This window comes from Callorhinus ursinus, unplaced genomic scaffold, assembly GCF_003265705.2.
Source record: "Callorhinus ursinus isolate GAN/ISIS: 27379988/994484 unplaced genomic scaffold, GSC_fseal_2.0 scaffold27, whole genome shotgun sequence".
Taxonomy (NCBI): Eukaryota; Metazoa; Chordata; class Mammalia; order Carnivora; family Otariidae; genus Callorhinus; species Callorhinus ursinus.
The window spans coordinates 10954525-11026613 of NW_027397089.1; positions in this window are offsets into that span (position 1 = coordinate 10954525).

Below are 72089 nucleotides of genomic sequence, written 5' to 3' on the forward strand. Positions count from 1 at the left end.
TTTATGACAGCCCAATAGAGGTAAATAGTGTTTGGGTTCTGGTAAGAGCAAAGGGAGGAAGTATTACAGTATTTTCCCATCAATGGTTCATCCTGACCGATGTCCTTGGCGCTATGGCCTGGAATTCCCCCCTGGCCTCTTTTGGAAACTCCTAACCAAGTGGAGGAAATGCTAGTTAGACACATCCAAATAGATGAGAGAAATGGACAAGGAATGGGAAACGGTTGGAGATGTGTTCCCAACACAGAGAATCTCAGGGGAAAAGAAAAGTTTTCATATAGTTTTCAGTAATTACAATTACCAAGGAAGAAAGCATAACTGATGGCATTGCTGTCTTCTGATATTTTTTAAAGTTCTATCATTTTTCCAATAGATAGTTTTCCTTCCAAAAAACTTGGAGGCATGACCTCCTTCCCCTCCCCCATTATGTCTTTTCCCATTGAAATGCAATACTTTCCCTTGGCCTTTATCTTCATGAACACCCTTCATCTTTAAACATTGTTGACTCTTTTCTCTTTGGATTACTTTGTGTCTCCTGCTTTGCTGTTTCTGGCATAGTGAACCAGAATACTTTCTTTGCATGTCTTCCTCTTCTCCACATTTTAATTTTGTAGTTTCTTCTGACTCCATTATTGGAAAAACATAACTTTCAGTGTGAGTACAAGAAAACCAATCTTCATTAACTCTTAACCTTTCATATCATGCGACTGAATATCTCTCTGACAAGAGCAGCCAGACATTTTACTTTTAACATTTCATGTCCATATTGTTTAAGCTAAACAGAATGAAGGCAGTCCAAGAGAGGGGACAAGGCTATTAAACAATTCAGGCCACTAAGCCTCTTTATATCCAAATAGAACAAATTGCATCATATTTCTATAATAAGCATGAGGATAGATGAACACAGCCCGATTTTCCTAAAATAGGAGTTAATGGTGCAAAGTAGGAGAACTGCATTTTTTAAAGAGAATAAAGAGGTGTGCAAATAAATACTTATTGACATGCATATTATTGATTTAGTTATGTGAAATGAAAGTACTGATTTTTAAGGATGACATCCTTGGTGGCAATCCTTAGGTAGCTTTTTGTATGATAATATTAGACTTTTGGGTTGCTAGAGCATGGGTCTGACCAAAGGGGTTTTCTTGTGTTCTCTGAACTTCAATTTCCTATTTAAAGTGAATTGTAACTCTTCTTCCCTAAAGTTCTATCTGTGCATGAATAATTGAGGGAGGAATTCTTAGATTTTAAAACAATTTTCATTTATCTATGTATTTCACCATGATTGAAAAAAAAAATTCTCGTGCCAGTGTCATGTTAGAAGGGAGGAAAACCTGAGAAATAGGATATGTGTAACGGTTGACTGAGAATTTACATGCTCCTAAAAGACATCTCAATTGAAATACGCTGATCTTACTGCTCAGTGATCATGTCTTCCCACAGAACCATATTTCAATAGCTAATAACTGGCTCCACTTGGCATGCTCTTTTACTGGTGGTGTAAATGACAAGCTTTCCTTTTGTTGCAGCCGATCACACTGCCTAAAACTGTGTTTCATTTTATGGAAACATACCTATGTGAGAGGAATGCTTTTGATTCTACAGCCTGTGGAATGGGACCCCTAGCATCCAGTCACACAATTTATTAAAACATGGTCATTCCTAATTCTGAAGTCGTACATTTATGGGATTTAGCAACATACGAGGTATTTTTTTTTCTTTGTGGGAACTTTGCTCACAAATAAACAATTTCTTTCTTTCTTTCTTTCTTCTTTCTTTGTTTCTTCTTTCTTTCTTTGTTTCTTTGTTTCTTTGTTTGTTTCTTTCTTTCCTTTCTTTCTCTTTCTTTGTTTCTTTGTTTCTTTCTTTGTTTCTTTCTTTGTTTCTTTCTTTCTTTCTTTCTTTCTTTCTTTCTTTCTCTTTCTTTCTTCTTTTTCTTTCTTTCTTTTTTAAAGGCAGAGCTCAGTACTTGATAAAGCGCCTTGAGTCTTTAACAGCAAAAGCGGAAGCCAAAAGTTACATCTCTATGGGGAAAAACTACAGTGTTCAACAATGAGGCATAGACAACGGCATTATGCCTTCATTAGTTTTTTTTTGTAATATTTTCCTTAAACTGTTCACTTGTTATTATTTTAATTGAAAGCATTATTCCTTCTCAGAACTAAGATTGTTGCAAATGAATCAGAGCAGCTTAACTTGTCAAAACATTTAGGGATCTGGATAAAATAATTAAAAATTGTATGAAAGACTACTACGAGCAAACGCCAAACAATGTCACATAGAGATATTGTGATCAAAAAGCAGGCAAATAAAGGCCTGACATGTCAATAAAATACTGTAACTGATGTTTGGGTACCAGAAGAGGAAAATGCTATACGGACCAAAAAAAAAAAAAAAAAAAAAAAAGACAGCATTACCATGGGAATTTATAAGCAAAACAAAAGATTGTTAATGTAGTCCATAGAAAGTTGTAAACAGAACATTTTCCGACTGAAGAGATGACAAGTCTGGGAACTTAACAGAGTAGGGATTTCATGACTGACCTGCACTTAATCTTCTCCCTGATGAACATGACTTGTCTTTTTCTCTAACCCTGAGCTCTGTCAGTTAAGGTGTAAAATGAAGAGTGAAAATACTTGACATGTAAGCTGGCCCTTTATGTAGGCCATGACATGAACAATTCATCTCGGTGTTCTTAAAGGAATCACATGTTATCTCCCCAAAGTATCCAGGGGCATAAGCAAAAGGAATTAACTCTAATTTTACTTTATTTTTAATTTGCTCTATAAACTTCTTTTCCAGTTGATGATTCTTTAGATTGGCTCTCATTTCATCTCATTCTACGCAGTAACAGAAATAACCAACACGTGTCCTTCCTTAACATTTTAAATACCTTTACTAGCACACAACAGAACAGAACAAAAACAAAAACAAACAAAGACTTTAAGAAAGCTCATGAAGATAATCCTGCATGATCATGGATATCTGTATCTCATCATGGGCAGATAAACCAGGTACAAACAGTCAGAGGTGACTTGGCAAACATGAATCTTGAATCCTAACAAAACAAACAGATGCATCATTTTGCCCCTGAGGTTGTTTTCAGTGATATTTTTCAATTATTCTCAGAGCTGCAGAGTTGAGGATCAGAGCAAAGATCCCGATCTTTTTCACCTTCCTTCACTGCCTTAATCTTACCTATCTATGAAAGATCATTGAAAATTAATTCCCCCTTATTCAAGATGCAGACATTTTTCATTCCTGCAATCTGGAAAGGACACTTTTGAAGTAGAAGCATAGGCTAACAGGTCTGCTTTCAGTTAAGATTAGAATGTCAACCTCTGAACTCTCTCTAAACCCAGCATGTATTCCTTGAAATTATGATCCAACTTATTCATAAAACCAACATTCATACTTTAGAATGCATATCCTACACCCAGTGTAATGACCCCACATATACAGGTGATTGTAAATTTTTCAGGTTGCCAACATCTGACCTAAAAAGTTAAAAATATTTATGGACTATTTCAGACAAAGTAAAGAAATAATGAAAATATATTAAACAACTTTGTAGACATGAAGCTTGACAGCAGGTCCAGAGTGACAGCACTTTTATGCCCTTCACCAATGTCATTTAATGCCATGCCCCAAGAAGACCACCATCCTGAATTTTGTGTTATCAATCACATAGATTTTATTTCTTTTATATCTATTCCTCAATAAAGTCTAAAATTATTTTGCCTGATTTAAAAATTTATATAAATGCTTCATACTGCATACAGTCTATCATATATTCAGTTCTTTCACTTTTCTATTGGTGTATATTTTCCAAAATTTGATTTCCACGATATATTTAACCACTCTACCCTTGGTGGATTTGTTCCCAGATTTTTACTATTTCATTCAGTACTATGTTCTTGCACATGCTTCCTAGTGTCCATTTGTAGGAGTTTTTTTAGAATATAAAAAGTGCATTCTTAATTTGACTTATTAATATTGAATTGTTTTTCCAAAATTGTGCTAATTTGTATTCCTACCAACAACATATAGATATTCCAGTAGATTCGTATCTTTGCCAAAACTTGATTTTACTGGGATTTTTTTGATTTTTTGGCCAATTTGGTAGTTGAGAAGTATTTTCTAGTTGTGATTTTAAATTGTATTTCCAAGGTTGGTCCCAAGTCATTTTTTGCATATTTTAATTTTGGTTTGTTTATTGAGTTATAATTTACATGCAGTAAAATATACTCTTTGTAGGTTTCTTATAATTTTAATGGTGACTTGGGTTACTTCTTTTCTTTTTTTTCTGATGTGCATGATCATAAACTGGCCCCCTCTTTTTTTTCCTATTGGGTTAATCTGTTTTTCTTAAAGTTTCATAGGAGTTCTTAATAAATTTGGAAATTTTTAGTAGACTGTCATGAGAGGATCTCTACAAGTTCTTGTAAATGTTTTTAGCTTTATCTTTCACCATTAAGTCTGCTCCATTTGGAATTGATGATTGTATGTGGTCTGAGGGATGGGTCCACTTTCATTTATTTTCCATTATGGAAAGCTAATTGACCTGCAACATATATTGAAAATGCTCATCTTTCTCAACCAATTTGCAGTGTGATCAAGATCATATTAAATTTTTTCATATTTGTGTGGTTCTGTCTCATGGGTCTTTATTGTTTCTTTTGGTCAGTCTGTTAATCTCTCCTCCAATACCACACAGACTTAGCTATTATAACTAATTAGTGACATATGAAGAGAAAAGCTTCCACCTTGTTCTTATTGAGTGCCACACCAAAAGGATTTTGGGATTTTTATGGAATTGCATTGAATCTATATCTTCATTCATCTTTTTAAATGTTATTTGGGAAAATTTAGAAATTTCTCCATGGAGATTATTTTAGTTATCTATTGTTCATGTAATACATTATCACAAATATAGTGCCTTAAGGACAACAAACATCATCTTACTACCTCTTATGGTTTCTGTGGTCAGGGTTTTGAGAAGGAAAGAGCTCTTCTGGACAGATCTAGCTCAAAATCTTTCCTGTGGTTGCAGAGAGTTGGTAACTGAACCTGGAACCAGTTAGAGGCCATGAGAAGGGGGCACCTGAGCAGCTAGGAGATAGAGCTAGTTCTGCATCTTCTTCATATAATCTCAGAGCCTCTGCCTATGGTCTCTCCAAAAGGACTAGTTGATGGAGCACCTCTCAGCAAGGTGACCAAGTCCTGGCAGACAGCATTCTCACAGACAAGAGATAGAAGTGCCAATTTCTTCGAGACTTGTGTCTGGAAACTAGCAGAGTGTCACTTCTACTAGATTCTATTGATCAAGCAGTTAGAAAACCACATTCAGGGGAAAGGGTATAAATCCCAATTCGTGACTATAGAGTTGTCAAAGAATTTTGGGCCCATGTTTTAAAACTGTACAACTTTTGTTAGATTGATTGTGAAGAGTGGTCTTTTTTTTTAGTGCTATTGCAAATGGTGTCTTTTTAAAAGATTATATTTTCTAATGGTTGCTTGCTGATGTATAGAAATAGGTATTAAATTTTATATTCAGCAACATTGGTAAGCTCCCTCGAAATTCTCCTAATTTATCTTTTGATTCTTTAGGATTTCTATGTTAAAACTCTTATCATCTCTATATAATGACAACTTTAGTCCTTTTTTTCCATCTGGTTTCTTTTATTTACTGTTCTTGCTTTACTGCAGTGCCTAGACCTCTAACAGAATTGAAGAAAGCAAGAACTCTTGTCCCTAAGTTCAAAAGAATGATTTCACTCTTTTGCAATGAAATGTGATGATTGCTATACGTTATTTGCAGATACTCTTTTTCAGGTTAAATAATTCCTTTCTATTTCTAGTTTGCTAAGATTAAAAACAAATAATGAATAGATGTTGAGTTATATCTACTGAGGTTTTTCTTTTTTTCTGCATCTATTGAGTTGATCAAATGACTTTCCTCTTTTAGTCTGGTGAATTTCTAATGTTAAATCAATGTTGCATTCCCAGGATATGACTGATCTGGCTATGAGATACTGTCTTTTTATACATTGCTATATTTGATTTGCTAATTTTTTTTAGTACTTTGTCTTTTCATCTATAATTATTTGCCAGTTGGGACCATACTTTCTCTTTTTCATGTTGTCTTTGTCTGGATTTGCTGTTAAGGTTATATTAGGCTCCTCAAATGAAATGGGGATTATGCACCTTTTCTATACTCTAGTATAGTTTACAGCATGAGTCAGAATAATTCATCCCTTGACTGTGTAATAGAATTCATGCTTGCAAAATATCTGGCCTGATATTTTTTCCCTTTTTTGTGTGGGAAAATATTTCATTTTTAATTTATTGTATTTAACATGTATAAGTCTATTCAGGTTTTTCTATCTCTTCTTGAAATAGTTTTGGTAAGCTATTTTCTTTTTTTCCCCTCCTTCCCTTTCTTTCTACTGATGTTAAAAAAAATGAATGGAAAAAATGAAATTTATTGATTCCTCTTAAATAATTATTAGTCTTTTTAAGTCTTTCAAATCACATCAAGCCTTTTTTGAATAATATTTTAGTTCTAAAAAGAAAGTAATTTCAGGAAAATTCTTCTATTCATTATCACTTAGTTCCTTTTTTTTTGAGAGAGAGAGAGAGAGAGAGAGAGAGAAAGAAAGAGAGTGCATGTGGGCACAGGCGCGGGGTAGGGGGAAGGGCAGAGGGAGAGAGAGAGAGAGAGAATCTCAAGCAGGCTCCACGCTCAGTGCGAAGCCTGACTCAGCCAGTCTCACAACGCTGAGATCACAACCTGAGCTGAAATCATGAGTCGGGACACTAAACTGACTGAGCCACCCAGGTGCCCCACTATTAGTTCCTTTTTAATCTTATCCACTCTCCCTATCTCCCTCTCTCCTTCCCTTCCTTTCTTCCTTCCCTTCCTCCTTTCTCACAAGTAATCACTGAGAACTATGTCCTAGGCATTGTTCTAGAACAGGGATACAACACAAAAATTTCTTGTCATTATGATGCTTATAGTCTAGTAGCAAGAGATTGTCAACCACAAATAAATAATTATATATTATGGCGGATAATAAATGCTATGTAATGAAAATAAAGCAAGATAAAGGGAATAGGTATTTGATATGTATATTCATTGTATATTGCTGCTATATGAAATTACATAAATTTAGGATCTCAAAACAACAGAAATGTATTTTCCTACAGTTTTGGAGGTTGCAAGTTCAAAGTTAAGGTGTCAGCAGGGCTACACTCACACCAAAAGCTTTAGGGGAAACTCTGTTCCTTGCCTCTTTCAGCTTCTGGTGGCTATCGGCATTCCTTGGCTGGAGGACCCATTGTTCCATCTTTGCCTCCATCTTCACATTATCTTCTCCTCTGTGTATGTTTAATCTAACTCTACCTCTCTCTTCTAAGAACACCTGTGACAGTGTTAACCCATCTGGGTTAACCTCCTCAAATCCAGAGCCCTAACTGAATCACACGGGCAAAGACCTCTTTACAAAAAAGGGAACAATTACAAATTCCAGGGATTGGGATGTGCTCATATCTTTGGATGCTTTTATCAGCCTACCACAGTATGCATATTTTATCCGTGTTGTATTAGTATTACCAGTTAAGGTGGGTTTTAAGAGAGAGAATGAAAAGAGGAGTTGATTCATGAAAGCGTTTTTGGGTAGAGAAGCCTAGGCAGAAGAATCTCAATGCAAAGGCCCTGAAGTGAAGACCTGTTTCCTGGGTTTGCTAGAGGAACCACAGAAGGCTGTAATGACTGAAGCAAAGGGAGAACGGAGTATCAGGTAATGAATAAGATGGACAACAGGAGAGCTGGCTCACGTATGTTCTTGCTGGCCATCGGGAGGACCTCGGCTACTACTCTGAGTGAGAGGAAAGACATTAGAGAATTCTAACAAGCAGCATGGAAAGGTATGACTGTGCTTTAAAGAAGCATTCTGAGTCTTATTTTGGCAACAGACTGAAGGAGACAATAGTGGAAGTGGCAAAAAGTCCTGAGACTATTGTAATAATTCATGTGAGAGGTGATGATGGCTTGAATCATCTCTGATAAGCCTTCTATTTAGAAGGTAAATGTTTCTCTTCCCTTATTACATCTCTGCCAAACAGCACTGCAGAACTCTTTACCCATCTTTCTTCCCATTGAGCGAGAAGTATTACTAACTCATCTTTTAATACTTTCTTCAGTAAGAAATCGATTCATTTCACTTTAATCAAAGTGATATTTCTAAAATATAAATCTGTTTAGATCACTCCCCTCCTTATAACAGTCTGCTTCCTCATTATACTGAAAATAAGACCTAAACTCCCTACCGTAACCTGTAAGACTGACAAATATATGGTCTTCACTTAGCTCTTCAAAATCATCTTCACCAGTGACTCTCCTGGTTCACTACACGTCCATCAAACTGATCCTCTTTCTGTTCCTTTTAACATGCCCAGCTGGTTCCCACAGCAAAACAATTGCACTAACTGCTCCTTTTGCCTGGAATGTTCATCCCCAGGTCTCCATACTACTGCCTTACTCTTGTAACTCAGATCTCAGCTGAAAAGCCATCTTCCTAGAGTTATTTCTTGGCCATCTTGCATAGCCTCCCACTTATCACATCACATCACATCATCCAGTTTTATTTTTATTTTTATTTTAGTCTTGATCACCACCTGATAATGTCTGGTTTAATTATTTACTGCTTATCTCTCTTCCCACATTCACCCACCGGAATGTAAACTCCATAAATGAAGAGACTTGTGTTTCTTGTTAAATACCAGGTCCTCATATCTAGAAAAATGCCCAATACATGTATATTTTTTAATATATAAACATATAATTATATATGAAGAGATACATTACTCTGCATATAAACCTGATTTAAAGTGAAAAAAATGAATTCTTAAAGATAAAAGAACATTTTTATTGAATGCTTAATATGTGCCAGGTATTTTGCGAACCACTTTTCATAGATTATCTTAACTAATTCCTCGAGACTCTCCTAGATCTAGCCTCTAACTCCTGCTCACTTCTTCATCTTCAACTTTTGTAACTCTTCCCTCTTTTATGCTCCTCCCCTCCCCTCAACTCACCCCCATCTGCCGTGTTCTGCCATACTAGGCAAACCTTAGTTCCTAAATCTGCTGTGATTTTTCTCATCTTAGTGCCTTTGGACTGCCTGTTGGAAATGAATACCTTTCTCTCTTTACTGAACACGGTTCTACTTGCCCTTGGAGTTTAAATTTAGACATCATTTCCTTCACTCTGTCAGATATTAAACACACTAGGTGCCAAGGAATAGGAAGACAAGGGTATACAGAATAGTTGTGGTCCTGGTTTTTTGGAGCCTCATGTCTCAATTGAGGAGACTGAACAGAGATACCTCCCAAAAAGACACAAAATTTCAAATGTGAGATCTAGTCTCTAGGAAATATGAAGAGTGCCAGGATCTGATGGTGGTCTAGAAAAGTTTCTCAGGGGAAGTGATCTCATCACCAAAAATCCTTCCCTGACCCCTCAAAAGCTAGCTGGCTGCCCTTCTTTATGTTCTTGTAACACACAGTGCTTAACACCATCATAGCCTTATGGCTTATGACTTACCATTGTGGTTTTTAAATAGTCTATGTATTTGGGAACTAGAGACAATGCTTATTCATTATTGTATTGCAGGAATCATCACAGGTCCTATTCCATTATAGATGGGTACTCAATAAATGTTTCTGGAGAAGTAGTGAATAAATAGCAGCCCATAACTTTTCAAAAATAAAATGACTATTTCTAGGATGAATGGTTGAGCACAATACTCCACATATGGACTTGAAGATCATGCAGAGTGGGATTCATTTACATACAATAGACTCTCTGGTGCTAATATAACCTGAGAATATACTACCTTTTCTTAAAAGCCATGTCACACTATAGTGATAAAGTCATAAACAGGAAAAAAAATCATGTTACCATCTTGCAATACCTATATCAAAATTTATAGTAACATGTATTTATGTCATATAAGTATGAATAATCTTGCCTCCCCATTTCAAAGCATAATTTAGATTATAGGACATGCTGAACTTCCCTTAAAATTTCTTAGATTTTTCTATTTGGTATATAAACTTTTACATTGTTTAATTTTTTTTTCATGCTTAATTTGCTTCTTCATTTGGATAATGCTAATGGACTGTTGTTGACTAGTGTCTCCAGTTCAGTTCATCGCACACTGGGCAGTATTCATAAAACCCTCCTTATATGCCAGCTGAAATTGGTAGTGGTTTGAAGGCAGAGAGCCAAATTCATCAAAAGGATAATGGCTAAATATATTTTGTTTTGTTTTCTGAATTTTAATGACTGAATGGAAGACTTATTCATTATTTATCTATTTTTGAATTTTATCAAATAGTTCTAGTGGTAATTACCCTATCTCTGTATTTATAGAAAAGTGGCACATTATCAAGATAATAGCCTGATTCCATATTTATGAAGTATCTGTTAAAATTATAAATATAGATACATGGAACTATGTGATTAATGCCAAGGAAAGCCACTTGTAGGTTAAAAATGGGGGGAAAACTACAACTAGCTAGCACCTTTGGTGAAATTAGTATTCTGTATTTGAGTTCCATGTGGAAAAAAATCATTATTCCCCTTTCAAATGCAATTTATTTTAAAGGGAAATGGTCACTATCCTTATTAATCAACAATGTAAAAGTAAAAAATATATATACAATAGATATTTCATTATAATCTACATTGAGATTAAATTGCATTGGACCTCATATGTTTTTTCTTTTGGTATAAAAAACACTCAAACTGTGAGTATGGGTGTCAGTGACTTCATATATTTCCACTTTTAGTTATCCTTTTTCTGAAAACTCACTATCAATATTTATCCCTGTAAAGAGAAACATCAAGAGTACTCCATTTTTATAGAGAAGGAATTTGAAAATGAAAAAAAAAAAATAAAGGCAAATCAACTTTTAAAGAGCAATTTATTATTAATAATAAATTTTTAAGATATCTGGATATTCTGCTTTAGAAATAAAACTGTATAAGATTATTACTTTAAATTTGTGAAATATCTATAAATTGGAAATTGGGAAATTTGCAAAATTGTCTATTTAGGTTTTTTTGACCAAATTTGACAGATTTAGGTAACTCAAGAGTCTCCCAACTCTTTTTCTTCTGATCATATATAGAAGTAAATATATACAGAAGTGTATATATGAGTGTGTGTATTGTGCTTTCTCCACTGCCTAAATTAGAAGTGAATTGCCTTTTCTCCCCAAAATGAATGGAATTGCACTTCACTTAAACTCCTAGCTAGAGTTTGTCACATAGGCTTTGTGAATAAGGCAGACTGGGATTCCATCACATTCAAAGGCTTGAACCCCTGACAGTTATTTTCCCTACGCGGAGATCATTCTGTGAAGGTATGCTACCACTTGCTCACCAGGAAAACAAAGACTACTGAATCCCTACAATTTGACATCTAACTATAGGATTTAAAAAATTCAGCTAAAGGAATACATTGAGAAGAATGAACCTTCACTAGTAAATAAATGTTGAACATTTATTTAAAACTATATTCTTCTAGGACAAATACCAGGAAATATAAATCCCTGTCCATTAGAGTATCAGTAGAAAAATGCTTAGTTCAGAACACCCTGACTTATGTCTGTTGGGATTCCGATTTAGGCCCTTCTCCTTTCTTTGCTTTGTTTATCCTCATGCTCTGATAGGCTTCTGTGTTCTATGATATACACGTCCTAAACTGGTGATATCCCTGTGTCACAGCTAACGTACTAAGTACAGAGGTGATTGTAATAAGAGCTTCACTTTAAAATATCTCATTGAATTTTGAAAGTTCACAAACTTACAAGAAGTTACAAATATAGCACAAAGATTATTTCCTTTTCCATAACGATTTAAGGGTAAGTTGTTGATCTAAGCCCATTATCTTTGAATCCTTTAGTGTGCATCTCGTGCAAAGGCCATTCTACTGCATAACTACAGTATAACCATCAAAATCAGGAAATTAACACTGATGCATTGATGCTATCTAATGCTCAGGCCCCATTCAAGATTTGACAATCATCCAAGCAATGTCCTTTATAACAAATGGATTTAACCCAGAATCTCCTGTTGCATTTATTTGTCATGTCTCTTTAGCTCCTTCATTCTGAAACAGTTCCTCAGCTTTAACTTTCATGCCCTTGATACTTTTGAATATGAAAGGCCAGACAGTCTCTTGAATTGAGTTTGTCTGATGTTCCTCATGATTAGAAATGGATTATGTATTTTTGACAGGCGACGACAGTAATGTTATGCTTTTATTGCATCCTGTGGTGTGTAATTTTGATGGGTCCACTATTAATGTTCCTCATTTAAGTTACTTGTTTAAGGTGGTGTCTGCAGGTTTCCCCACTTTAAAGTTACTTTTCCGCTTTTCACTTAGTAAGTATTTTTGTGGCTAGGTACTTTGAAGTTATGTAGATAGTTCATTCCCCATTAAATTTTAAATGTATTCATTTATATCATTTCAATTTATTTGTTCATTTATAACTGTTTGGATTCATGGTTTGCAGTTTTAGTCAATGAGTTAATAATTAGTTACAAGCATTACTTATTTTGACGTCAAATAGTCCAATATTTGATCCATAGTAGCCCCTTCAAGCTGCCCTCCATGTCTTTTGATATGTCTCCATCATTCTTTGCGTACTTACTTGATTTCTGGCACAAGACACTCCAAACTTATCTTGTATTTCCTCTGTGGCAGCCCTGGAATAAACCATTTCTTCAAAGATCTTTAATCCACTCAGTGGAGAATGGTATATAGAAGCCAAGATGTGGGATATAAGTGTATTCATTGCTATTGAGGTGTGCTGCTCCCAGATCCTCTCAGACAATAGAGCTAAAAAATATACATATGTATATGTATTTGTGCATATACATCTATCATCTCTCTCTCTATCATCTATCTATCATCATCAATCATCTGTCCATCTATCTACTCATCCCATGTATTCACACAGATCCTTCTAATTGTAATCTCAAACCACAGGGTTTATTCTATTATCTTACTTTCAATATTTGTAACACTCTTTTCCAACAAAGAGAAGCCACATCCCATTTTCATTCACATATTTACTTTTTTGGTCAACCCCTTGTATGTCACCAATTGCTCCTCTCAGCTGCTAGTCCTTCCTCTGCAAGCGTGCCCTGCTAAACATGTGCTAGGCTAGCATGTGTGGTGTGGACACCTTCCTCACCTTACTTGATTTCTGAAACACCATGCCAGCCCAGTCCCATGTGTAAATGTTTTCTTCATCCTGCTTCATGTCCAACATGCATCAGACCACTCCCCATTGCAAGGAAGGTCTCTTTGTTTTATCTGGGCTCAAACATCCCATTCTGGGCTACCAAGGCTCCCTTATGTCTATTGCTCTAGGACATCTACTGTGTTATGACACAGCTAATAGCTTTAGGGTTGACCTGATCAGGAAGCGAAGGGAAGAGGAAAGGATATAATAAAAAAAACTTTAAGGTGTAGAGTTCTTCTGCCTTGTACTTTATAAACTTCTTCAACATTATTCCAATTTTTGTGATTCCAAATTGAAATTGGTCTTATTTGAGCCTGAACAAAGCAGTGTGGATAAGGTCATTGCAGAGAAAGGCATTTTCTCCAAAGTGAACTTGGTCATAAATTAGCCTCTGTAAACTATTTGACTATCAAATACTTGCATATTCCTTCCAAGAATAAAGTAGAAGTCCTGTTGTTAAACCTTTCTTACTTTATATGAGAAAGGCACAGCTTATGGCCTGAAGGCTACTTAGAAAATTGACCTCAGTTATTCAAAAATATTCTCTTTTGCTCTGTTTCTTATCTTTGTCTGTAGAAAATCACCCTGGTTCAGCAGCTACACTTAAAAAAAAGTCGGTGATTTCACTGGAGTTTTACTACTTATCTATTTGAGTAGAGGGTAGTTTCAAGGAGTCAGCTCTGTCAGACAGACACTCATATTTCTTGTCTTCACGTCTTATTAGCTGTGTGAGCTAGCATAGTTCAATCTTTCCATGTCTTAGTCTACTTATCTATAAAATGGGGGTAATCATCATGTCCACCTCATAGGATTAAATGAGGTAATGCATGAAAACTATTTAATGCCTTAAAAATAAGTAACCAATACTGTTATCTATTATTAACATGAATATTATAATTGTCACCATTCAAGTATGGATTAATCAATTCTTACCCTCAAACTGAGCAGGAACAAAAATATCAAATGATTTCTCATTTGAAGAAGGCTCTTTGTATCTTAATGATTAACTTCTCTTGCTCATTCTGTCACTGAGCTGGAGCTGCTCCGGGAGTTTCAAGAAGGTAGCTGTTTGATGTGCCTTACACACACAAAAAGTATAGAAATGGGAAATAAAGAACACTGCACACAGACTAGAAATTCAGAAAAGCATTTAGATATGTTTTATATCAAAGATTCCCATTGGCCTATGCTCAAGAGATTTCAGCCAGATTGACCCAAACAGATATGCAAGGAGAATATCACCCTCAGCTCACTTCAGCCCATATTGAGAGGTGCTACCTCAGCATTTCTCGGAAGGGAGTCCACATTAGGCAGGACAGATATTCAGTCCTTAGGTAAAGTAAGTGACTCAAGAAAGTTAATACACATATGAGCTCATCAGTGTGTGGCATATTTCACTTCACATAAGCTTAAAACAACTTAAAAATTGCTCAAGTTCTCACTACTTTCTTTCACAACATACCCACTCAGTGGGCAAGCTGTAATAGTTGTATCCCAGAGAAACTTTAAAATTTTTTATTTACATAAAGTATGGAACAATTCATTACAAGAAAAGAAATCCACTTTTAACACAAAGTCCATCTTATGCCCATATGGTTTTCCTTTTCTTTAAGTTTGAGGATTCCACCCACCAGTAAGCGTATATATCATTTGTTACTTACTTTCTCTGACGCATGTAAAAGTTACAGGGTAAATTTAGAGAATCATTTTGCCCACCTGGCAATCTGTAAGCAAATCTGATTGTGAGCAATTCCATTCAAAGCCTAGCATGCTCCTTGAGAGGACATGGGATTGTCTTTGTCTTCCAAACATCCTGGAGACTGCCTCTATGCCAAGAACAAAACCGGGGAAATAATATACATTGCAATTCCCATGATGACCACTCTCTTTTCAAATTCTTGACCATGGTGGACAAGGATAATATATTGGAGAATTGAAATAAATACCTGTAATACCAGTATTATTATTTAGGTAGCATTATTTAGAAACTTTTTTCATGATTAAAAGTCAAATATGGTCTCTAAGACATTAACAAAGACAAGTAAGAAAAACAGAAACTATACTCAACAAAATAAAGAAGTGTGCAGTAATAATTGCATTTATCGATCATACTTTAAGAAATAATACTTCAGTAACTCATGGCAAGGTGATAGAGCATACTTTCCTGGTATGCCTGGGAAGGAAGGATTTTCCAGGATATGGGACTTTAGTAAAACTGGGCTGTACTAATTTGCTAGGCCAACTAGGTTGGTAAGAGAGATAACATAAGGAATTTGACTGAGCATAGGGGCTGGGTGGGTAAGATGCTCTCACACACATCACACATCCTTTACCCCAACCATGCAACCTATAAATATAGCCTATTGGACATGCCAGGGTCTCTAATACACACTTGTTTGCTAGAATGAGTAGGCAGAAGTGCAGCTAACAAAGACCTACAACAGGCATTGCATTGACTATAATACTATAGTTTCTTTTATTTTCTTTTTTAAAGATTTTATTTATTTATTTGACAGAGAGAGACACAGTGAGAGAGGGAACACAAACAGGGGGAGTGGGAGAGGGAGAAGCAGGCCTCCTGCAGAGCAGGGAGCCCGATGTGGGGCTCGATCCCAGGACCCTGGGATCATGACCTGAGCCAAAGGCAGATGCTCAACGACTGAGCCACCCAGGCACCCCTAATACTATAGTTTCTTAATATACAGCTAAGAGTATTAATTAATCACCTGCAGTTACCTGAGAGAATTCTTCCATTTTGGAATCCTGAGAGCCTGAGGCACCATCTTCTAACCATCACTGGGTTATCTCTGCAATGGCTTCTTTGTTTTGGAGACATTTTGTCCCTCACTCAGTCTCTGTGATTTCTACTGACCAGCTGGATCCAGTTCTTCTTTTGGAAAACATATCTTCTTTTCCAAGTCATCCTTTGGCACCCCTGACTTTAGTAGAGAAAATCTCAGAAATTAGTTTCTTTTAATTTACTCATTCATTCATTTTACTTAAAAAATATTTATTAAGCATTTATTATTTATTGCGTGCCAGACTGTGTGAGGTGCTATAGATACAACCAGGTACTATGTAACGTAGTCTCCACCATCATTGACTTTTCAGTCTAAAGAAGGATATAAACAATGAAAGTGCTTAACCTAAATGACCCTAGCCAGCGTTAGCCTGTGCGTATGAATGCAATTAACATTAAATGATCAGATTTTCCATTGCTTCTGCAGACCTACTCTTCATCCTTGTCCATCCTGCTCTCCACCCTGGAGACTGAACCATTTGGAGTAAGTCAACAGTTTCCATGCCCTCTGCCTCTGCTTCTCCTATATCCACACCTTTGTAAATACTACGTTTGTAAATAAACCCTCCATGAACCCTCTTATTTGAGTGTCCCATCTGTTTCTCATTGGGACATTGATGATTCCACAAAGTAACGCTTTTCTATTTCTGGGGTCCATAACAGATCATCTCACATGAATGATAGTCATATATCTGAATATATTCAGACCCCTTGGGCTACTGTTCTACCAGTCTCCCTTTGGCATCTCTAGTGTCCACTGGGTATTTGGAGACTCTGCTTTCTCTCATTGGCATCCCAGCACTTCTGCATCCACTACTCCATCCGGGCATCTAAGAGCTGCAAAACACTGTAGTTGCTAAACCAGGATCATGTGACCTTCAGCAGGACAGGCTCATCCAGAAGGCAAAGCAGCTAGACCCCACAATACTTTCAGAGCCCCATGAAAATCCTTTATGTTCTTTCAAAATTAGAAGAAAAAAATGAACTTTTAGGCTAAAGAAAAGACTTAATTATATAATATTAATATATTTGTCTTTATGCCAACTCATTCCAATATATTTCTCTGTGTGTTATGTGTCTTCTCTGTGTGTTGTGTGTGTGTGTGTGTGTGTGTGTGTGTGTGTGAAGGGGCCCCTGGAGATATAAGTGCCTAGAGCCCACAAAACTCATAATCTGACCCTGCCTTCAGTCTTCAAAACTCATACATAAGCCCCTTAGGGAATGGGATATTAAAATAGCCCCTCCCCTTATTTTCCTACTCTTATTCAAGAATTTATGCACCCTTCTTTTCTCATTCTTCAGCAGAAAATCACTCATGCTCAACTCATACATAAAGATGTCTCTCAGAGCTACTGATGATATTACATCATCCGATTTACCCAGCCAAATCAAGCCAGGACCACCTCTATTACACAGCAACTGAATATCATATGAAAAGAGCTATATTATTGAGGGAGTTGACAGATATTCTGACATAAACTAACTCAAAGTCTGAGGGATCAAAGTCTGGCAGAGGTGGCTTCTGAATTAAGACCTACAATATGGGTAGGAAATAGATCAGGGAAGAGAGGGAGTAAGAAGGGCATGTTCAAAGGCCCAGTGAGTGACAGCAAGGTTGATTGGGGATCTGTAGTGGACGGAGTGGAGAGATGCATCGTGGAATGAATAGGGCCAACTCATAAAAGGCCTCATAATTAGTTTGACCTTCAATCTGAGTACAAACTGGGGAGCCAGGGGGATTGGCATTTTAGAGAGGTAACTCTAGACACATTAGAGGAAACTAGAGAACCAGTGAGAATAGGGCCAAGCCTGGCCATGGGGAGAGCAGACTGCAGATCATGGCAAGAGAAGCGAAGTTGGTTGTCTAAACTCAGTAGTGGCAGAAGGATTACCTGATACTTAGTAGAGGAAATCAGTATAAGGATTAAAAGGAAAACTGAGACAGAGGGGAGTTTTAATATTTCACAGACTTACGAGGAAGTCTTAGACTCTGGAGCAGAAACAGCTTTAGAGGGGGGTGAAGCAGAGAGTGGGGAAGAGGATCCCTTCAGTTCATCCCTTCAGTTCATTCAGTTCATCCAGCAATGTTATACCCTGGGGCAGGAACATCCTCATTCAATAAGTATTTTGAGCACCTACTATGTACTAGGTATTCAGGATGTAATAAAGAATTAAGGCAGTGGAGCAGGAGAGAGAAACCTTAATCAGATGTAAATTATGAGGGCTACAGAAGAGGGGTACATGGCTCTATGAGATTGTATTATAGAGGAATTTGTGGTAGTTAAGGGGTGAGGGATTCTGTTGGTAAAGTGATGGTTGAGCTGACCTATGAAGAACATATATATATGTGTTAGTAGGGCAGAGGGTGCATAAGTCTTTTTGCACAGATGGAGGATTGTATATAAAGGTCTGCTGGAAAGATAGAGCATGATGCCCTCACAAAACTGAAAGGCATCCAGTATAGCAAGCTCATAGAGAGTAGGGCAAACATAACACAGGATTAAGCATAGGCAGAATCTAGACCAGTTACTTAGGAGATCCAAAGTCACAGTCAGGAGTTTTCTTCTTCCAAGTTTGCCTTAAACACTGTCCGTGAGGGGGATACACCAATTTGTATTTTTAAAGCTCTCTCTGTCTGCTGGATAAAGAATAAACTTAAGGGCTGAATAATTGACAGGGAATACCGATTAGTAGGCTATTACAGAGGGCCGGACAAGAGACCATAATAACTTCAATTGTGTGGTGATAGTGGAGATAGAGGAATTCTGACAGATTTAAGAGATGGTTAGGAAGTAAAATAAGCAGACTTCGTGATGGATTGGTTCTGGGTGGTGAGGGACAAGAAAGTGCCAGGGCTGATATCTGGGATTGATGGAGGTGCCAGGCATTGAGATAAGGAACGCTGGCAGGGACCAGATGGACGCAAGTGGTGATGGGAGGGTGGGAAGGCTCGGTGTTAGGCAGATTGAATTTGAGGTGACTGTTAGAATCCGAGTGAAGGTGTCTAGTGCGCTGCTAGTTATGTACTTGTTATGCAGCACTTACAGTGCAGTCCTTAATCAGCGCATCTCTCCTTTGAGGGCACATTGCATGTTTTTCGCAGTCATAAGGGAGTGATCTCATAACTTTTCAAACAGTTGAAACTGTAGCTCTTGGCGACAAATAGAGTCGACTTGCCCTGAAGGGAACTGTCAATAATGCTACTCTGTAAGGATGAGTGACAAACTTTTCCCTCCTCTGGGCTCTCCACTAGCATTAACTCAATTAATCTCTCATCCAGGATCCCTGAAGAAGAAAGCTTCTTGTTACTCCAAAGGTAATGTGCCGCCTGTTCCTGGAGCTTTCTTTCAACATTCATTAACCCTTCGATGGCTTCCCAATGGGCTTCCAATAAACTCTGTGCTTTGGTCTTGCCTGTCCCTCAGGCCTTTCCACATTTTACTCCCCTTGCTCATTCCGTTTTTAGCTGTGCTGACCTATTTACAGTTCCTTTCATGAGCTTGTTCCCACTATGAGACCTTCATACATGCTCTTTCTCACTTTTCTTGACTACTTTCTACCCACCCTGCAGATCCCGATTTCAATGCCACACTCTCAGAGATTTTCCCCCGCCCCTCGCCCCATCTAAATTAGCTCTTCCAACCCTTCCTCATATTTTCTCTTGTGCTCTGTTCTTTTCTATATGTAGCAAGCAGTAATTGTATATTCATTTGTGTGTTTGTCTAGTGTCTCTCTCCCCAAGTAAACTATTATCTGTGATAGCAGGAACCATGTTTAATATGTTTTTCAATACTAAACCAGCAATAACAGCGTGTTTATTCAATGAGTGAATGAATGAATGGATGAATGAATGAATGAAGTGTTGTCTCTGTGCCAGGCACATACAGTGGCTATACACTAACTCTCCTTGTGAGTATTGGGAAAGGCTCCACAGAAAGTAACCTTTAATTTAGGTCTTTAAAGACAAGCAAGGGTTCACTGGGAGGAGAAGGAGATTACAATTTGTGCAGAGGTCAAAAGATGTGAAAGAACATGACCCTTATTGGGCAACAGTGAAATATCTGACCTGTCTGAACGCAAAATAGAAGGGAAAGGCTAGAGAAGAGACTGGTGAGAGCTGTTGGAACAGACTGGAAAGCCCATGCTGTTTTATTTAGACTTCGTCCAAAAGAGATGGCAAATAACTGGAGATTTCTAAGCCAGGGAATAACTTGGTCGGGCTTATGTCTCAGTAAGATTATTCCGGCAACGGAGTTGTGTATATGTGTGCATGGGGGGTGGGGCTGGCCAGGGCGTGAAGCCTGGAGTTAGGGAAGTGGGTCAGGAATCAGTAGCCCACATGGGAGATGCTGCCACAGACACAGAGGCAGTGGGTGGCGGTGGAGAAAGACAGTGCAAGATGGATCTTGAAGGATCTCTAACAGGAAAAATTATTAGAACTTGGACTTAAAACCCTCTGAAGTTATCTTCAGCCCTAAATTCTATGGTCAATATATTAACTCCTATTTGGGCTTCAGAATTTGAGTGAAATATATTCCTAAAGTGTGGTTTTCCAAAAATAAACTCAAGAAACTTACATCTCTTAAACACAACCTAACTGTGCATTCTACAGAAGTAATATGGTATGGTTTCCCTGGCATGAAGCCAGAGATGTCACGAGAAAAATGCTCTGACTGGGTCACTCAGGGTAGGGTAGCAGAGTGGACAATTTGTGCTGGACCTCAAACCAAGACATCCTAATAAACTTTTTCTGCTCTCCCCTCATGGCACAGCCTTAGATGATTACATTGCAAAGAGGGAAAATGCTCTGCCCTTAATTAGGGGCAGTGGAAGGGATTGATATTTCCATATCCCTCCCTTTTCATTGTTACTAACATGTATTTTGCTATATACATTTATAGGAGTTTAATAGCAATCAATAGATGAATTTAGATGTAATAGATTCATACATTGCCAGAGGGCTAGGATGGAGTAGGAGGTAATAGAAGCCAAATGGTAGTTATATGAAGCCTGGATGGCACTGGGAACCACAGAAAGAAGGCAAATCTGAGGAATGTTTACTAATCAAATGAACCAATCTTTGAGTGCAATGGGCACACGTGACTCTGTGGAGACCTTTTAGATCAGCGTTCATAAGGTCTGCATGAAGTTCCCTTTCCTAATTGTCTCTAATGTATGTTGTCAGGAAACAACAAAGATGGAAGAAATTCCTTCCCAGTCTCAAGGGATGATCCCTTTAAGGTTCTGTCAAACAGCATCCAGAAGACGAGAAAGAGGAGAGAGGGACCAGCCAAACTGTAACTATTCAGTGGCTTCAAAGAAAATTTCCGTATCCTTGCCAATGTGGTATTTTTCTTTTTGCAGTGAAAATAACAAGAAATTTGAAAGAGTTGGGGGAAGGGGATTATTCACATGCTTTAAATAGCAATTTGTTGATTTATTTCATTCTCAGGAGAGAAAAACACTTCCATGAATAGTTTCCCTTCTTTCCAGAAAAGCCTTTATATATATACTTCAAGTGTCTCAAGGACCTTATCTTGTACCCCCAACACAAACATTGTATTAAAAATAGTTTCAAAACTATGTAGTTAAAGTTTGTAGCACATGATCCTTGCCTACCGTTTCTCATTTCTCTGCAGAGGTTTCAACTAAAATAGATACAAAGTATCATATTAATCCTGTTATTGAGAGTCTGACCTCAGAATCATGGCCTTCTGAATAATTTTAACCTGTGCCATATGTCCAGTTCCTTCAGCTAATTAATTATTAGCTACTCACTGCTAGTAGTTTCTACACTTGATTCAAGCACCAGCTCCCCTGGGCTGTCAGTCAACATGAATGTCTTAGTCGTCCTCACCCATAAAACAGAATTTATATTACAGCTCTCCATATAATTTCTATTGTAAGTGTTCACTAAATATAACAATGTGTTTTTCAGTGTGTGTGTATGTGTGTGTGATGACAGGGCTGTAAATTATTAAGGTGCCAACTTACTCTTGCCCTAAAGCCATCCTCCTAGAGCTACCCTATTACCAAAAAATTTATAAATGATCTATCACAAAAACAATTCAAGGGTTTATAATTGTACTTTCAAAAAACCTCCAAGTCTTTGTAAGCATTCAGTCTAAGTTCAGATCTTTTTATACTTTTTGGAGGGATCATTGTCTCTAGCATAGCATCGTGATTAAGAGCATGCGCTCCTCCACTTACTAGTTCTGTGATACTGGGCAGGTTATAACCTCTCTGTGTCTTATTTTTTCATCTGAAAAATTATGATCTGGAGATAATAATCATACTTGCCTCCTAGCATTGTTATGACTTACCCATTGGTGGGTGTTATTGACAAGAGGGGTCAAGAATAATTTTCCAGATTTTTGCCAAGAAAAACTGGAAATATAGAATGTCATCGATGGAAATATAGACTACAGGGATAAGGGAAGGTATAAAAGGAAGGTCATAATTAATATACTAAGTTTGAGCTGCCTGTCAATTCTATTTGATGTGAGGAATGTTCCATATGGATTTGGAAATAAGCCTAAGATTGAATGGGTTTTGGAGTCTATTGTCCTGCAATATCATACTGTATTGGATGGCTCAGGGAACTTTGGACTATTAAAGGTAGACTTTAATCTAGTACAACCTCTTACTTTGACAGTTGAGAAAATTATTCTTTAGGTCACACTACCTGTGGTAAATAGCTTGTTACATTAGTGACCGCCACTGAACCATACCCCCTAATGGTCACACACCTGTGTGGTCCCTGCCTTTGAATCGATGATTCACTTTAATGAATAGAATTCAGCAAAAGTGACACTTGTCCTACTTTCAATTCTAAGCTTTGAGATGACTTGGCAGCTTCTGCTTTGTGCTTTTGGATTCCCTAACCACCCCTAACAAGACTGGCTGTTCTGTAGGAGGGACTACCCGAAGAGGCTCCATGGAGAGGGAGATGCAATGAGGACATGATGGAGAGAGAAAGTCCAGCTGTCCCAGAGTCCCAATCTCAGGTGACTGTTCTACCCCCACCTCCCAGTGAATGTAGCCCATGGGTATCACCTTGTGGACTGGGCTGAATGGAGTCCAGCCAACCTACAGAATTAGAAGAGATATATAATTTTTTAAGTTATTAAGTTTTAGTACTAAGTTTTAGGATGCTTATGTTACATAACAATAAATAATCAAAACAATGGCAGACCCAGGACAAAAATCTAGGTCTTCTGAGCTCTAAAACTCAGGTCTCCTAGGGCAAGGAACTCTGTTAGATTCTAGTCTTGACTTTCAAATGCTTAATAAAGAATGCAGAGTGAATAACTGTACTTCTTTGTTCCCAGTTTGCCCAGCTGCAAAATTTGTATAATAATTAACTTATGGACTAAAACATACTCTATATCCTGAAATTAATGACTGTTATCTGTTATTTAGTCATGAAATGGATCCATCCATCCATCCATCCATCCATTATCTCTCCACCTAGTTTGCTGCCAAGGAGGTACAATGCAATCCCATATCACACATCCATTTTACTCTGTGGCTTTCTGGGCCATCAGGAAGTACAGGGGAGGTAGAATAAAAAAAGCCAAAGTTTTGTCTTTTTTATCATCACAATTTTAAGTTTTTATAATTCTCATTAGGGGAATATCAATGGCAGCAGTGTTTAATTTCGCTGCTAAATGCCAAAAATGTTTATTGAATTTTAACTGTGTATAAGATATAGTTGCTTGAGAAAAATCACCAGAACTTCAAGACAATAGTCACAATCTTCTTAAACTGCTGGAAGAGTAAGCAGAGTTTAGGCAATGACAACACGCCAGGAGGCAACATTTATCTGACAGGTATCTTTAAGGTAAATCATCTTCTCCATTATTTATTTATTTATTTATTTATTTATTTATTTATTTATTTCGGTGGCAGTCCTTTATGTTTGTGAGTTTGATATTAGATATCACTGTAGAACAGCAGGATTCTTACTCACTTCTATATTAGAATTATATTTGTTTGGGAACTGCTCAGAAGTCTGTCTTGTGGCATCTGAGAGCTTGACAAGGCTCGTTGCCATGGAAAACGTTTGTGATGTTATATAAATATATTCCTAGGTCATGAGTTGCCATGTATTTTTTGGACATTGATGCTAAGACGGAAATGACTAAACACCTTTTTTAGAAAGGAAGAATAACATAGTAAACAAACGATAATAACAAATAATAAATATATGTGTATCCAGTAAACTGGTGTTCTATTTTCTTTAAGAATTAGAACTATGTTCTAACAACCATCTTAGCTATAAAAGTTCATTTATTGCAAAGGCTTTCCCCCCTTAAAATATTCTTATTGCCAGTCATTTTGCAATATGAATGGTCCCACTATTAATAGACTGAGAGACAAGGGAGCTATTATTCTTGCTCTCTATCTGTTATTCCATTAAGTAAGACTGCCAACCTCTGACGGCCAGCAGCTCAATAATGAACCGTGTGCTCAAGCCACCGGGTATATCCTAAGTCAAAATTGTCCTCACATGTTGTTTTTGGTGCACATTATGACTAGACAGGAAAAAAGTACAACAACAAGATGCGAGGGGGAAACACTCAATTTAGGTTAGGATCTAAAATAGTCGTTTTCTTTGGACTTGATGGCAGGTGAAGAAGTGTTGGGGAAATGATGTGGAAAGTCGTGGGTGAATGTCTCTGTAATTTGTCCCTTTCTTATGACTGATGCCCTTTGTGAGAGCTCCAATGGTACCTACAATCTGACATCCACAAGCCTGCTCTCCATCCGTGCTTTCTCTAACACACTATCATTTATTCAGCCCGTAATGGGACCTGCCAGATTCTTATGCCTGGGCAAACACCGACTGCTAGAGGAGGTAGTGTTAGCCACCTTCACGATTGCCATGGCCTCCGCTGCAGTTCGCCCATCGAGTCAATAACGGATTTACAAATACCACCTCCGTATGCCATGACGCAGAGAGTACATGACCCTCTGAGATGTAGGCATGGCATCTTCCTCTAAGTGAATGCAAACGTGGCTTTCTACCAGAGTCCAGATCCCTTGAGGGCCTGTCACCTATTGGGAGATGTGCCACAAATGTTGATACCACACACAAGGCCACACATTTGAAAATGATTTTCTTTGGAAATGAAATCACAGGAATCTGGTTTGTCCTCTAATAATATCACTCCTGTTCACTTGAATTATGCTGGGCTTTCTTGCGCGGGAAGACAAGAATGAAATTCAGCTACCTCTCACCCTGAGTGTTAGATCTCCTACTTAACATTGTGCCACACAAAGCAACACCATCTCATGTGTACAGAGAGAAAACAAAACAAAGGTTGAGGGCCAAACGGTAGAGAAAACATAATCAGACACTGAATTTGATGTTTATCATCGCAGATCACTTTTACGAACATCACCTCCTTTGATTCTCCCCCTAAACCCAGCAAGGGATGTAAGCAAGTGATATTTTTAACCATTTTAACCAGATGAGATAGTGGAGATTTAGGGAGATTTAAGGATTTTCTTAAGTTGCACATCAGGTAAGTAAGTGACCGAGGTCGGCTTCACACGAAATAGCAGCCCCTAGCTAGCCGTGTGTACAGGACTTAATATGCACCGAATTTGCTTTGGCATGCTTTCTCCATACTCGGCTGAAGACACGTTTTCAGAAGTCCTCAACCCAGGATGGAGCCAGGAGAGGAATGACTGGGTGAAGACTAACTTCCCGGCTTCTCTGGCTTCCTTCCCCTACTGCCGACGTTGCTCTCTGTGGGTGAGATGCCCTGCTGTTTTTCTCTCTCCATGCTTGGAACTTCCTTTGCACTGGAAACTGAAGGGACAGAAATAGGAGGAATCTGATGTCTTCCAAACTGAGGAAAGCAACTCGTTTTCTTTTTAAACACTGCACCTCTGACTAATGTTTGCTGTAATTTATTCAGGTAATTCTGTCTGCAGGAAGATGAAGCAAAAGTCCCATTCGCTGGAATGATCTCCAATCTCTAATTCACTTCACAGGTACAAACACAACTCACAAGGAGAGAAAAAAAAATACATAGTTCCACATATACAAGCAAACTTGAGAAAGAAGTTTCTCAATTTTTCCACTTTGGTTAACATTGATATTCCGGTTTTCATTAACTGTTTTTTAATTTTGTGAATTAAAAAGTCTACCTTATTTTTAGAAATGGAAGCTGTTTTGTGCTTTTAGATAGCCTCAAGCATCCCCATAGTCTTTGTGAAGAGCAACTTTGTAAAATTATAATAAAATCTGAATTTACCATGTGATTAAGCATATCAAAGTATTTACTTCATATGATACTATCCTTACAGTATTCAGTTTCTTTTACTTTAAAAATACATGTAAACAAAATATAGTCATTGATTGAACACAACATATTTTCAAATAAACATTTTGTTTTCAAAGAAGTAATGCCACTTATTCCAGAGAGCAATAAAACTATCTATAAATAATCTAGTTTTTCCTCCTTTCAGGCATATAGTAAAATTGTACTCCTTTGAATTTAGACATAGCCACATGACTTGCCTTAACTGACAAAATCTGGGCAGAAGTGACATATATCACTTCCAGGCAGAAACATTTAATTGCTGGAAGCAATTTCTCTCCCAGCAATCACGAAAGCCGGAAAGTACAGCCTCCATAAACATGAGTCCTTGAGTGATTACAGTAAGAATCACTATGTTTTGGTGATTATTTGTTACTGTAGCATAGCCTAGCCTACACTGATCCATGTAGCATTTTACAGATGAGTAAAGGAAGACCAAGAGAAAGGAAGTGACTCTTTCAAATTGGCATAACCAAGGTGCAAACCAACTTTCCTGCTGCTTCTACTCGAGATTTGCAACTTCAATCCAAGCTCAAAATGTAGCAACACTTGATTTAATGCACATGCATTCTATGTCCACGTACAAAATAACTGGTTCTTCTGGAAGAAGATTCAATTGGAAAATTAGGTTAGTTAAAGGAAATAGTGGTGTTGGATGTTAAAATGAACAAAGACTCAATCAACTAATACAAGTCATTCTATGAATAAGCAAAACGGGTAAGTTGTGACTTTCTACATACCTACAATAGTGAGGTCTCTGGGTTAATTAAGCCTTCTAGCTTTTTTATTCAATCAGTGACCCCAAATACATACTTCTACCTAAATGCTTTTATGAGCTACTGAGGAGGAAATATCAGCCAAGAAGATAGTTCTTAGAATATTCTGTGACTAGATGAGACTCCTAACATAGCTGTAAGAAGCTTAGAAATTTCACTTGCCATTTACATTAATACGCATGGATCCCTGTCATCTGGACATGCGGATCTATGTTCAAGTGAAAATGTGCTTTGCAAACAGGCTTTCAGTTGAAATATATTTTTGCAAGATTTCATGACTTGGCAGCCCAATTTCTTCTTTTATACTAAAGACATTTTAAAAAATGAATTTAATATCTTGGCCACTTCAAAGTCACACAAATTTCACACTCAGTTTTCACTTTGTGTTCGCTCTTACTGGTGATATTTTAATATCCCTTGTTTAACTACTTTTTATGTCGTTTATTTTTTGTATTTTTGGCAGCCTGTGTCCCATTTCCTTTAAGCTCTAACCAATGCCAATTACTTTATTCCTTTACCTGGTGTTCTGCTCATTTCCTACATCAGCTAATCTTTCAGGATTTATGGGAAATATATGATTTCTTATTCAAAATAGTCTTAGGAGCAATACTACTCAAACTCCACAGGAAACAGGAAACATTTTTTATAATATTCATTCAACTTTTAAGTGGCAGAGTGGTCTTTCACAATTCTTAAGCCTTCAATTCCTTAGTTTCTCCATCTACTGAATATGAATAACTGCCATCTTCCTCATTTAAAACTCAAAGAATATTTTGAGAGAAATGAAATTGTTTTTCTAAAACTCTCTCTGTCTTATAAAAAGAACTAGATATATTTAAGACATATGAATCAGACCCATATACATTTGAGACAATGGTATTTTGAAACAATTATGATATAACCTTTGGAATGAGCTATCATGTTCAAAGTCCAACAGAGTTTCCAGGTATCAAAATAAATCACAAGCTGATTTCATAAACGACTTTATCAGACCTGCATCATTTTAGACATCTGTCTGAAAGACGCAGATATTCTAATTTTTCAGATGATCAGAGCAAAAAAAAAAGGAACTTGATTAACTGAATTAGGTATCATGTTATTCACCATTTCTGGAAATATTCTTGATATTAAAAAGAGCTAGCAATTCTTACAATGATTACTGTACTATATGGATGTTTATTACCTTATCTCATTTATTGAAATTTTCTCATAACAACCAAATGAGTGAGGTATTTTTCTTCTTATCCCAATTTAACATATTCAGAAAGAGCCTTCAGAAGTTAATCGATTAGTTCAAGGCTACAGAGCTAGTAATCAGCAGAACTCAGATTTGAAGACAGAAATCTAATTCCAGATCTCATATTTGAACCACATTTGTGATTATTGATCATATTATTTTACAAAATGTATGGAAAGACTCCAGATTAATAGACAAAATTGAAACCAACTTGGAAGATCCTCTACCTCAGAAATTTCATCCACCAGAGTAGAGGAACGTGGAGGCACCTGAATTGGATCTGGGAGAAGTGAGCGACTAGACTATCTGGAAATCTCTGAACCACATCAAATGATGTGCGTTTTCTTAAGATTCAGTGGATTTGGTTTCATAGAGTGAAGATTAGTAGGAACCTTACAATTTAGTTAGAACATTTTAAAAGCTGTCATGTGATAAAGGAAGGAGGGTGACTCTGAGCTGATCCAAAGATGCAACTGAGTTCCCTTCAATAAAAATTACAATGTAGAGGCAGATTTGGAGTTAATTTGTTAATCAACTATGATTCTATGGACATTCTAATGCATAGATCCTCTGGTAGTTTACGAAAGAGCACCAGAAGATAACCTCTATCAGAAGGCTCCCTGATTTATTTTCAGTGAACAACTGTGCATCTGTAGTGGTTGTTGGGGGAGGGGGAACTTTTAAAGGGGTAAGAGCAACACTGGCAGTGGAAAGAAGCCACAACCGAAATCTATCAGAGACACTCCCATAGAACTTCACACAACTAGCACCCTTGGTGTGCATACGCAGGCAAAACATGTAATGAAGTGCCACTCCCTCTAATTCAAGGAACACTGATGTGCCCTCAATTACAAATGCATGAGGAATGTTGATCAATTGTTTAAAATAAGAATGTGGATGTCTGGCTTCTATCAGATTTATGGAAACAAACAAGCATACATGACTTTGGAGATTGATAGTAGAATACAGCTATTTTAGTTGAAAGTGTATATACTGCAAATCTTATGCAGTCAGCAGGGATTCTATTCATTGTTGAATTTTCAACACCTAGCACAGAATCTTCCACCTAGCAGGTCCACAATAAATAAATAGCTGTTGAGTGAAACACAGTAAATGCAATAGACAGTCATGCCCAGGAATTGTATAAAAATGATGATTAAGAATGCATTGTAAATTGTATAAAAAGTGATGAATAAGAATGAATTGTAGGGGCGCCTGGGTGGCTCAGTTGGTTAAGCGACTGCCTTCGGCTCAGGTCATGATCCTGGAGTCCGGGGATCGAGTCCCACATCGGGCTCCCTGCTCAGCAGGGAGTCTGCTTCTCCCTCTGACCCTCTTCCCTCTCGTGCTCTCTATCTCTCATTCTCTCTCTCTCAAATAAATAAATAAAAAAAATCTTTAAAAAAAAGAATGAATTGTAATTACTTCAGTTACAGGACTTCTGGAAATATTGTTAATCATTTTTGTTGCATTATGCTTTGACTCCAAAGACTTGGGTTCAGAATTTAAGAAAATTGGAGCTAAGTGGTCTAGACAGTTCTAGTTAAGACAGTGGAGGAACTCATCTATTCTAAGGAAAGAATCTTTCTTTTACACTTAAACCTGACCTTAGTTGTGCTTCCAAAAAGCCCTGTTTTCATAGAAAGGAGGTTTGTATGCACTGCAGCTTAAACAGAGTATGGCAATGCCAGTGAGCAGACTTCTGGATTTAACAGCTTTCTTAAAAATTAAGAACACAGAACCAGACAGTCTGCCGGATACCACTGAGAAAATTTCCATTGTATTTAAACAATTGAATGTCAATGCTAATAACTGATTCCTGCTGAGTTCTATTCTTTCCCAACAAAAAGGGAAACCATTTATTCACACTATAACGTCTCCTTCATGTGAAACATTATATGTTGTATTAATGTCTTGCAGATGATGTTGTCAAGAAGGGTTTCTGACCCTGGACGACTTGGGAGTTGGTTATCTTGCATTTATTCTATTCCTTTCCCGGAACGCTTGATGTGTTCCTAGACACCGAATGAAGTGTGTACACAATAGAGTGAAACCAAGTGCAATAAAGGGAAGTGAGGGGCTGTGGTTGGTGGCGTAACTGCTGATGGTATGAGTGGCCTGCAGCCGGAAAGTTCTCCTTATTGTCTCTCTTCCATCTGATTTTTGGACATGTTACGTTTTAGAAAATGAAACATTTTATGTCTCATTCATATGAAAGCAGGATAATTATAAATGAAAAAATTCTTTAACTTATATTCTTTCTGCTTTGAGTGTTCTGAATAAGAAAATGCTGAAAAAATCCCCAGAGCATTAAATACTGCCACGTACATAGTTAGGTTGGTTGCAAACTTTTTCATAGTTGATATATTTAACCGCTAAATGGTAAAAAGTGAAAGGAAAGAATTCGAGTGAAGCAACTAGATCAGTTTAGACCCCCACAGCTTACTTGCCATATTGTGAAAGGGATAGAATATCCTCATGAAACCCCAAGACTTCCCACTTCATTTTTTGAGAATAAACAAATGAATCAGTCAACTAATTATTGAATTATCTTCCAGACACATAGATGCACAGCACTATACCAAATCTAGGCAAGCCATGCCAAGATAAACACCTTCATCTGTTTTAAAAATTAACCCCACTGCTCTAATAATGTAATTTTACAGAATACATAAACCCAAATCAGTGATTGATTTTCAAGCATGTGAATTGGAAAGCTTTGATTGAAAATGTTCTAAACATTTTTAATCTCTTTTTCTTTCTGCCTATAACAGTAAAACTGAAAATAAGCACTTATACAACCTGGCCAAATATTTAGATAAAGAATGAGTTCGTAACCAGCAATATCTTAAAATGTGTTTGAGTTATTCTATATGCTACTTAAATAGTTAAACTGTCAGCCTGGGATTTTGTATATATTCCTCATTAGGTTGCCTCAAAGACCCCAGGGTAGGTATATCTGCATTTTAAAATTTTGTATTTTTCCATGGTTTATATACCCCATAAAATGCCTTGAGAACTTTATGAGGGATGTTACATTAATATGTGTTATTATAAATATGATTTAAATATCTAAAGCATTACAGAGTGATTACTGTTCAATAAGGCAGCGTGCATAAAAGGGTTATCTCCACACTGTGCTTAGGTTTCTACAATATAATATAATGAATTGCTCAATATAGTTTGCATGCTATTCGTCTCTGTTTTTTCCTAGGCTCGAGGGAAGCTGATGTGCAATCCTCTAACAAGGCGATCATAAAATACAGAACAATAAACAGCCCTTGAGATTTTTAGATAGTATGTGGTTAGCATGCAATCCATCTTAGGAAACTTGATTTAATACCTCAAAGGAACGTCTCTGACAATGCTCAACATTGTTTTAAACTGCTGCTAAATCAATTAGTGCATCTGAGAATCCTAATGTCTCTGCCTCTTTCATAGCCCATCCCAAGAACTCTGGCTGGTTATTTTGTAAAGCAAAAGATTTAGGGAGCCACTGCATGGATGCACTTGGGTTCCCTGGAAAACATTAAAGATAATCCTGCATGAAAGGAGGGATGAGCCAGCCTCCCTAAATCATCATGATCAATGAGGGTGTCACCTTTAAAATCCATTTCAATTTTTCTGAATTACCTGTAGCCAAGAAGGATAAATTTAGATAAAAGGTAACTATTATTCTAAAGTCAAGACTATGAGGTTAAGTATCCCCCACATACAAAAAAAAATTTCTTTTGCTTTAATTTACACATTTCCTTTGGTGTATACAATGTATCTTGTAACTATATTTGTATTATATTGGAAGATCTCAAGACGTTCACAGATATTATCTAATCCTCACACATTTATTAACTTGTAAAGTAGAAACAGAAGTTAAAAAACCAACAATAAACAAAACCATCCCAGTGGAAAAAGAGATAACGTTGACTATTTTTTAGTTCACGATAGACTACTCAATCCTTTTTTTTTTTAACTGCACTGAATGTAATAATTAATATATCAACTGCTAGGCAGGGAGGAGAATCACAACCTCCCCTTAAATTTTATGGTACTTCCTCCTTTTCTTCAATGGTGTCCTCTTATTTTTTTCACATTAATTTATTGAAGACAATTCTCAGCCAATTCCTTGTCTTTCTTTCCATCTCTTGTTATGGTGCAATAGTCTTTCTTTTTCAGTATCTCGCAGACCCAGTTTCCTGCCGGGTGAGATCGCAGACTGCTAAGGAGAGGCGTTCGCCATGCCCCTCAGCCACGCTAGCTGGTTCTTTCTTTCTAAAGCAAGTTCACTCAACTTGTGCAACAAGACACAAAGCAATATGAAACAAAGCAGTTAATCAGTCCAGCTAAAAGAAACTTCTTTTGCTTTTCTTTAAACAATGCTAAATAACTATTTTACCTGATTTAAAAAAAAAAAAAATCAGCAACCTGTTGCCATGATGTGTAAACACAATCAATGTTTTCCTCAGCCCAAGGATGGTTTCCTCTAGCAAAGTGAAAATTTCAACATTTTGTGCCCAGTATTTCCTTCAAAGATGCATAGGGTGTGATATTCTGGAAGTCATCTAAACTTAATATTGACTCTCATATATAATGGTATTTTTTTTACCACATTAGCTCCCATATGCAATGGGAATCTAAGGGTACAGTTTTTCTCTTCCCTTTCCAAATAACTAAATGAGTACTTAAATAGCCTGATTCATAATTTACAGCCAGGATGAAGCTCATTTTCCTAACCCATAAGAGCTATGGACATTGTTACATTTCACTGTTTTATAATGTTATTTCTAGAGAAAGTGAGAAATGCTTAAATAATTTCTAAATTACTTACATCTCTTGCTTTGCTCTATTGCTCCTTTTTGAGGTCATTAGTTTCTTTGAATAATAGATGACTATATAACTGACAATAATTGTTTATGCGTTTTTAAAATTTATTACTCTCATATGTCTATTTGCTTGGTCTCACTACAATGCTATAATGCAGTTTGGCAGATATTATCTTCATTTTATGTAAGTCAAAATGGAGGCATAAAGTGAAAAGGCAGCCAAAGGAATGGGGAAAAGCCAGTGCCAAAATCAAGCATTTTAAATATTTTAATAAGTTTTGTAGTGTTTTGATTGGAAAAGAGACTTATAGTAAAAATTAGGAGACTGTTTTGGTATTAGGTGTCATTAAAAAATTATCCAAGAGTTCATTCTCACACTTTCTCTCTTTGTCCTCTTAGGTATCAATGAAACTTTACTTTATTACACATTGGAGTTTGCCAAATGCAGCTGTATTTAGTTTAGTAGTCCTTAATATAAGAAGTGATTCTGATCACAGCATTAGTTTCAGTAAGCCCTACTCCCATGTTATCTTTCATGGAACCTGAATAATATCTTCCTCGCAGTCAAACTTTTCACTGATTTCAAAATCTAACGGGATTCACCACACAGCAGGGGCTCAGCAGTTAGTACTTTTTCCATTGATTATTACAGAAACCACTTCTGTTCAAAACATGAACTCCTACGATATAAAGGGGAATAGGACATGGTAGAGCGTCCTTCTTGTCATTTCCCCTCGATACTGATTCTATTCAAGTGTCTTTTCTACAACTTTCTCCTTTCACTTCATTCACATGTACTTCTGTACCACAGTTGGACCACATTTTTAGGTAATCAGAGGCTTATGGCTCAGTTTGTAGGTTATTCTTGTCCACTATTATTATAATTTTCTTAAAGTTTGGGATGCCACATGACCGTGTCTTTTCTTGTTAGTGTCTTTATCATAAAGTGAAGACAAAAAGGTGTTGAAATGAAATCAGACTGTGAATTCTAAAGAGCCTTCCCAAAAAGAATGGTTGAAAGATATATTCCAAACTCTATACACCGTTAACACTGACAGTCAACAGTTAGATTTTTATGTACCCGTATTTTTAAAAATGGTTGATATCTACTCATTTCCAAGTTGCTATCATTCAACAAACATTTCTTGGCCATTTTATATGTGTTACTGGCTGCACATAGAAATAAAAAGTCGAGGGGTGCCTGGGTGGCTCAGTCAGTTAAGGGTCTGTCTTTGGCTAGGGTCATGATCCTGGGGTCCTTGGGCCTGAACCCCGCATCGGGCTCCCTGCTCTGCGGGAAGCCTGCTTCTCCCTCTCCCACTCTCCCTGCTTGTGTTCCCTCTCTCGCTGTGTCTCTGTCAAATAAATAAATAAAAATCTTAAAAAAAAAAGAAAGGAAGAAAAAGTGGAGACAACACAGAACACTCTAATACAAGGTAGCATATTATATGAAGTATTGTAAAAGATGTATTACTTCAATGTAAGCGGCTATGCTAAGGAAGGCAGAAAATTAATTCTCTGGGAGAATCTAGGAAGGCTTTATAGGAGAGGTAGTTTCTGAGTTTGGTGTTGAATGATGGTATTAGATTGCAGAGAGATGTAAATACTAAGCTAAGACATTGATTTTGTTCTATAAAAAAGTCATTGGACATTTTTTTAAGATTTCATTTATTTATTTATTCGTCAGAGAGAGAGAGAGAGAGAGAGCACACAAGCAGGGGGAGCTGCAGGCAGAGGGAGAAGCAGACTCTCCACTGAGCAGGGAACCTGATACGGGACTCGATCCCAGGATCTTGGGATCATGACCTGAGCCGAAGGCAGACGCTTAACCGACTGAGCCACCCAGGCTTCCCGACATTTGAAAGCTAGACAATAACAGGATCCAAAAACTTGATTCATAATTTTTAGGTTATTCTTTAATCACTTTCTATTCTTAAACCTCCTCCAACCACTTGATATTTCAATTATGATCTTTTATTATCCTATAACAGAACATTTCTGATTCCTTGACTTACCTCTCAAGTATATACTGGAACTTGAAAATCAAAGTAACCTCCTGATGCTTAAAAAAAACAATGCCATCAAAAGCATTTGAAACTAGTCCCATTTATTTTCAGCAGATGGTTTTAAAAAATGGGCCTTAATAAAAATTTGAAAATAATAGGTATGTTGATCTTAAAATCCTCGTCCTCTTCACTGACCTCCATACAGAGACCTTTCACCAATTCAAACGTTTTCTCAGGTACTTGACCTTCTTCTCAAGATGTTGTTATATCAATTACTTTATTCTTACCCCAAATATTTTCTGAACATATATTAAGTTCCAAGTCCTGTGCCTGATATTGAGGAGAGAAATATTATGTGCATGATTGGTCTTCAGTGATCATAATTTTTAAGTGGGATTTTCCTAAAATGAAAGTTCTTGAAGGTAAGAAACATTTCTTATACAACTCTATATCCCCAATAGTTTTGAGTTCTGTGGTAATTTACCTAACTTCTCTGGGTCTCATGTTGATTTTTCATAAGGTTATCTTGGGGACTAAATGAATTACTGTATCCAAAACTCATCAAGAACACTGAAATGCTATATTTATTACACAAAATAATTTAGTGAATGAATAACTAATTTAACTGGGGTCTTTCTCCTTTGCATTTTCCACATTGAAAATTAACTTCTTACTTATCAAACTCATTTTATAATATAAGATAACTTGATAATCTCATATTTCCTCAACCTAAAATGCAATCATGCAATCATTGCAAATGTTGCAATCATTACAGAAGTTAACTTGGCTTAAAAACAGTAATGTTGTCTTTGTGAAATTGTACTTTATGGTTTTATCTCCCTATGTCTGTTCTTAGCTCCAGCAAGAAAATAATGATGGGTAATATCACAGTAAAAGTGACTGTCTCTTCTATTCCTTTTCTTATTTTCTAGAATTCCACTTGCAACAGGATTTGATGCCATATGGAGATGTACTTCCTTGCTGTCAGAATATGGACCTGTGGTGTTGTACAAAACTCTCTTTTCCTCATTAAAGGCATACAAAAGTCTAAAAATAAATCTTCTTCTCTTTCATCCTTCACTTTTTAGCAAACCTCTGGAGACAGTTTTCCAGCCAGCCGGTTCAGGAGAGGAAAGTGAAACTGAAGTTTTCAGAGGGCAGAGCAGAAAGGCAGAAAGTCATGCTTATAGGATTGGAGTCAAAGACAGGGGGAGTCCAAGAACTTGTTAGTAAGATTTGATCTACGTGTTTTACATTATGGGTTAGTCCTAGAGGACCTTCCACCCCTAAACCCTAAGAATGGTGAGATAACTGGGTCACAGTCAACTGGGCTGTTACTATTATGTAAGAACTTAGAATAGCAGCAAAAGCAAGGGAGAGGAAGTGGTGCAGAATGGCAAATCTTGGGCTTCCTCAAAGCCTAGCATCCATACAAAATGTGTGACTCCTTAGAAGAGGAGCCCTCTTAATAGTTTCGATTTCATAGGCATTGAAACTCTTGCCCCCAGATACTTCCTCACTTGCCTTGCCATCATACTTAAAATCTCCATGGTACTTACGCTCTTATTATCGTAATAGACAAGCCATCGGGGAAGAACATCAGATAAAGCCATTTAGAACCACTCAAATTTTAAAATCCAATGAATTTGTCAGTTTAGTATTGTCTTCCAGTAGAATTCTAAAAGCTTTAGACATGAAACTGACAAGTTTTGATGTGGGGCACTCTCCTTGAGGAAGATAAGAGCAATATCTGGATCACTGAACTGCCTATGAAGAATACTGTAATAGTGATCACTGAGAGGGAAAAGTGTGTACAGAGAGTGATGGAAGGTGCTGAAGACAAATTTCACCACTTTACCAAATTGCCTAGAGGTTTCCTCTGCTCTCTAGTTTATTCACAGAAATGATGGGGGAACTGTATTTTTTGGCACTATGGCTTTGAGCTTTTAATGGACAGTAAATGAATTCTGAGACTCTTAGTTTTATGAGATGGTTCATGTCTTTGTTGCCACCCAGATAAAAGATTGAATTCCATAACAGAAATATTCAATATCTCTTAAAATGATATCCAATTAAGATTATCTTTTGATTTTCCCCCAATTTTCTTCCATGTGGCCTAAAGAATATTCTAGAAAAAAGACACCTGTATCTGCAATGTAAACCCACAGATCCTTGAAATTCTCAGTACTGTTTTATTCATCTTCTATTTTTTGAGTCCTTAGATGTCTTGGTTGTTTTTTTGTTTTTGTTGTTAAAAAATTTTCAGAATATTCTCTAAGTGGTGAGATTTTATTAAGGCAAACTCTGCCTCCATTCTCATTGGGTTCTGGTAGATTTGATAAAAGCAAACATTGTTATTGCAGAAAAAATTCATAGCCTAGCTTTGGAAGATAGAACACTTACCATCTTTTCTGACCAAATTTTATCAAAGAACTGGTTGACTCAAGAGTAGCATTTATATCTGAGCTTGGATTTTTAGAGAGCCTACAGAGATTGTGAGTTAAGTCAAATAATTTATCTGCAGTCTGAATATTGTATTTGTAAGAGTTCCAGAATATTTTGTTTCCTGTACTCTTTTTTTCCCTTTAGAAATCCATATGGTCATGATCTCAAAAATATAGATGGATAGACAGACATAGATATAGATAATTTTCCCTACACATATACATTTTTCCCTAAATATTTTGATCTGGTTTAACTAGTATTGAGCGAGGGCTCAGGTCCCCGGTCAGATGTGAAATAATTTGTAACGTTTGTTAAATCTGAAACATTTCTGTGTTTTCACCCTTTCTTTCAGATTGTTTGATCTTTCAACTCTAACAAACATCTTGCTAGATTTAAGGTTTTAGAAAGTGCTTTCTTCTCTTCCATTTTTACTAACATGAATCCATTTATTCAAGGCAATTTGAATACAGAAAATTGAAAAGCGTACTTACAAAACAGCATTATGAAATAAGAGCAGGGACATTAAGTTGTTAACTTTATTGATTGACTATGTAAAACATTCTAAGCTTACTCAGAGAGATGCACTGAGGGGCTAAGTTCATCACAGGGCAATTAAACAGAAATATCATGCAATGTGAACTCGGCTTTCAATGTAGAATTAAAGGCCTTCAGGAAGCATACATTGCAGCTCACACTAAATGTATAAAAGATAGAAATACATGCATCTCCAAAATTTAAAAAAAATAAGCAATACTTCTAAACTAAGTCTGATATATCATTTAGAATTTCCAATTCCAGGTTTCAAGAAGGAATTCACAAACATAAAGTACAGGTATCTATAATCACCACTTTAAGGACTCCTACATAGACATGTATTGCAATGTCTTCTATCAATTACCAAAATGATGACTCAGTTTCCTTGTTTGTATGAAAGAAGTTGATAACAGATTTCCAAAAACAAAAACAAATAAACAACTCCCCAAACCAGACCCATAGAAAACAATCAGCATGCCAAGTTCTTACATGCTAGCACATAATTATAAGCATAGAAGGATTCTAACAACACAGGATGTAGAACATAAAAATACAGTCAGATTCTTTGCCTTGATAAGAAGCTTGAAGTATTGTTGCAAAGACTAGACATATCCATGAAACATGGAGATAACACGTTCAAGGGTTAAATTCAGGACTAAGCCCACGAATGGCCTGGAAACTGTGCATCCCAACAACAAAGATCCTTTTACAGATGATTTTCCTGTTTTCTTCTGACTTTATAGCATGACAGATACCTAGCTGTTGCATACTTTCCTGCCTTTTTTTTCTCTCCCTGTAGCCTTTCTCACTTGAGATATTTGGGGGTTCACACTCTCCCTCCTCATTTATCCCTTTTGGTTACATGTGGTATCTGCAGATGCAGCACACACCGTTCTCTCTATGAACATCCACTGATAGACAGGTGCAGAGATTGATCGCAGCTCCGGAACAGTGCTGGAAAGGGCCTCCAGTTGTGAAGAAGAATACCAACTGGCAGCCATTCTGATTGGTGCTGGCACTGAGTCTTCCTTCCGAGATCCAAATGCCTTGAGAACCAAATGTTCCTGGGATTCAGGCTTTCTGCAGCCAACAAAGCTTAGGTCAAAAAGTTAATTGGCTACTTGAAACTTTCTTAGATATCTTCAAGAGAAACAAAAAGGTTTGCTTCTGTTAATTCACATATGCATATACCAAGGCGCGATGGCTACACAGATAGATGATAAAAAGCCAATGCTTCTTTGAAAGAGCTTTTCTTTCAAGGTAGGGTGAGGAAAGGTATTTGAAATAACAATGCAAAACACATTTCCTATAGAAACCTGCACCAAACTGCTATTTCTCACATTTACCACGAAATTATGTCTTTGGTGATACAAAATATTCTCCATTGTCATTGCTTAAAGCTGAAGGGTTCTAGAGAAGGAGGAAGAGAAAGAAAGAAAGAAAGAAAGAAAGAAAGAAAGAAAGAAAGAAAGAAAGAAAGAAAGAAAGCAAGCCTTTTCAGAGGAGAGTTGGTGTGATTCAAATAGAATCGCAACTCCACACCACTAAAACACTAAGTCCTAAGCCTTCTCTATCATTGCCTATGTGAATACATTGGTATTCTCTCTCCTTTGCCCCTCACTCAAATGCCAAGGCCACCATAGGGCATGGCACAAAGAGTGAGACAGTACTGTGGCATTCTGATTACACTGTCACAAAAACATTTTCCTAAATACTCTTTCACTAGTGGACAGTTCAGTAAGAGAGGGAACTGGAAGGCAGAACCTCCTGGACACTGTCATTAATGAACAGCCAGTCGACATTGACCTCTGTGTAGTGCTGCTCTGGACACCACACAGAGCAGTTCAGATACACTCCCTGCTGTTCTTTCAAGTTGACAATTGAAAACAGATGACAATAGACCGAGGAAACTGATAACAATCCTCTGTAAGATTACAGGCTGAAATTAAATCGTAAAGTGAACAGGAAGGAAAAAAATTAACTATTATAACGTACAATAATTAAGATATTCGAGTTATTCTATGCCATTCATTGAGAAGAATCTTCATTTTTATTTCACAAGAAAGAAAAGTGTTATCACGGAGGTAGAGCTTGAACAGGTTTTATGTAAAGGAATCAGATGAATGATATTGGCAAACTGGGGGTAGGATGGTGCACCAGATGTGGGGATCATAAACTCATGATGTCAAGCATCGTACGAGGGAACAGTAAACAAACTGACATTGGCCAAATGGTGGGCATGGACTAAAGCCCAGGGGAGAAAAGAGACTAGAGCTAGATACCACTTGATGCAAAATTAAAGTTCGATCTTTATTTGCTCCAGAGTTTTATTATACTGTAATATGAATGAATATGTCTATAGCATATGGTTATTTCCCACCCTGAAGCTGGTCAACTGTCTGGTGCTGATTTGCCATTCTGCCTCAGGCTGAGGGAGAAAAGTGGGGCCTGGGGGTACTCCAAACTGAATCTGACCACTTAGCTGTGCTTCAGTGGTGGGCCACAGACTCTGAGGAGAGAAATATCTGGAGTAAGAGGGAAAGAATATAAAAAAAACCACACACACAAGAGGAAAGAAGAACATTGATTTATTTTATTTCTTGTTTCCATTTTTATCCTTAGAGATAATTCTGGCTTAACGTTTTGTTTCTGTATAAGAATAAAAGGAAGTATCCCATGAACTCATTTCTATTTCTTTTCAGTGTTACTTGATTTGATCTAATGTGCATTTTGATTTTTAAAAGGGGACCCTTTTCCCCAGGTAACCAACCGCTATGAACACTCTTCAGACTATTTTATTTATTTTTAAAAAATTTTTGAAAGATTTTATTTACTTATTTATTTGAGAGAGAGAGAGAGAGAGGGAGGGAGAGATAGCACGAGTGGGGAGGAGAGGGAGAAACAGGCTCCCTGCAAGCAAGGAGCCCCACTCAGAACTTGATCCCAGGACCCCAGGATCACGATCTGAGACGAAGCTTAACCTACTGAGCCACCCAGGATCCTCTATCCAGCCTATTTTAAGACAATTCAGTTTTACCAGCAACATAGCTCTCCTGTATACACAAAACCCAAAGGCACGATTGTGGGAAGCCATTTGCCTTATTCATAGTGCACAGAGTCCTTTCCCAGAGCAGTGTAAAAGTCTGTTTCCAAACCGTGAGATCCTATGGATGCTGCAGCAGTCTAAACAAGAATGATCATCGAAAGGTTAGAGGGATTCTGAAGAAAGGTGACAGGAAGTGGTACTAGTTCACCTGGAAAGAGAAAATTAAAGAGAAACTGCAAAGGCCAGCCTGTGTCTAATGGAGAAATGTGGCTGGTTTGCATATGCAAACAGATCAGTTAGACTAAAGGGAGGACTCGTACAGTAGGAGTGCACTACTGAGGAGTCTGGATTTGTAACAAGGGCTCTCTCCACAACGGGAGTGGAGCGACTTGGTTAATGCAGAAATTCACCAGTCCAGGGAGGCGAGGGCTCGATTCACACGGTCTCTGCCAAGCCTGTCATTTGATGGTACTTGCCTAACGCATGCGTCAGATGACATGAAATGATGAGGTGTTGCTATAAATCTTTATTAGTGAACGCCTATTTATTATTACAAAGAACCAGGTGGGTGAATAAGTCACCTCCTTCTGACTCAAATCTGGTATGATCTCTTATCTTCTACCACCAATTCAGATTTACTTTCCTTTCATCAGAATTTTCAGGGGAAAATTCAAGGATAATAAAGAACTGTATATTTGGTTCACTGCTCATATATTTTCTCATTATTGTGCTTCTTTCACTTGGTTAGTGGAGGGTTTTTTTATCAATATAAACAGGACTTTTTTTAAGATTTCCATTTTCATAGTGTCATTACTGACAGTGACAGCTGCCTAACAGTCATGTGAAATATATAATTGCCTAAGGAAGAACATTCCATGACCGATTCCTTCCCTTTCTATATTAAAAAGAAGTTAGACAGGCTTGCTAAGCCCCAGACTTCTGAACTTTATGTCAGTTCAGGAATTCTTTTTATTTTCCAGATATTGTATTCATATATTTTTCTACATATATCAAATGATTTTCTCTGGGATAAGTTTAGTAATATATTTCTTTCCTGCTTTGTCCCAGAGATCGCCTTTTGCACTTGTTCTAGATCTTTCTCTATAGCACCACTCACAGGTCCAAAAGACAGAAATAATTGATGCCCTTAATGTGTCTCTGCTAATAGCGTAACCCTTTTCTCAAATTTTAAATATTATCTAATCTGCTTTCTAAATTTTGAGTTTCAACTTAATAGAGGGTTTTAAATTAAAAAAAAATTAAAAGATGAATTACAGTACCTATACTTCTTTTTTCTGTTGATATTTTGATTACTTTTTCACTGTTTGCTGGAAAGAACCATCCTTCAAGGCACACTCCCAACTGCATTAACATTCCTTCACTTCCTCTCTCTGTACCCTTTTATCTTATCAAAAACTCTCATTCGGGACTAAAAAGGAAATAGCTGAACTTTTTATGAAGGCATCCTTACTTTTCTTTTCTCAAGGACACATCACTCTGACTCCTTTAACATTTTCTAATTGCTCATTTTAACAGCTCTGATCATTTTTGTTATGATCTTTTGGACCCTCTCCAAGTAATCTGTAAGTATGACATTCCTTTTTCTTTGCAAACTGGTAGGGAAAAGATATTGTATCACGGCAGAGGGTGGTTCCCTAAGGAATAAAATCTTAAGGAGAGTTAGAGAATCGAGGGCTGAGAAATTAATATAGGATGTGCAATTTATTTCAGACTTCATCTCAATTATAGACTTCAGGTTACTGTCATTTTAAGTTATTTTCTTTATGCCTTTGTACATTTCTCCATACCACAGCCAACTTGGAGTAAAAATGGGACAGAGAAGAGTATTTCCCATGCTCTTTCTTACCACCCTGCAAATACCACAGGTCTTCAAATACCACAGGCTCTGCACCCTCCCCCACTTATTTCTTGGGGTCCTAGGAAGTCGTATCACATATACACTTGAACAAAATCACATGGCTACTCTCCATTTGCTCCACTAAGTACCGATATGTAAACATGCATATTGTCACTCCCACTGTTGCCAGTTCCTGTTATCAAGAGAAACAAGGCCACTTGAGAGGAGCGAAGCTGCCATCGTGTCTGGCTTTTGACACGGGCACTGTGCTGCGGTCCCCTGACATGGCCATGACACTGTCACCGTTTGTGGCTGGGGTCACTGTTTTACTGGAGCATGTCACTGCTCCAGAGTTTCTGTGCGGGAGCTATCTGGACACAGCAGTTTGGGAGGACAGGGAGCTTGGTGGAATTTGCTCTGAGGCTTTGTGGGTAGTATTTATTTAGGCTTTGTGTTTCCTGGTATCCTTTGAGAGGGTTAGGGTAAGGAGGCCTTGATGGGCTCCAGCTAACTCAGCATCCTTCATCCGCGCCTGGTGGGGCTGTGTGCAGCTACAGGACTCATTCGGGGCTGCAGTTAGCTCCAGGGCACTGGAGTTAGGGTTTGAGATTAGCCCTCGACTGTAAGCCATTCTTCAGGGCTCTTTTGCAAACATACACGCCTCCCAACTCACTACATTCCTAGAAACTCAGATGAGAAAAAAAAAAAAAAAAGGATGGGGACAGAGGAGTAAGCACTGGCATGCTTGTGGCAAATTCTTCTTGGCAATGACATGTGGCTTGTCTCCCAAGGGCCACCTTAGTAAGAACTTGCTTTTTCTGCTCCACCGTCTACTTTCATCTAAAATCTGAAGGTTAGTGGGATTTGGGGAGAGAAGACCAAGGAGCGGCTGCAGGCTGGGATACTCAATTTGAACAGAAACTTTTGTTTTTTCAGGCGTGTCTGTGCAAGCCAGAGAGTCAATGTGACAAACCCCTTGTGCCTCTGAGCCTAAAGAGACCCCTGGAAGATAGGGACGGTGGGTGGAATGATAACAGGAGAATACAGTGGTCTTTTCCCCACCAACACGTTGCCAAGCAAGGAAAGACGATGGGATGACCCAGGAGAAGGGGCTCTGAGACCTGAAAAAACTTTTGCTATTTAAAATGCTTTGTTACTCAGTTTATTTTTTGTTTGCATTCTTTTAGTTGGGGTTTTTTTTTTTTAAGTTTCACTATTATCAATTTAAAATTATTGTTAATGTGTCTCTTCTTAAATTTCTTTTCCCTCATATTTTATACGTTAGTTCTGCTCTGGAATAAAATTCTGGTTTTACACCAAAACCAGGAGCCCCGGAGAACAGCAGCACTCCTGTTCCCCTTAATAGTTCCCAAATCCCTTCTAAAGTCCAATCGGCTGAAGCTTTAACTTGAGTGACTCCGGAGACCACCAAGTTTCAAATTTCCTTCCAGGATAATGCTACTTTTACCTGCACTACCAGCACATTCGAGCTGCCGGGATGGTGTTGTTTTCTCAGTCCCCTTATGAAGGGAAACATTATTTAAAACCCACGGCCTCTGCCATATATGACTGTAGACATTGGGCAAAGCTCCAGGTCAGTGCTGGGCAAAGTTACACAAAACAGAGGGAGGTAAGAGATTCCTTTCAGGCAAAGAGCATTAACATATTCCTCGTTTGACTTTAATAAGGACTGAGACTGTCTTTACATTTACACTAAAGACACTCAGAAAGGTGACATTGTACAGCCTTCTTGATCCATATATCACAAGAAGTTATCAAGGGTAAACAAAAGCTTACATGCATTGGAATTTTTTGGCTGTTTGGGCTGTTAAGAAAGAATAAAGCAACTTCTCATCCGGAAGAAGAGACTTACATTGTTTGGTTGTAAACATTTGAATGTGAAAACAAAAACAAACAACAAACAAACAAACAAAAAAACAAACTAATTAAACTTAAAAAAAAAATCCAAAAAGCCCTCAAGAAGGGAGAGTTGGAAGAAGTGGAGCCACCCTGATGAGGAGGAGGAGAGGATTTATACTCTTCCCTGGGGAATGGCAAGAGTTGAAGTGGTCTCCAAGGGTGGTGAGATCCATGCCTCCTGCCCTGACTCTTTGATGAGACCTGAAATGCTTGGGGAAGATAGCCCTAAAGGCTCACACCTTGAAAACAGCAGCTACTCCTTCCTCACTTAAGCCTGTGTTCAAACTCCCAAGAGAGTACAGGAAGCCATTTTCACGGGCATGAATACTATGAATTTGTGTAACTTGCTATGATGTATTTAAAAGATCATCTTGATTTGTCTTCATGGCTTACCTCATCATTACGACTTCCTAAATTTAAGGGTGCTCATCTATACTTAATTCTCTTAATTTCCTTTTGTTTGTGAGAAAATTATCTCTTTAGTGGGGCTGGCAGCATTCGTCCCTGAATTTAAGCCTACTTTAGGATACTGTCCTAAATCTTTTCCCTACTAAAGACCTACATTCCCAGGCTTTCCCTTATTAATATCTAACTCCATTTTCTCCAGAAAAAAAAAAGCATTGTATGAAATTATTAAACTATTAACTTTAAAGATAAGAAGTTAAAAATAAGTTGAAGTCTAATGCCAGGAGGATGATTATATAAATTATGGTACATTGGTATTATGGAATGTTACTTGACCAAATTATGGTTATAAAATGTATAATGAAAAAAAATTATTTAAGTAAAAAACAACATGTCAAACTTTCATGGTTTTTTTTTTTGAAGAAAACTCATTAATTAACCACTAATTTTAGTTTCCAACTTGGAAACTAAAAAGCATATACATAAATACCTTCTGGATTAAGAAGAAAACTAGAAATGATAAACATTTACAACTGAATGACCACAAAAACACCTTATCTCAAACTTTTTAATAAATTAGAGAGATGAAAAATAAATTTGTTGCATTCAAATCAGGAAACTATCAGAAGGAAAATAAATCCAAATAAAATGGAAGGAAGTAAATGTAAAACAGAAATAATGAAATAAAATACTAAAACCAATGGTGATAACCAACAAATCCAAAAGAGCATTCTTTCAAAGGACTAACAGAGTAGACAAACCCCTGGAAAATTAATCAAGAACAGAAAGTAAAAATAATATTAGGAATAGGAAAGAGAAAATAATTACAGAGAGAATAAAGATTTAAAATCCATAAGAAACTATTGTAAACAAATTTACTTAATAAAAATTTGGAAGTCTGATAAAACAAAATAATTAGGGAGATATAAACTAATAAAAAATGTTTCATATGGTACTGGCACAAAAATAAACACATAGACCAATAGAACAGAATAGCGAATCCAGAAATAAACCCATGCTTACATGGCCAGTGAATCTATGACAAAGGACTTAAAGAATATGCAGTGGGGAAAAGACAGTCTCTTCAATAACTGGCACTGGGGAAGCTAGGCAGCTACATGCAAGAGAATGAAACTAGACCATTTTCTTACACCATACACAAAAAATAAACTCAAAATGTATTAAAGGCCTAAATGTGAGACCTGAAACCACAAAACTCCTAGACGAAAACATAGGTAGTAATTCATTTGACATCAGCTGTAGCAACATTTTTCTAGGTATGTCTCCTCAGGCAAAGGAAACCAAAGCAAAAATAAACTATTGAGACTACATTAAAATAAAAAGCTTTTGCACAGTGAAGGAAACCATCAACAAAACGAAAAGGCAGCCTACTAAATAGGAGAAGATATGTGCAAATGATATATCCAGTAAGAGGTTAATACCTAAAATATATTAAAACTTATATAACTCAACACTAAAAAAACAAATAACTTGATTTTAAAATTAAGCCAGAGGATCTGAATAAACATCTTTCAAAGAAGATATAGAGATGGCCAACAGACACATGAAAAGATGCTCAATAGCACTAACCAGGGAAATGCAAATCAAAAGCAAATCTGACACCCGCCAGAATGGCTAGAATAGAAAAGACAAGAGATAATAATAAGTGTCTGGGAGGATGTGGATAAAAAGGAAGCCTCATGCGCTGCCGGCGAGAATGCAATCTGTTGTAGCCACTGTGCAAAACAGTATGGAGGTTCCTCAAAATACTAAAAATAGAAATATCATATGATCTGGTAATCCCCCTACTGGGTATTTACCTAAAGAAAACAAAAACATTAATTTGAAAAGACATCTATACCCCTGTTTATTGGAGGATTATTTACAATAGCCAGGATATGGAAGCAACCCAAGTGTCCATTAATAGATGAATGGATAAAGAAGAGGGGCATATATTTTTAATGGAATATTACTAAGCCATAAAAGGAATGAGATCTTGTCATTTGTGATATCATGGACGGACCTAGAGGGTATTATGCTAAGTGAAATAGGTCAAACAGAGAAAGACAAATACCCTATTACTTCACATATATGTGGAATCCAAGAAACAAAATGAACAAAGAAACACACCGATAAACAGACTCTTAAATGCAGAGAACAAACTGGTGGTTACCAGAGGGGAAGGTGGATGTGGGGATGGGTAAAATAGATAAAGGGCATTAAGAGATACAGACTTCCAGAAGAAAAAAAAGTTTTGAGTGGACCAATTATATATAGTAAGAGAAAGTAAGATGGTAATAAAGATATCCTCCTGCAAATGATGTCAGACCGAGGTCGTTTTATAGGAGAGATCTATTAAACCATCAAGGAACTGATCATCCCTATTCTTTATAATATTAAAAATTATGGCAAATTATGCAACTAACTTTTTGAGGTTAGTAATTTTTGATACAAAACCAGGCAAAACATTGCAGAAAAAATCAAGTAGTAGATAATTTCATTATGGAGATACATATAAAGTTATATGTTAAATTAATACAGCAGTCCATTCCAAGAATAATGCATCATGACCAAATTTGGTTTATCCCTGGAATGCCCAAGTAGTTCAATATCAGAAAACCTAGCAATGTAAAACATTGTAATTAATTATTAACAGGTTTGGGGTAAAAAACATATTGGGGTATACAATTTGTCCTGAAATAATTGAAAATTCCCCACAATCATCCTGGAGCAAAAACTGAGAGGAACATTGTGTTCTGGGGCCAAAAGAGAATGGATTGGGCCTGCCCTTTGCTGTGTGGAGGAAACTGGACATCCTGATGGTGAGTGGGAGGTGACTCCTGTTGGGAGAAGATCTGCCATGGTAACTCAAGGGCTCAAAATTTTGCTTTAAATATGTGAGTCCTAAGAAGAGACACAGTTTAAAGCAGGTAGAAGCTATTTGGTGTATCTTATGTTTTATTTTCTCAAGCCTTCAGCAGGTCCTGTTTACTCTCTCCCTCTTGTCTGAGTTATATTATGAGAAATTGAAAGATCAGTGCTCCTTCTCGAGGCCAGGGTGGGGCCAACATCAGCAGAGGAGAGTGGAGTCCAGCAGAGCACACACTGCATGAAAGTCGGGGCAGTGGCCACAGTGTGACACTGAGACAAACAGCCTGGGGTAGTGTAAACTGAGGGTACAGTTTGGGGGTAATGATTATAACAAATAGATCAGTGGGGAATTATAACAATCAATTTATGGATTAAAAGAATGGGTCATCACATTCTTCAGCCACAGTCTGGAAAGTCCAGGCAGTATGAATTTCTCATTTCCTCCTAAACTCTAATATAGCACAAGGCTTTATATTTTCTAGAATTTCTCCTTTTTCCCCACTTATTTTGTATTTCTTTCAGTTTCATTTAGTAGAAATATAATCTGATAATATCTACCATTTATGGCATTTTGGACTCAAAAGATAATATTCATTACTGCATTTAATTCTCACACTACAAGTAAGTATTATTTTCTACATATTAGAGCTGTAGGACACTGAAACTTAAAGAGACTTGCCATGTGAGTAGGTGAGCCATGATTTGAACCATTATGTACCTGGATCTGAAACCGTATCCCCTTAGTCACTAAATAATATTGCCAATTATTCTCTGTCTCTTTGATCTTAAAAATTACAAATGATAGCTTTCTCATTCAACACTACTCCCGGCTCTCAGCAATGTATAATAATTATCAGACTTTAAAATTTTTGTCTATAGGAGGTCTACAAAATAAGCATACTTTTAATTAACATTTTTCTGTTGTATCAATCAGTGTTCAGAGCAGGAAAAAGACTCTCCAGGTGTATTGAGAAGGAAGACTTTTAATAGAGAAATTGGGAGCTTACAAAATTATTGGAAGAGTGGGAAGGGGGACAGCTTTTAGGCCAGTCCTCCAGAGTTAAACCAAAGCAAAGCACACCGGCCCTTTTAGGGGAACTTCCAATTCCGAGGCTATCTCTGGAAATCGTGAGTTGAAATCATTCACTCCATTGCTGCCAATCAGTGACCAGAAAGTCATAGCCAAAGTCTCTTCTACTGGTGCACCTGCTGCAAATAATTTTCACAACCCAGGCAGCTAGAGAATAGATACTGGAAGCCTGTCATAGGCAAGATCACATTTATTTCCACCCTGTGTGCCTGCAAAAACAGCTGAATGGGACAGAAAAAAATGGCTTCCTCTTCTCTCTGCCTTGTGAAACTGCCCCCCACAGTACACCCAATAGAGGAAACATCTGGAATCCTCACAGCTAGAGTCTAGAAATGTATTTTTACTTTCTTCACCTCCAAATAGGAAGGGAAGGATGAAAGTGGAGAGGGCAAATCCACACTCCCCACTGCACCTAATGAACACTGTTGGGGTCCTTCCAAATGCTTGTTGGGCCCATGAATTTTTTCTCTTGCTAATAATTCAATATCATATCATTGCCGAGTTTTCTTTTCAACTGATTGCCTTTTCCTTATGATTTATAGACATTTATTTATTAATTTATTCTGAACACTAACCATCATTGGTTGTATGCACCACAGGTATCTTCTTTCAGTCTGTTTTTTTTTTTTGTCATAAAGAAACTTTCACTGTAATGTCATCAAATTTATCAGTGCTCTTCTTTATGAATTGTGTTTTTGTGCCTTTTTCAAAAGTTATTCTTTATCATGAGGTCATATGCTAAGTCTGTACATTTTCTTCTAAATGTTTTAAAAGTTTTACTCTTCACATTTGAGTATTCATCCATCTGGAATGTATTTTTGAGAACTGTAAGAGAGAAAAAGGCAATTTTAATCTTCTATAATGACAGATAAATAACCACACAATTTCACCATTATCCCATCCTTCCCCTCACTGATATGTGATGCCCTTCCTATCATGAACCCTGTTCCCTTGTATACTCCCGGCTTTTTTTCAGCTCTTTAATTTGGTCTAATTATCTTTTTGCCTATTTTAATTGCAATACCACACAGTTTTAATTACCATAATTTCATAATATATTTTTATGACTCTTAGAGTTAGTGCTAAGTCCTTACTCTTTTTCTTTTAGATCACTGCCTCATCTTGACCCTTTACCATGCCATAAGAATTTTATATCTGTAAATTTCCACTAAAAAAAAGTTGGCTTTGTTTGGAGTTGTATTACATTTACAGATTAGTTTGGAGATCTGTGCACTGTTAAAATACTGAGTGTTCCCATCCTCAGACATACACTTTATTTATGAGGATCTTCTTCAATGTCTTCCAACAAATTTCCCAAATTTCTCCATAAAGGCCTTATACATACTTTGCTAAACTTATTCCTAGGTACATTACTGCTTTTGAATGGAAACATCTTATATTATTAGTTTTTATCTTCATTGCTGGTTTATAGGAATACCATTAATCCTATAACCTTGCTAAATTTTGAATTTGTTCTTCTAGATTCATTTGATTTTTTTTTTTGTTTAGCAAATCATAGCATCTAAGAATACTGACAATTTTGTTCTCCCCTTTCCAATCCTTACACCTCCTATTTCTTGTCTCATGTGCTAAGAAGTCCAGCACAATGTTGAATACCAAATACACTCTGAGTGAGGGACAAGCTGGATTAAGGGCCAGCTGGTTCTCACCAGGGGTGCTAATCTGTAAGGGGCGCTAAAACTTCAGTGGAATAAATCAAATATATGGTGCCAAAAAACTCAGGTTTCCACAAGCAATTCCTTATATTATTGGCAAAATGAATATTGGTCTTGCTCCTACCAAAGTGGCGCTGCCCTGAATAGAAATTTATTAAAAAAAAAAAAAAGAAAAAAGAAAAAACGCTCCTTGCCAGCCAACTCTGAAGCTAGCTAGTAGACAGTCACCTGAACTTGGCAGTCACAAGCTGCTAAGGTTCAGAAACAAAATAATGATAGCATACTGCTATTTACTGCGAACAAGTGATTTTCCTTATTCTCTAAATTTTAATAGCTTTAGTATGATGCTTCCCAAACACACCTGGTTCAGGAAAGAAAATTGAAGGTGGAATGTAAACCTCAAGAATCAGAAAACACGTTGCCTTTTTTTACTTTAGTCACTGGAAGCAAATTAATAAGCAACTTAATATGTGAAAAGTAGAAAATTGATGTCTCTCCATCTTCGCTAACTCAATTTGAATGAAAATTGCTTAAGGACTACTTTGAAAGGGCACCAAATAATTAGCTTGCTTGATTTAGGTCCTGAGTTAGGGCCTAACAGCTGCCCCCTTGAAAAAGAATTATGATATATCTTTGAGAATGTTTTAAATACCTAAATTCTCTATTTTCCAGATACTAAGAAATTGTCAAAAGTTAAGCATAACTGTGTGCACACATATACGCACACAGACAAACTTAAATATATAAACTCAGACCAAAGGTTATGGACATTTGTCCATCTGTCTTTTGGGTAGAGACAGTGCTATTGATATACATTTGACATATCCTTGAGTTTTCCTTCCTCCTTTAATCCACAGCCAAACATTTATATTATTTCAGTCTTTGTTTCTGGACAGTTTTTTGGATCTGTGCCAACATCTCGTACTTCAGTCCTGCCACTCACTCATTTCATTTTTGCTCAAAGTTTTTCTTTTTCCTTTTTTCTATCTCCATGTCATACTTTCTTTTGGTCTTTGTTAGTTGTTTTTTTTTGTTTTGTTTTGTTTTTTTTAATTTTCCTGTCAGTCACTCTGTAGCAGTTCAGAAGCTCTGCAACAGGGAAGAGCTACTAACCAAGACTCATGTGTGTGTATCTGTGCGTGTGTGTGTGTGTGTGTGTGTGTGTGTGTGTGTGTGAGAGAGAGAGAGAGAGAGAGGGAGAGAGACCGAAAAACGAAAAGGACACTTTCCTGAGGATAAATCTTGTGTAGATCAGCTACCACGGGGCTCTGAGATATATATAATAGGTCACAAATTTAGAGCAGTCTACTGTGCAGATTGCTAAGTATTAAGTATACTTGTTCGATTATAAACACAAGAGAGATTTAAAAACACATACAGCGTGTTTATTAAAGATGAAAGTAAACTAATAACAATTAGAATAAGGATGGATATGAGAAGTAAACAAATAGCAGAGAAAATCCCTGGTTGAGCATAATATATACAAAGAATCATTTTATTCTTAAGAGAGCAAATATTTATCATCTGACTGCACTACCATGTTTATCTGAATACCTGACACAGACCCCCCTACCTCCCATGGTGTTTAAAGACATGTATTTGTTCAGAAGACCTCTTTGGACCACTCCCAGCTGTTGTTGAATATTCACGCCCAAAGTGCTCGCTTCCAAACTGTCCTGCATTTCTCCCTTGAAATCCTCTCAAGGATGGAAACAGAAGCAGAAACAGAAGTGTTACCAACTGTGCTGCTTTTCCACAGGAGCTTGTTTTCTAGTGGGGAGATGCAGACATAAAACAAGCCAGCGCCCAGCAGCGCCGGTGCGACGCTAGAAGCCTGTAAAGAACGCAGGGTGGCGTGGAAGAGGGGGTAGGCGGGAGGTCTGGGAGCTCTGCGAGACTTTGAAATCCCATGAGACATCAGGGTGATTCTGCAATCGCAGGCTTGGGACCAGTGGGCAACACTATAGGAAATGGATGTAGACAGGTAGGCAGGGTTCACTGAGGATACTTAGGACTTGATGAGGAATTTGGAATTTTTTCCTGTATGAAATGGGAAGGCCTTGGAGGCTGGTGAAGGAGGGAGTCAGGAGGCCTAGGGGTCCTTCGGGATGTCTTTAAACATTTCCTAACTTTATGGATTTCATTTCTCACCTACGAGAAGAAAGGGAGCAGAGAGCCAATGAAGTCCTTACCATATTTGATAGCTATGGATAATAGCTATCATTTATGAGTGTTTATGATGTACTATACACCTTATTGGCTTTGTCTCATTTAATCTTTGCAATAACCCTGAGATAGATCTGACTTCCCCATTTATTACTAAGACATCGAGTAATATTAATATATCCAATAAGTGAAGAACCTTGATTTGAACCCATATATATTTTCTGAAAGCCAATGAAGTTCTAATAGGACTTTTTTTTGTGCTTCCTAAATTCTAATTTTTTAAAATAAAATGTGAAGTATAATACAGATATTATTTGAAAGATGGTGGCCTATTAATAAATTTCTATCTTCTATGAGGAGAGAATAAATAGAAACAGGTTGCAGATGCAGTATATCAATAGCGATTTCACTTAAATATAAGGGGAAATTTTAGACAGTGGAGGCTGTTAGCCATGGTTGAGGTTATAGGCATATTTCTTTAGAATTTTTTCATTAATCAGAGTCTCGCATGTCTCAATCACTTAAAGTGTTGTTCTCCCCAGATGTAAACAGTTGAATAGGACAGGTACTCATGGTTCTTTTTGATTCAAGGTCTAATCTGGAAGCATTTCTTAATAACCAGACATGCTCCCCCACTGGAAAGGATAGAAATTATTTGTCGAAAATATTCTTAAATGATCATAATCTGATAACATATTCTATAGGAAATGTTTTATGAAAAATGGAAAGGTCAGTTGTTTTAAATTAATTAAAAAATCCTCTCTCAATTAAATGATTACTGTGATGAAAATATGTCTATGCATACATATATATATTATGCATACATATGCTCGAAGGAAAACAAAAATAAATTCAAACTTACAATATTCACAAATTAAGGAGCAATTTATTTAAATCAGTGTTTCTGAACTTTTGAAAACATTTGTTCCTTTAGATTAAACTGAGAATTCCATACACGTACTACCCAGAATTCTGATCTAAAGGTATGTCCTTGGTGAAAGCTCCTAATATCTCCTAAGTGTGCCTCCTAGTCAGTAAGGCATTGCTAAGCTTTATTCTATATAGTTTCTCTTACAAGAACAGTAGTTTTTTTTTCTCTTGTAACATAAAACTATAATATACTATGTATTTTAAAATTATACCTCATCTGTCTATGTCTTCTAAAAATTCTGATTTGCCATTATAGTCTAACCTCTTTCTGAATCTCAAATTTAAATATATCCTCGAATGCTTTCACATAATCTCTGCCCACTATTCAGGGGAACTGGGTGAAGACATGAAAGAAAGACGTAAAGCTGAAATGTGAGGAAAAAAACCCCAAATAACTAGGCATGAAGATTTCTTTGAAATTGTGATATGCTCCACAACAATTTCGTTGGGTTAACATTTTAGCTCCCGGTCTTGTTGGTGTTCCCTTTTTGATTATTAGCTGCTCTTTCAAACACATACCAAACAACTTTGCTAGACTTCATTTGAATAATACTTGTACTCTTCAGGCAAGTTAATTAAAGCACAGTTGAAATTCTATTAGAAAGGTCTTCAGAATTTCTACTTAGAGGGAAGCGTCCCTATGAGGACCTTCTACTGTGTTAGCCAACTGACATTTCAGATGTATCTACTGCTCTTGAAAACTGTCCTTGAGGAAACAATATACCACAAACAAATGCAAAATTTCAACTTCCCCATTATCATAAAAAACAAATTACTTAATGTCTAATTACTTCCTTAGATACAGTTGCACATCAGTAAATAGTCATAAATTTAAAAAAGGAATGATTATGCTTCAGATTTGGTCACTGAAGTTACTAATAATTTGGTTGATTCCATTTTCCCTATGCCCTAGCATCATTTGCCAAATACCTCAGTCATTGGGTTATTGCCAAAGCATAGAAAACCCTAAGAATGTTAGCAGAGTTATTAAATTATTACTATTCCTATTACTCCCTCTCTTCTGATTTTTTTCCCTCCACTACTCCCCAAATAGCCATATTGTATGCAAATGGATTAATTATCGTGCCCGGTTTTATGCTACCACTAAGACACTTTCAAAGCCAACTGAAATAGCAAAGCCCACAGAAAAGTGAATTATTAACAATGAATATGTAATAGCAATTGCAATTATGATAAATACAATAAAAATGTACTCAGAAGTATTGAGTAAGACATTCAAGGTTTGAAAAAAATTCACTATGATGAATTAACAAAGTGAAGAATGTCAACCAGGTCTTCGTTTTCATTTTCTTGTCACTGATAGCTGGTACCTATTCTCTTGTATACAAATGGCTATCAAATTAATATTTACAGCTACAAACTTAGCATCTTCACTTGGTTGTTCAAGGAAGCTCTACTCCAATATTCTTAACAACTTTATTGAAATATAATTCACATATTATACAATTCATCCACTTGGAAAGTATAGCTCATTGTTTTTAGTAAGTTCACTGAGTTGTGCAACCATTATCATGATCTAATTTTATATTTTCTTTTTCTCCCCTAAAATACTCCATACCCATAAGCAGTCACTGCTTGCCCCACCCCTCAGCTCTGGGCAACCATTAATCCACTTTCTGTCTCTACATAAATTTGCTTATTCTCAACATTTTATGTAAATGGAATCATATAATATATGGTCCTTTATGACTGGCTTCTTTCACTTAGGAAAATGTTTTGAAGGTTCATCCATGCTTTAGCATTTGATTTCTTTTGATGGCTGAATAATATTCCATGTACAGATATCACAAGTTGTTTATCTGCTTAATAGTTGATAGACATTTGCATTGCTTCCATCTTTTGGCTATTGTGAATAATGCTACTATTAATATTCACATACAAATTTTAATGTGGACATATGTTTTCATTTGTTTTGGAGATTATATATAATATACACATAATATATATTATATATAATGATATATATGATATCATATATAATCATATACATATGATATATGATATGTCATATATATACATATATCATATATATATACATATATCTCATATATATGATATTTTTGAGAATTGTCAAATTGTTTTCCATAGTGGCTATGCCATTTTACATTCCCACCAGCAATGTATAAGGGTTCCAATTTCTCCACATCCTAGGAACACTTGTTATTATGTGTTTTTGATTATAACCATCTTAGTGGATGTGAGATGATATCTCGTTGTGGTTTTGATTTGTATTTCCCTGCATGACTAATGACGTTAAACATCCTTTCATATGTTTATTGGCCATTTGTATATCTTCTTGGAGATGTATCAATTCAAATTCTTTGTTTTTAAAAAACATTAGTTTATTACTTACAGTCCCCAAGAGGAGGGGCATGCCATGCTGGGAGGGGGCACATGGGGAAGCACCAAGCTTAGTCACAAAACTTATTGCAGTTTCCACAGGAAGGAATGTATGAAGTAGGGCAAACAAGTTTAGGATTGGCTAGTTTGAATCATTTCAGAGGCTCTGAGGCTTAGGGACTGTCTCTGGTTGCCGAGCACTAGAGTGATTAGGGTAGGCAGATAGTGGTTCAGAGTGTGAGAATATGACAAAGGAAGTAGTTGAAGCTATGGACTCTGGACTGATTGTTATGCATTTGAAGAGTGTGTTTCTGAGAGGAAAAGTCTCAGGGGATAGTGGTGATGACGAAGGCAGGTAACTCAGGCATACATAATCAAGTTGTCTAGAATAAGGCGTGTCCAGGGTATGCATTCAGGGCAAATATTAAAGCATCAAATTTAGAGAAGCTAGAAACATATTGGATACATTTTTAATTGGGTTATTTCCCTTTTAAATGTGGAATTATATGATCTTTATATATTCTGTATAAAAGTCTCTTATCAGACATATAATTTGCAAATATTTTTTCCTTTTTTTTCACTTTTTTGGTGGTATAGTTTGCACCAAAAGGTTTTGATTTTGATGTAGTCCAATATTTTTCTTTTTCCTGTTTTTTTTTTTTTTTTGGTCACTTGTGATTTTGGTGTCATATCTGAAGGATCATTGCCTAGCCCAAGGTCACAAAGATTATTCCCCTATTTTCTTACATATAAGTTTTAGCTCTTATATTTAAGTTTATGATCTATTTTGGTTTCATTAGGGTGTATGGTATGAGGTAGAAGTTGAAACTCCTTCTCTGGCCTGTGGATATCCAGTTTTTTCTGCACCATTTGTTGAAAAGACTGTCCTTTTCTCATAAAATGATCTTAATACCCTTGTTAAAAAGCAATTGGCTAAAGATGAAAGGGTTTATTTTGGGGATCTCCAGTCTATCCCATTGGTCTATATATCTGTCCTCATGCCAGTGCCATACTGTTTTGATTACTATAGATTTGTAGTAAGTTTTGAAATCAAGAAGTATGAGTCCTTTAACTTTGTGCTTCTTTTTAAAGATTGCTTGGGCAATTCTGGAATTTCCATATGAATTGTAGAATCATAGCATCGATTTCTGCAAAAATGTGAGATGGGATTCTGATAGACGTTGAATTTGTAGGTAGATTTGAGGATGTCTTTGTTTGTTTAGATTTTCTTTATTTTCTTTCCATAATGTTTTCTAGTTTGAAGTGCACAGGTCTTATATTTCTTTTTTTCTTTTCTTTTCTTTTATGTATTTATTTATTTATTTATTTGATAGAGAGAGAGACAGAAAGCACAGCAGGGGGAGCAGCAGAGGGAGAGGCAAAAGCAGGCTCTTCGCTGAGCAGAGAGCCCCACATGGGGCTCCGTCCCAGGACTCTGGGATCATGACCTGTGCTGAAGGCAGATGCTTAACCGCTAGGCCATCCAGATGCCACTCCTTTTTTAAATTTATACTTAAGAAACAGACTCTTAACTCCAGAGAACAAACTGATGGTTAAGAGGAGAGGTGGGTGGAGGAATGGGTGAAATAGGTGATGGAGATTAAGGAGGGCACTTGTCATGATGAGCACTGGGTGATGTATGGAATTGTGTAATCACTATATTGTACACTGGAAACTAATATAACACTGTCTGTTAACTACACTGGAATTAAAATTTAGTGATTTTTCCATATATAAGATCATAACATCTACAAAGAGGTATTATTGTACTTCTTCCTTTCCAATCTGGTGCCATTTATTTATTTTTCTTTCCTAATTGCCCTGGCTAGAATGTGCAGCACAATATTGCATAGAAGCGTCAAGAGCAAATATTGCTGTCCTGTTCCTGATTTTAGAAAGAAAATTTTCAGTTTTCCAGCATTAAGTAAGATATTAGCTGTGGGGTTTTGTATATGCCTTTTATTAGGTTGAGGAAGACTCCTTTTATTCTTACTTTTTTGAGTGTTTTAACTGTGAAAGACTATTGAGTATGGTCAAATTCTTTTGTTGCATCTATTGAGATGACTAGATGGTATTGTACATTATTAAATTGTTATAGTATATTACATTGCCTTTTGCATGTTGGACCAATCTTGCATTCTGGAATAGTCATAGTATATGTTTTTACATGTTTTGCATGTTGCTTAATTTCATTTGCTAGGCTTTTTTTTTTTTAAGGCTTTTACATCTACATTCATAAGGAATACTGGTCTGTACTTTTCTTTGTGATATCTTTGGTTTTGATATCAGGTTGATATTGGTCTCATTAAGTTGAGACGTATTCTTCCTCTGTGTTTCTATGGAAGAGTTTATGGTGTTAATTCTTCTTTAAGTGGTAGAATTCACCAGTAAAACCATCTGGTCTTAGACTTTTCTTTGTGGGAAGTTTTTAAAAAGTTACTAATTCAATTTGTAAGCCTGTGTCTTTCCAGAAATGTATCCATTGCATCTAAATTATCTAGTTTGTGAGTGTACAGTTATTCATAGTATTCTCATAGTCCTTTCATTTCTGTAGGGATTGTAGTGAGGTCCTCTTTGTTATCCTTGAGTTCACTAATTTGAATTTTCTCTTTTTTCCTTGGTCAGTATAGCTAAAGATTTTTCAATTTCATAATCTTTTCAAAGAACCAACTTTTAGTTTTGATATTCACTGCTTTTCTATTCTCTATTTCATTAATTTTTACTCTATCCTTTATTATTTCTTTCCTTCTCCTTGATTTTGGTTTAATTTGTGTTGTTTTTCTAGTTTCTTGGGATGAAATATTGTGGTATAGATCTAAGATCTTTCTTCTTTTTATATTATAGGCATTTTCAGCTTTCAGTTTCCTTCCAAGCACTGTTTTAGCTGCATTCTGTAGATTTTGGTATATAATGTTCTAATTTTATTCATGTCAAAGTATTCTCTACTTTCTCCTTGATTCTTCTTTGACCCTTTTGTGACTTAGGATTGTGTTAATTTCCACATATTTGTGAATTTCCTAAATTTTCTTCTGTTATTGATTTCTAATTTTATTCTATTCTGGTTAGAGAGCACCTATGTATGATTTAAATGTTTTTAAATTTATTGAGGCTTGTTTTATAGCTTAACATATGGTCTATCTTGGAGAATATTCCATGTATAATTAAGAATATATGGTCTATTGTTAGGTGGAGTGTCTAATAGATGTCTGGTAGATCTAGTCCATTTATAGTTGTTCAAGTCTTCAATTTCTTTCTTGATCTCCAGCTTAGTTGTTCTATCCACTATTGAAAGTGAGGTATTGAAGTCCCCAACTGTAATTACTGAATTCTCTATTTCTCCCTTCAATTCTGTTAGTTTCCTTCATGTATTTTGCAGCTCTGTTAAGTACATGTGTGTTTATGTAATTGCTATATCCTCCTGGTGGATTAACTCTTTTATCATTATGAATTGGCTCTCTTTATCTCTGGTAACATTTTTAGTTTTAAATTTACAGTGGCCCTATGTTGATATAAATCATTAACATGTTGAAAGTCATGCTTAAGTTCCCTTTCCAAGTTAGATTTTAATTCTTTATTGTGAATGTATGTATGACATGAGGCTGCTAGTACAAATCAGGGAGTATACCTCCCCCCACCTCCCATGTTCAGTGAAGGACTAGTAGCTTAGAGGTTTTTTTGTCTGGCCCTTTTTTTGAGAGGGTGCCACCTTGGGCATTCATAGTCTTTCAGACTGCCAGAGATGACTGTAATTTAATTTTAATTCTGGGTTTCTAAGAGTCACCCTTTACTAGAGTAGCTCATTGTTCAGTGAGTGTTTGGTCAGAGACTGTGCTTAAGCCATTTGTACCAGTGACGCTTCTGCCCTATGTTGATGGGTCTGCATGTGGCTTGAGGAAACCTTGCAAGTCTACCCCATGTCCTGCTCTGATTGATTCTGAGTGGAGGCAAACTAGTGTATGTGCATAACTGTCCCAACCCCCACAGTTTGATGACGATCCTAGAGGGCTCTTCTTGGTTATTTCTTTCCCTGGTTCTTTCTATTAAACTTTTGGCTGTTTCATTGTTTTGCAGTATCATAGAGCTACCAACCTTCTCTTAATTGTTCTCTACCAAGATGTCTGTTGTTGGACAATGCCTTTAGGCATGGAGTCTCCTTGCTTTGTTCCGAATAAAGTTGGTTCCCTCAAATGGAGCTTTCAAATCCTTAGTCTTAGAGCCTGCCTCTCCCACCGGGCATAATCTTTGTAGCACTGCATCAGAGCTAGAAGGAAACATGCTTTTGCTGGAGTGATACTCCTGCTCCCTAAATGGACCCTGCAGTGGTGGGTTTTCTTGGCTTGTCCCTCCTGGCATTGGACTGGAACAAGCTGAGGCAGGAGAGCAGATGTGGTCTGAGTATTTTCAGCCTGCCACCCCTGGAGAAGTACTTTCATCCTGAGTAGGGACTGAGTGGGGAAAGGGAGATCTGATCCCCTACTATACTTGCCTAGAATAGACTTTCTGCCACACCAGGCTGGGGATGGAAGTAGGGGATGAAAGATGCTCTTGACCCGACCCTGCTAGTGTAAAACTGTAGCTCCATACTTGGAGATGGGAGGACAGAGAGCTTCATCTTCTTCATTATGCCTGCCTGGAGTAGAATGCCTGGGGTAGCACTTCCCTAGTATAGAACTGGGGAGAGTTCTAAAGGGAGAGTCAAAAGCCACAGACTCAAAAGCCACAGACTCTTGATTTTCTCATTGAGAGCTGGTAGATTGTCTTAAGTGATTGTTTCTGTATTCATTATGTGCCTTTATGACACTCTCCAGGGGCTCTTAATGACTTTTTTGAAAAAAAAAATTTCACCATTTAAATTGTTGCCTTTCTGGTGAGAGGCTCTGAAGTGGTTTTTATACTGCATTCTAGAAGTTCTTCCTCCTCCCCCTCTCCTCCTTCAATATTTCTTATCTCATTAAATGGCTCCCTCAGTGGACTTAAAGGGAAACTCAAATCTCCACCATCACCCTTACTTAGTGCAGGTGATTATCAACTCCTTCCTTAAATGTTGCAATAGCTTCTTTAGTAGTAATAGTAGAAGAAATCCTCAAATGCAAAGCATCAAAGAATGTAATTCTGCTTTTTCTCTTATTCTTTCTTTGTGTTGAGTCTACTTATGGGCTCACTAAAAGAACTTTTCACCTCTGTGATTGTATTTTCATTTATAGCATTTTCATTTGATTTTTTCAATAATTTCTATCTCTAAGCTGGCATAACATCTCATTTAACTTGTTTTACCCCCTTTCCATTAGAGCATTTAAAATACTAACTACAGTTATTTAAAATTCCCTGTCTTGCTAGTTCCAACATCTTTAATGTGTCTGAATCTTGCTCGAATGAAAGAGCTTGCTTTGTCTCTTGTCATTGTGCTGTTTCTCCTTGATTTTTTGTACACCTCACAGTTTTCTGGTGAAACTTGAGCATCATATTTGAGACAGCAGAGGCTGAGATTTTATGGCTGGAATTAGGCACACCTTCCCTTGTTCTAGGCCATTAGTGTGAGATTTAGAGTCTGTTTTTCCAGAGTTGAGCAAGACTTGGGATTTGTTACTATTATGGTTGTTATAAGCATACCACTGACTTCAAATTCCTCTATCAATACTTTGTGTTTAGGACGGAAGCTGGCTTGCCAGAGAGTTTTTCTCACTATCTGTTCCAATCTTAGTTGTAAGTCTCTCCTCTGTTCTATCGCTCAGACAGGATCTCTCTTCATATTCTTGTCTCTCTTACACTAGTATACTGCTGTTATTTGTTACTCTACACGTGTTAGCCTGGGAGTATGGGGGAATACAGAGTTATTCTCTATTTTTCTGAATAAGCTTTCAGTTGAGGAAGCACTCTGCTCCTGGACTTAAGTTATGTGGACTTCTTGGTGCTCCAGCTCTTTTCCCAGCTTTACTTCTCTGCACAGCATATATTCCTACCACTAACCCCAAGAGCAGAGGGTCTTTTTCTGTTACCCTCCCCCAGCTGCAATAAATTGTTTTTTTAAGATTATGAATAGTCAGCTTGTATTTTTAGAGCATTCATCCACAAGTCAGAAAGAGTTCATTTTAACTAGAAGTCCATTATAATCACATATCTGGTTTCTGACATTCCCACCAAGAATAAAAATACAATCTAGCCAACTCATTGTTGGAGTGAGCCATAGGGCACTATGGGGGTTATTGCTTGTTGCCCTTGTCACAGCAGTTTAAGACCTTTGTTCAATAAAGAAGATGGGAAATAAGATTGGGGTGGCGATGTTCATGTCTTTCTCAGAGTGCCTACTGTTTCCCTCAGCTCACATTTGAGGTGTCTTTGAGGCAATCACTTGAAGACTTTGAGTAGTATATAATGATGTAGAGTTCAGAGATGTCTGATCTACAGAAATAAAATTGTAAACCATTTCTTGTAGATCATAATAAAATCCATGGTCCATTATAGAAACAACAAAAAATGAGAAGAAAAGAGGTCTTAAGGACAGAGATTTAAGGAACTCCTTTAAGGAATGCCCCCACTTGTTCTCAATGCTCCAATCATATTAATCCTCTTTTAGTTCATGTACTGGAGAATGCTCTTCCCCACCTCCAGGTCTTTGCACGTTTTCTCTGCTGGGATTGTTGTTCCTAATCTATCAACTCCCCTTTCCCACTCTCAAACATTTTCACCAACTTCTATAAGGCACCAGTGATTAGCTTAAAGTTTTCTTCTGGAGCACTGGGTGTTATGCACAAACAATGAATCATGGAACACTACATCAAAAACTAATGATGTAATGTATGGTGATTAACATAACAATAAAAAATTTAAAAAAAATTTTTCTTCTACCAGGATGACTTTCTTCACTTTCTCTAATCAGTTTGTCCTGCTCCAGAGTACTTTAGGTCCCTAGTACATGTTCCCATCCTGTATTTCTTCATGACATTTTTCACCTTAATTTCTTGCTCAGCATCTATCTCCTCCCAGATTATAAACTTCATGATTGCATAGATTTATATCTATCCCTCTCACTAATAAATGTATTTGTTGTCCTGGACTAGTGCCTGGCCCATAATGGGCATTCAATAAATATCTGAGTAAGTGTATGACCAGGTTTTGTCCTGCTTATTGACCACCTGAAGTTGTGTGCTAGGGTTCATCTGAAATCCACATAATAATTCCTGAGTTACTGTAGTGGAGGTTGAGAGGACATTTTTTAACCATTCCTTTAGTTCACTGAAATGTGGAAGAAAGAACGGAAAGTTGAGGAATGCACAGGACAATAATGGATGGTATACATTATTTTTATGATCTGCTTGGGGTAAAACTAGAATTTTGATAGTAAGGGAGTTAGATATGGAGTGAGAAGTGAAGTCTTTTTCCTGATTCATCTCTCCCTCCCTTTTTCTGTGTCAGTCTGTCTCTCTTTCTTTCTCCTTAACACAGTGCTTTTCAACTCTTTGAAGAAGAAAGAAATCTAGAGGGACTTTAATATATTACCTATATTTTCTTTCTCGTTAGCTTAACATAATTATATTAATCATAATCAGTGCTTCTGTTTGGAGCCAGGAATTATTAATGGCCCATTCCTGTCAATACTTGCTGTTAGTCCCTGTGTTACATCCCATCCTCTTTTCTAATAAGGTAACAGAGAAGAGTGTACAATTCTAAAGTATAAGATATAACAAGGTGTGTAATTATTGTACAATAACCTTCTCTCAGGAAATAAAAAAAAAGATACTGAACAAAGAGCAAAATCCTTGGAAATCCTTGCTGTGCAGTTATTATAACCTAGCTGTGCAACAGTTATATCACTTTTATGAAGATTTTTAAAAATTATAACAAATTGTTAAAAAAAGAAAGAAAAATATTGGGAAAAATTATAAAGAAAATGCCAGTTTATGAAATAAGTTTTACTATTTTTAACTTCATTCTAGTTAATATTGCAGTAGATGATAATTTCCTTGCCTGTTGGAGACTAGTTTTAAAAAAATGTCTTCCAAAATTAGGTGAAATGTATAACAGGACTTACTTTTCTTGAGCAAAGAGTGGAAATGATGGTTTATGCAAAGTGCTTATTAAACAAAATAGAAATACAAAGCTAAAAATTTTAAGCTTTTAGAGACACCAGCATTCAAACTTTTCAGAGCAGAAACTGAACAGTTCATAAGGCTGTCAGTAAGAAACATAAAGAACCCCAAATTAAACTAAATACGACTTGATAGCTTCCTATCTATATTTAACTGTATGTAGGTGGTTCAGTGGGGGAGACACCAGAGTATCTTTAGGCTGATATTGTCATTTGGCTACCCTAAAGAATGTTATTCCAGCTATGGGTCTCTTAGCATTTCCTTCAGACTCAACATTTTGGAGGTATTAGAAAAGCCTTTACTGAGTGAATGATGGAAGTTTCTATAAATGTTAATGCTCTAAAGACAAGACTTTGTCTCATGCATCTTTCCATTTTTTTTTTTAGTCCTAAGGCAGTACAGTATAAATTATGATAGCTCAAAAAATACTTGTTGAATTAAATAACTATATTGAGATAAAATTATTTGGAGAAGTTAGTTTTTAATGTATTATGTCATGACAAAAGAGCAAGTTTAGAAAGGCACTTAGATATAATTAAAATAAGGCAGAAAAATGAGATCAGATTGTGAAAGTTATCGAGAATTTAGGGCTGTTGGCAGCTTCTATAAAATATGTAGACCATTGTTAGCTCTTGAATAACATTTTCATCACAAATTTGCTGTAAAATAATGACGGACCTACAAAGGGCAGATTCTTGAATGCAATAAAGTTAAGATGTATAGGGAAAAAATTACAGGAAATTACATGGAGGTAACATAATTTTTTGAGAAACATGTCATCCTGGATATTCTGTAAGGCCAGGAATATCCTGGAGATGGCATCTGTGGTAAATCACTAAACCTGGTGATTATCAGGTCTTATTTGATTTGAAGCCACATTGTGTTGTTTACCCTGATAATGGAGAAAGCAATGAGTCCACTAAAGATTTCAACATGTATAACAAGAAAGGTGAGTAAATTCAAAATCTTAAATAAGTATCTAATTTAATGAGTACAAGTCACTTCCTTTTTTATGATGGAAGAAATTCAACATCATTAACCTATCATCTGGCAGCTAACTGGTCCTTGCAATACAGTTCCAGAACGAAGTACGATTGGTCCCTGCTATTGGGAAAATGGGCAGTCAGTATTGGCAGCGGCCAGGTTAGTCTTGGTTAATGCTATGGACTGAATGTTCGTGACGCACACATTCATATATTGAAGCCTTAATCCGCGGTGTGGTGGTGTTTGGAGGTGGGACTATGGGAGATAATTTGATTTGGTTGAGGTCATGGGGGTGGAGCCCCTGGGATGAGATTGTGCTCACATGTGGGGATGAAGAGAACTCTCTCTCAGCTATGTGAAGATACAGTGAGAAGGAAGCTGTCTCCAAGCCAGGAAGCTATCTCTCACCATGCTGGCATCCTCATCTCCAACTTCCAGCTTCCACAACTGTGAGAAATAAATGTTGTATAAGCTGCCCGGTCTATGATATTTGTTATAGTAGCCTGAGAAAGCTAAAACAGTTAAAGAGGTGCAGGTTGCTTGCTCAGTAATATCCTCTATCCCTTTCACCATGGTCCCCTTGTTCATTAACCCATTGATCAAACCCAGAACTAACTAGAAAAGTACTTCCCCCAAAGTAGTACAATCATTCATAGAGTAGCCCATCTGTCTGCCTGATTGTTAAGAATCTCTTCCACAATAGAGGTCTTTGGTTGAGCAATTATGAGATATGACTATTCTCATGCTCTGGTCTATTTTTAGAACATCTTCTACATATGGACTAGAGTCAGCCAGACTATTAGTCATTAGCCAGGAACCACTGGTGAACCTGACCTTGGTTTACCCTTCCTTCCTTTCAAAGCAAAGAAGTCTTCCCCACTGGGAAGATTTCAGGGTCATGCTGAATGGGGTTGTATACCACAGCAGTCCACTTCAGCTTGTGTTAATATACTAAGAAAAGCTAATAAACTAGGCTTGAGTTTTCTTTATACCCAGCCAACTGATCATAGGAAACTCTCCAGAAAGCTGTACCAATTAAAAAAGAAGCAAGGTAGCACTAGAAAATCTGAGGGTATGAGTAATTGGCTCATGTAACTAACTTTTACCTTCTGGGTCAGCTTATTACTTTTCCTTAGATATTATTTTCACTTGACTGCTGCTGTAATTATTCAACTTTATAGTCAGAATAAGTGATACCGAGAATGGTAATACCCAGCTCATGATGGTAGCTTGTTAATACTTTGAAGAACGGTAGCTTGTGGCTAGCCTGGGATTATTATTAGGGAAAAGAAAGGCACATTATCCCCAATAATGTTCAAAATGGAATCCTGAATTTTTAAAATAAATCTGTTTGACCCCCAACCACTCTCCCCCAAACATCCAGAAAGCAGGTGAAAGAGACTTTTTCTTTTCTGGGTATCCCAGAGGCTACATTCAATGACCAAATTGCATTGGAAAAGTGTATGGACTAGGTGAAGAGGAGCTAAGGGAAACAGTTTTTGTGATTAAAGGTGCATCACTGTCAAATAGCAAATGGTCTAAAAAGCCAAAGAGGGCTCCTCTGGTTTGTCTCGAGTTAGCTGATCAGTAGCCTCAGAAAGTGCCAGTGTTGGTGAATCAGGCCCAGGCACTTAGAGAATCTTTGAGAATCACAGTCCGCATTGAGCCAGTGGCTTAGTTTCATGTGGAGGACGTGGGGATAAAGTTTCCCCCAAAAGTATAACTGCCATTTTTCATGTAAAACTGAGATACTACTGGGCCAGGAAGGATGCATTCTTGCATATAACATTCCCATTCGACAAACAATGCTTTCTGAGCCCTTCCCACTTTCCTAGTCATTGAGTTTGAATTAACCCACACAACAAAAGGGATGTCAAGTCAGAGTCACAAGACCTCCATGGGCCAGATACCAAGTTTTGACAAGAACTCGGTAGAAAGCTAATAGCGGCTTTTCCAAAGATGTGCGTTTGGTAGACATATCAAGGAGGCCATAATTTTAAAATCCCAAGGGCTGCCTCCACATGGAGGCTACCTCCCTTTGCTAGAGGTTCCAACTGGTAAAAGCATAGGTTCCAGGAACCTGTACCGTTTCCAATACCCAATAGGTCCAATAAGGTGCTGTCCTTTGTTTTTGGTGATGAAGGCCAAAGAAACAGCAGTTGTTCTTTGGCTGCTGGATGGACTGAGCATCGTGAATCCATCCTCATGGTCCTAAGAAGCTTTACTTGGCAAACTTGAGTTTTCTCAGGGTTTATCAGCACCCCTGTTGGCAGAAGTGCAATGGGGCTATTGAGCCTGACACTGCTGTCTTGCTAAACAAAAGGACATCTCTATAGTAGAAGCTCTGGATATCAGAGGGAAGAGTAATACTCATACTCAATCCTAAAACTTTTCTAGTGGCAAGTGGCAGTGGGATTTGTCCCACTATCTTCTCTCCTGAGCTCTTCCCAGATAGGGATAACCTCCTTTGGAATTTATATGAGAAGGAAGTACTAGCATATAACACATCAATTTATAGAAACAACAACAAAGAAATACTTTGAATTGGCCAAAGGACCCCACTCAATAGATCTTATTAGCTTATCTCCTCCATTGTGACCCCTGCCCAAAACAGATCAGTGGGATCCTGGCACTCCTTCCCTCCTGCATCTGTGTAGGTTGGAGACTGGGCTCTCATTTGTCACAGAGCCATAGCCATAGAATATGGAGTCCTTCACTTCTTTGACGTTCCCCCCGCATACTCAGGAAGTAGCTGAGGTTGGGGTGAGAGAGTGGGGGAATTGGGTTGGAGAAAGATGGAGAGAGACAGAGACAGAGAGAAAGAGAGAGAGAGAGGCTCCATGCCAGTAAGCAAGGCACATTTATTTTCAGTGCCAGTAGGCAAGGCACTTCTGTTTTAAGTGACTGTATCATGGCTCAACCAAATGAATTTCTAATGCTTTTGTTCTACCCAAAGCTCAAATTAGATTTAGAGACTTCTCTTCCTCCTCCTGCCTGGGGGAGAGTGAACAGCAACAAATGGACCTTTGAGGCAGTTTGTTTCTTTCCTATATCCTGGCCGTCAGGCTCCTGAAAAGGCAAGACAGTAGGAGACCCTTACTCTCTGATCTCTCTCACCATTTGGGTGAGAGCATTTGCTTCTAGACCCCGGAGAGGCTCTTCAGATCCTCTAACTCAGTCCACAAACAGCCCTTTCCTTTTCCAGAAAGCCATGTCTCTGTCAGCATCCTATCCTTGTCACCAGAACTGTCACAAACCTTGAAGTGTCTGAGATTTTATTCTTCCGACAAGCTAACAAGCTAGCCTGCTACAGTTCCACAGGTGCTGGCAGAAGGCACACAATTCCTGATGTAGAGACAAAGCACTTCATTGCTCATGGCAGAGTAGACAGACAAAGCTTCAGGTCTACATTGGTTCCTTTGTCCCCAAAGTCCCACAGGGCCCAAGTGGATGCTGCACACACAGTGGGTTTGTGTCACAGGTGGGGAGTCCTGCATTTAGGAAACCTCGATCTTTTACAGGGGCTGTTAGCAAACCAGCCTGACCTTTGCACTCAATGGACAATACAATCTTTATCTTCCCAGGCTGTTTTCTATGCAAATGTCCTTAAAAAGATAGTGCAGAACATAGACCGGAAAACTAGATGTGCAGAAATATGATACTCCCACGGAGAATTGTCTTCCAGCATATTTTTACCTGATGTTGCATGGTTAAGAAATCAGTCTCCACCACAGTCCAGTACTAAATCAATCCATTAGGTATTTCCCAAAAGGAGAACAAACACTTGACAAAGATGAAATGGTCTTGTTCTAAAACCCTAAAGAACTCTGTTGTGATTCTTCTTCGTGGGCTTGTTGCAAGCCCCATCTAATCTGCCTTAGATGCTGAGATAGGCAGAATACCCCCCCAAAAAAGATGCTTACATCTTAATCCTTAGAACCCGTGAATATTAATCTTACATGGCAAATGGGCATTAAGGTTGTAGATGGAATCAAGGTTGCTTATCAGCTGACCTCTGTACCCACATTTCCTTCTGTTTCAGTGTCCTGCTGTTTGCAGGGCACTGTGGTATAAAAGAAAAAATAGGGGCTTTGGATCAAAGTAGAATTCTGATTCTATAGCTTGGACGGTTTGTTTAGCCTACGTCTCAATTTACTTATGTGTATAATAGGGGTGACAAGAACTATATTACAGAAATGTGGTGTTTAAATGAGATAATATTACCAGAGAAAATGCTCAAGAGATGTAAATTTCCAACTTCTTACTCTTATATTTCAGGAGGACTAGGTAATCAATGTACATCTTAACTCAAATAACAAACTACTTGTATTAGTTTGGTAGATCTGATGTAACAGAGTACCACAAACTGAGTGGCTTAAACAACAGAAACTGTATTGTCTCACACTGTTTGAGGCTAAAAGTTGAATATCAAGGTATCAGCAGAGTCGGTTCCTTCTGAGGGCCGTGTGGAGAATCTGTCCCATGCCTCTTGCCTACCTTAGTGATTTGCTGGCAATCTGTGACATTCCTTGGCTTGCAAAGCATCATCCCGACCTTTGCCTTCATCTTCAACTGGTCCTGTCCCTATGTGCATGTCTGTATCCAATGTTCCCTTTTTGATAACGGCACCAGTCACATTGGAGTGGGGTCCCACACTATTTCAGCATGAGTTCATCTTAATAATTATATCTACAATCATCCTATTTCCAATAAGGTCACATTCAGTGTTACTAGGGGCTAGAACTCCAAAGTATAAATTTTGAGGGGACACTTTTCAATCCACAATAGTATTAGAAGTCATCTCCACTAGTGACAGATTTTTGTAAAACTAGGAATTTAATGTTAATAATTGTCAATCCCGATATCATTTTCTTCTACTAAAGAGTGCAGGTTTGTCAGATTGTCAGGTAATAATGTCTACTATAATAATCTACACAAAATGTTTAATGAAAGCAATTACGGAAACATTCCTTTAGTTAAACATCGCATAATTGTCTTCCCACAACATGGCAGAATAACCAGAGAAGGTCAAATCATTGTCAATGAAAGAATGTCCGTAATTCAGGGAGCTTTAGTACTTACTATCAGACTAAGTCAAACTACATTGTTTGATTTTCACATTATAATACCATACTTTTCATGGGCTCTGATTAACAGTGATAAATAGTACATGCATTATGTATTGATTACCACTTACAAAGCTGCTTTGTAGGTAGCCTCCCTTTAAGATCATTACTGGACAGAGTGCAGCCTTGGGTTTGAAGAGAACTCTGGCAATAACCGTGTTCTGAGGATCCCTGTAAGAGTATAGGATCCATGCGATTCTGTCTCTCTCTTCCTCACTTTTCTTTTGCCATAGTCATTTGATTGAAAAATGTGTTGAGAAACTACTGTGTGTAAAACACAACACTGTTCTATGTGCTAGAAAGCTTTACTATTAAAGACCCCACAGTTTAGTAAGGGGAAACAGTCATGCATCAATAATTATAATATAACGTGCTACTTCTACTTCTGATCAAGATGAAGTAACAGGAATTAAGCCTCTTGCTGAAACACCTCTAAAAAGCACAAAATCTATAAATCAATTATTGTAAAGACATTAGACATCAAGCAACAAAGGACAGTGTTTCTGAGAAATGAGAAAGAAACTAGGGACGCTGTAAGATTGCCCCAGCTTACTGCCTGGAGAGAGTTTCCCCGCCATGGTGCAGATAGGAAGAACCCAGCTGGAACTCAGGGGATCTTTTGAGGTGAGGAGCTGGGGCTGAGAGTTCTCATGGTAGATTACAGGAAAGAAATACCCTGGACAGAGAGAGCCCAGGAGACCCAAAACGGTCCCCCTCCGCTCTTCAGCTGACGACTAATCATCAGTGTAGATGAGAAAACTCTCAAGGCCAAGGAAAGAACCACCTGAAAAGTTTAGAAGTAATAATACTTGGAGGTCACATAGGGCTGAGAATAATCTGTTTTCCCACCAGCCAGAGTAGAAAACCTCATAATTCACAGAGCATCAGGCTTACTACTCAGTAGTGGACCAAAATTAGCCCTAGACTAAAGGCTGCTCTGGTCTAGCGTAACAAAGCTTAAAACGAAGTCCCAAAAGGGTCAGACTCTTGCCAAGCAACTTAAGTGTGTCTCAGAACAAAGTTTAAGAATATTTATAGCAATACAAAAATACTCCAACCTAACAAGGTTAAATTCACAATGTCTGGCATCCAGTCGAATATTATCAGGCATGAAAGAAGCCAGAAAGTCTGACCCATATGAGAACAATAATATGAAGTGGGTTGAGATATTGGGGATATTTATAAGAAATTATGGGAGCACAGAGGAAGGGACAGTAAACTCTGCTTGGTTAATATGAGTGAGGTAGGTATTCACTGGGTTTCCCAGAGGAGGAGTGAGCGAATGTGAAAATTA